The sequence below is a fragment of the Zea mays genome, chromosome 2, assembly GCF_902167145.1.
Source record: "Zea mays cultivar B73 chromosome 2, Zm-B73-REFERENCE-NAM-5.0, whole genome shotgun sequence".
NCBI classification, from domain to species: domain Eukaryota; kingdom Viridiplantae; phylum Streptophyta; class Magnoliopsida; order Poales; family Poaceae; genus Zea; species Zea mays.
In genome coordinates, this window is record NC_050097.1 from 110900681 (window position 1) to 110972769 (window position 72089).

General features: G+C 48.2%; 2 protein-coding genes across 2 annotated transcripts; both read right to left on the bottom strand.

Annotated features, from left to right (window-relative positions):
• Nucleotides 1-35527: 35527 nt before the first annotated feature.
• Nucleotides 35528-36499, bottom strand: LOC118476341 (uncharacterized). Its single transcript, XM_035965327.1, has 2 exons — nucleotides 35861-36499; nucleotides 35528-35758 (listed from the first exon to the last, which is right to left on the bottom strand). The coding sequence occupies exons 1-2, from the start codon at nucleotides 36363-36365 to the stop codon at nucleotides 35622-35624; spliced, it is 642 nt and encodes a 213-aa protein (XP_035821220.1). The 5' UTR covers nucleotides 36366-36499; the 3' UTR covers nucleotides 35528-35621.
• A 3901-nt stretch (nucleotides 36500-40400) lies between these two features.
• On the bottom strand, nucleotides 40401-44439 carry LOC118476342 (uncharacterized). Its single transcript, XM_035965328.1, has 3 exons — nucleotides 43791-44439; nucleotides 43605-43688; nucleotides 40401-40548 (listed from the first exon to the last, which is right to left on the bottom strand). Exons 1-3 carry the CDS (start codon nucleotides 44095-44097, stop codon nucleotides 40481-40483), a joined length of 459 nt encoding a protein of 152 aa, XP_035821221.1. The 5' UTR covers nucleotides 44098-44439; the 3' UTR covers nucleotides 40401-40480.
• Between the last annotated feature and the right edge of the window lie 27650 nt (nucleotides 44440-72089).

A 72089-nucleotide genomic window follows, 5' to 3' on the forward strand; every position in this document is an offset into this window, starting at 1 on the left:
TGGTCCCATACATTTAACTAGCTTGGAAGTTATAAGCTTATAAAATGCAGCAACAGAAGCATAGATGAAAGTTGCCTAAAGGGAGGGTGAATAGGCTAAACCTGAAATTTATAAACTTAAGCACAAACTACAAGCCATGGTTAGCGTTAGAATTAAATCCGAGTCCGGGAGAGAAAGGGGAAAACAAATCAACCAAGAAATAAAGTGAGAGAACACGGTGATTTGTTTTACCGAGGTTTGGTTCTAAAGAACCTAGTCCCCGTTGAGGTGGTCACAAAGACCGGGTCTCTTTCAACCCTTTCTCTCTCTCAAACGGTCACTTAGACCGAGTGAGCCTTCTTCCTTAATCTCACGGGTCACTTAGACCCCGCAAGGACCACCACACAATTGGTGTCTCTTGCCTTTCTTACAAAGCACTTGAGAGTAAGAATTGAAAAGAAAAAGAAGGCCAAGCCAAGCAAACAAGAGCAACAAAGAAACACAAGAGATCCTCTCACAAGTCCTAATGCACTAGAGTTGATTTTGGGGACTTTGAGTGAATTGATCACTTTGGTTGTGTCTTGGAGTGAAGTCTATTACTCTTGTATTGAATGCAATGTTCAGAATGCTTGGGTGATTGGTGCGGTGGTGGTTGGGGGTTATTTATAGCCCTTGTAACACCCAGTTTGTAATACATAATAAAAGAGGAGAAAAGTCATTTCCTATATTTTATGTGTGTGTTGAAATTACTTATCATCACATGTGAACACCATATTCAAACAACAAATAAATAATAAAAAGATATGCCCTTAAATCATGCAACATGCTGGAGTTTATTGTTTGTGCATTTAATGAAAAGAGTAATACCACTAATAGAAATAAATTAGTGGCAAAAGCAAGGATTCAATACCTAATTTGAGAGTTTGAAAAAGGGAAGATATATAAAATATAAAGGAAGTTTATATATATTTCCAAAATTAGTACCTTAAGGTCACAATATAACTTGAAGATAAATGTGTCACAAGTTTGAATTTAAATTAGGATTTAAATTTGAATTTGTGAAATAATAGAGAAAGAGAAAAATAAAAGAAAAAGAAGAAGAAAACGTACTGGGCCGCCAACCTTAAATTCAGCCCAGTCTCCCTTTGACACCGCGCGGCCCACGTTGCTCTACTCACCGCGCGCACACCCTGGTTGTATCTCTGCATGTTGACGGGTGGGTCCCGGAAACCAGACATCCCCGCGTGCGCCAGCAGCAAGGGCCCACGGGCCAGCCTCTCGTGCTCTCGCGCGTGCTCACTGGTTCTGTTCTTGCGCTGCCATGTGGGGGCCACACGCCAGGGCCACCTCCCAGCAACAAACTCCATGGCCTCCATGGAGTTTCACTTCGTACGGATCGGCCGAACGACCGCCTAGGATCACGCTGCGAGCCCCAGGGGTGCTTAAAAGCCTCGACCGTCGACTCAATCCACTCGTCCCCTTTTTCCTCTCGCCTTCCCTACTGCAAGCGCAAGGATTTCTCGCCGCCGCGGAAGGAATCGAGGCCACCGTGTGTGAACCTCAGACTGCCGTCAAACACGCGCTTGAAGTCTTGTCCAGGGGCTCCCTTGGAGTGGGGGAAAGCTTCATTTGGTGGCGCTGCTCGGGATTGCTCGCCTGGGCCCAGGCAATTTCTCACCACGCACCTCCTTCCGCCACAGAAATCGTCCTCGTCGTTGACAGCGTTGTTCCGACCGCCGGTCTTGGTGAGCACACTCCCCAATCTCCTTGTGCTGTCGTTCTCCCCGCGAATCATTGATCGAATCGAGGAATAGTCGTTAGAATCGTAGAGCGCGCGCGGGGTGCGGCAATGTGGCCGTCGTGCTCCGGTGTGCGCGCCGCGGCTCGGTCGAGTTGACGATAGGTGACCTCGGGCCGTTGGATCTCCCAGCGACCGCTGCGATTAGATCGTAAGTGTACCGCTTCACGGAGTTAATCAGAACCATCCGATGGGGATCGGACGGGTGTTCGCGCGCCTCGGTCATTTTAATCCAGTCTGTTGATCGGGCATCCGACAGTTGTAATCGCACGCTAGTGTATAATGGCAGAGATCTAATCTTGGCCGTAGATGTAGGATCGTCCGGCTCTGGTCGAAACATACCCCTTCGGCCTGGATATTTTACTTAAGAGCCCTCGGAGAAAGTGAAAAACAACTCGCGATCCACAAGAACTGTGCTCTGTGTCTTAGGAGTTTTACCCCGTGGCCCCTACACTTTCCAGGATTTGAGGCTCAGTCCAGATCTGTTTAAAATAGAATAATTGAATTGGAAAACAGGTTTTTGATACAAAAATATATGCTAGAACTTTAATAATTCATAGAGAATTCATATGAGCTCCAAATTAATCCATTCCACTTTCTAAAATTTTGTAATTTTATTCTCTACCACTTAGAGTCTCTGTTTTTACATGAAAACAGTAAGAAAATTTATTCCCCACTTAATCCTATTTTAAGCACATAAAACCTTTGAAAATTCATATCTCAAAATCTATAACTCTAAAAATTATGATTCCTGTTCCTAGGTTTTTATTTTAATGTGTAGATTATTACTGTGTATTTTGTTTATATGTTTGGTGTGATGTTAACTTTCTCTATATACTGTGCTTGTTTGTATTGTGGCGAGTAGAAGAGCCCGTGACTGAGGATCCTGGTGAGCAGTAGATAGAAGTAGCTGAGCAGGAGCTCATTGAAGGCAAGTTGAGCCCTTGACCACTTTTTACCCAATAATGTTCTTTAATATCATTTATTCATGCATAGGTTAATTTTGATGGGACCCAATAGGTCACCCTAGATTGTTTATCTCATTACCTTGTTTACCCCTGAATCACTTGGGTAGTTTGCTATTGCTTTACATGGTTTTGGGATAATCATTTATTACATCTATGTTCCAATTCTTTTGTTATTTTATTTATGTTCATGTCAAGATCAATAATGTTAATTGGAACATAGAGCTTAACTTGAGAAACATGTGCCACCACAAGGGTTTAATGGGACGCCCTTGGCTGACTAATTAGGAAAGCTAGTGGAAGACTACCTTACCTGAAAGGGGCAATGGTAGTAGGGGAGTTGCATGCAAGGAGGTTCTCGGGTTGATTTAGCTGCGATGGCGGTCAGACGGGGGATTCTTGCAAGTGCTCTTCCCATAAACTGTAGCGGGTTTTCGGAAGCTAGTGGAACTTTGTAAAGGCCTCGTAGTGTTGCCCTGCCTCGCCTCCTAGGTAGAGGTGTATGGGAGTCGCGACCCCTTGGAAGATGGGTAACATGACTTATGGGTAAAGGGTACAACCTCTGCAGAGTGTAAAACTGGTATACTAGACGAGCTCACGGTCATGAGCAGCTCAGGACTCTCTGATGATTAAATTATGGAACTTAAATTCAATTTGTCATTTGCATTGCACGGGTTTATTATTAATTTTGTTCAATTACTTTATTTAAGGTTTGGTATTTACTTACACTTAGTAACTGCTAATAAAATTTTGACCAACTAATTAAAAGCAATGCTCAGCTTTAACCCCTGTCATTGATTAGCCTTACACATCACATGAACTCCCACCTTTGTGAGTTCATGTCCACTGGTTCCCCACAACTTGTTGAGCTATGATCATGTGTGAGCTCACCCTTGCTGTCTCACACCCCCCCACAGGAGAAGAGTAGGTGGTTCAGGAGGAGCCACAAGGCGAGGAGTTTGATCTAATCTAGGTGGCATTTCCCAGTTGACATTGGCGCCAAGGATGATCCTTAGTTTGTTTTATATTTATCTTTTATTTTGTAATAAGACTTCCGCTATGTAATAAATACTCTGACTATTGTGACATTTATCTCTATACACTCTGTTATTATATATGTTGTCTTCTTGGCGCATGTATGAGATGCACCTGGCTTGTTCCTTAAAGCCCGGGTGTGACAGAAGTGGTATCAGAGGAAATGTTGACTGTAGGACGAAACCTAGATAGAAATGGACAAAACTCTTATATACTTACCTTACTCTGATTCTTTCTATACTTATCTTATCTTGATCCTGTCTCACCTTTTGTTGTTCTACTCTGATCATTCTTACCTCTTCTACTCTGAGACAAGATAGATTTCACACCTTGGAATCCTACATTTATGACCTTTTAAAGAGATAGGATACCTAAGACAAAAATTTAAATTATTTTCTCTATTAAAAAAATGTTGGTTGATTGTTCTGATGATCAATGCCTGATTTCCTTCTTTGATTGATTGAAACATTATAGTCGGGCATCTTAGCATGTACCACCATAAGGTAATGCATTAGATTTAGTGGATAACACACTAATCTACTTAGCTAATAAATCCCTCGCAGTAACATTCCTCGTAATTACTTGCCTTGTCTACAATTCTTCTTGTCTTACCCTGTGTTTCTAACCCAGATGAGCTACCCCTATAGTGTTAGAAGAGAGCACTATAGACGTGATCCTTGGTATGTCATGGTTAAGAAAGGCAAAGGCAGTATATACACTGTGCTAAGGGAACCGTAGAACTCCCCAGTTCCAAAGGAGAAAGATTTGAAGTTGCAGTAACTACCACCATCAGACTAGCGACATTCTTAGTAGATGAGAAGTTTGTGGGTGGCAATATCCGTACAGTTAGGGATTTTCCGGACGTCCTTCCAGAGGAGTTACCAGGGATGCCACCAGATAGGGAAGTTCAGTTTGTCATTGATCTCTTACCTGGGACTACTCCTACTCCCAAGCGGTCATACAGGATGTCTGAAGAAGAGTTAAAAGGATTTAAGAAGCTGTTAACGGAGTTACAAGAGGCTGGATACATTCGTCCAAGTCCCTCACCTTGGGGGAGCGCTAGTTCTATTTGTACAGAAGAAAGATGGATCACAAGGGATGTGCATGGATTATAGGACCCTTAATGATGTCATTGTGAAGAACAAATATCCATTACCCCGCATTGAAGATTTATTTGATCAGATGAGAGGTGCAAGGGTATTTACGAAGGTTGATCTCCGATCGGGTTATCACCAAATGAAGATTAGGCCATCGGATATTCCCAAGACAGCTTTCTCAACCCGATATGGATTATATGAGTTTACTGTTATGTCGTTTGAATTAACTAATGCACCAGCTTATTTTATGGATTTGAAGAATAAGGTGCTTATGGAGTATTTTGATAGATTCGTCGTGGTATTCATCGACGATATTCTTATCTATTCCAAGAGTGATAGTGATCATGAGGAACATCTGAGATTGGTGCTACAGAAGCTACGAGATAATCAACTTTACGCCAAGTTTAGCAAGTGCGAGTTTTGGATTGGCGAGGTGCCATTTCTTGGTCATATTATTTCTAATGGAGGAATATTAGTGGATCCTGCTAAGGTCAAGGAGATTATGGAGTGGAGCGTACCCACTACAATTACGAAGATTTGGAGTTTCTTGGGACTTGCAGGATATTATCGGAGATTTATTGAAGGATTTTCTAAGATTGCTAAGCCCATGACCTCGCTTCTGGAGAAGGGAAGGGAGTTCAAGTGGGATGAGAAATGCCAAGACAGCTTTGATCAATTAAAGAATAGATTGATGTCACCACCAGTGTTGGTTATGCCGGACCTGCAGAAGGGATTTGATATTTATTGTGATGCATGTGGCCAAGGCATGGGATGTGTGCTCATGCAAGAAGGACATGTGATTGCCTATGCGTCGCATCAGTTGCAGAAACATGAATTGAACTACCCCACACATGATTTAGAATTGGCAGCCGTTGTGCATGCGCTTAAGATTTGGAGACACTACATTATGGGAACCAAGTGTCAAGTATACATGGATCATAAGAGTTTGAAGTATATATTCACTCAAAAGGATCTCAACCTTAGGCAACGTCGTTGGTTGGAGCTTATTAAGGACTATGATTTGGAGATTCACTATCACCCGGGCAAGGCAAATTTGGTTGCAGATGCCTTGAATCGAAAGGAGCATGTTCATTCAGTTGTTGTTGCCCAGCTACCCGATGAGATTATTGAGGATTTCAGGAGACTTAACCTGGGGATAGTTGCTCACACTGAAGTAGTTACTATTGATGTGGAACCTACTTTGGAGCAAGAAATCCGCAAAGGACAAATTGGTGATGCTAAAATACAAGAGATTAAGGATCTGATTACTGAAGGTCGAGGTTCGGAATTCACGGAAGATGAGCAAGGCACCGTATGGTTCAAGGACAGGATATGTGTTCCTGATATTGAAAGCCTTCGTGAGACTATTTTGAAGGAGGCCCATGACTCGGATTATTCTATTCATCCTAGTAGTACCAAGATGTATCAGGATTTGAAGCAGAAATATTGGTGGTATGGATTGAAGAGAGATGTGGCTGCACATGTGGCTATGTGTGATGTGTGTCAAAGAGTTAAGGCTGAACACCAGAGGCCAGCTAGACTACTGCACCCACTGAAGATACCCGAGTGGAAGTGGGAAGAGATTGGTATGGATTTTATTACTGGATTGCTCGCACCCAGAAAGGATATGATGCTATATGGGTGATTGTGGATAGATTGACTAAAGTAGCTCACTTCATTCCTGTCAAGACTACTTATAAAGGCTCACAGCTGGCAGAGTTATATATGACTCGGATTGTGTGTTTACATGGAGTACCAAAGAAGATCGTGTCTGATCGAGGTTCACATTTTATCTCAAGATTTTGGAGAAGCTTTCATGAGAATATGAATGCAAAGTTGAACTTTAGTGCAGCCTATCACCCTCAGACTGATGGGCAGACTGAAAGGACTAATCAAGTATTGGAAGATATGTTGAGAGCTTGTGCCCTTCAGCATGGAGGAAGTTGGGATAAAAGTCTACCATATGCTGAGTTTCATATAATAATAGTTATTAGGCCAGTCTGAAGATGTCACCTTTTGAGGCTTTATATGGGAGGAAGTGCAGGGCTCCTCTATATTGGGATCAGACTGGAGAAAGACAGTTCTTTGGGCCTGAACTGATTCAAGAAGCAGAAGGACAAGTCCGTATAATTCGAGAGAATTTGAGAGTAGCTCAAACCAGGCAAAAGATCTATGCGGATAATAGAAGAAGACCACTGGAATTTGAGGAAAGAAATCATGTGTACCTTAAGGTGTCACCACTTTATGGAATGAGGAGATTTAAAGTTAAGGGCAAATTGTCCCCTCGCTATATTGGACCATTCTTGATCTTTAGGCGAGTTGGGGAGATGGCATACCAACTCGAGCTACATGCTAGTCTATCGGATGTGCATAATGTGTTCCACGTATCTCAACTGAAGAAGTGTCTCCGTGTCCCCGAGGAACAGTTATCAATGGAAGAGTTCAGTGTTCAGGGTGAATTGACTTACACGGAGTATCCAATCAAGATTCTTGACACATTGACTCGAGTTACAAGAAATAAGGTGATAAAAATGTGCAAAGTGCAATGGAGTCACCATAGCGAAGATGAAGCAACATAGGAAAGAGAAGAAGAGCTTCGCATAGATTTTCCCCACCTTTTCTCTAGTTCTTCTTAAATCTCGAGGACGAGATTATTTTTAAGGGAGGTAGGATTTGTAACACCCAGTTTGTAATACATAATAAAAGAGGAGAAAAGTCATTTCCTATATTTTATGTGTGTGTTGAAATTACTTATCATCACATGTGACCACCATATTCAAACAACAAATAAATAATAAAAAGATATACCCTTAAATCATGCAACATGCTGGAGTTTATTGTTTGTGCATTTAATGAAAAGAGTAATACCGCTAATAGAAATAAATTAGTGGCAAAAGCAAGGATTTAATACCTAATTTGAGAGTTTGAAAAAGGGAAGATATATAAAATATAAAGAAAGTTTATATATATTTCCAAAATTAGTACCTTAAGGTCAATACAACTTGAAGATAAATGTGTCACAAGTTTGAATTTAAATTAGGATTTAAATTTGAATTTGTGAAATAATAGAGAAAGAGGAAAATAAAAGAAAAAGAAGAAGAAAACGTACTAGGCCGCAACCTTAAATTCAGCCCAGTCTCCCTTTGACACCGCGTGGCCCATGTTGATCTACTCACTGCGCTCACACCCTGGTTGTATCTCTGCGCGCTGACAGGTGGGTCCCGGAAACCAGACATCCCCGCATGCGCCGACAGCAAGGGCCCACGGGCCAGCCTCTCGTGCTCTCGCGCGCGCTCACTGGTTCTGTTCTTGCGCTGCCATGTGGGGACCACACGCCAGGGCCACCTCCCCGCAACAAACTCCATGGCCACCGTGGAGTTCCGCTTCGTACAGATCGGTCGAACGACCGCCTAGGATCACGCTGTGAGCCCCAAGGGTGCTTAAAAGCCTCGACCGTCGACTCAATCCACTCGTCCCCTTTTTCCTCTCGCCTTCCCTACCGCAAGCGCAAGGATTTCTCGCCGCCGCGGAAGGAATCGAGGCCGCCGTGTGTGAACCTCAGACTGTCGTCGACTGTGCCCTTGAAGTCTTGTCCAGGGGCTCCCTTGGAGTGGGGGAAAGCTTCATTTGGTGGCGCTGCTCGGGATTGCTCGCCTGGGCCCCGGCAATTTCTCACCGCGCACCTCCTTCCGCTGTGGAAATCGTCCTCATCATTGACAGCGTTGTTCCGACCGCCGTTTTTGGTGATCACACTCCCCAATCTCCTTGTGCTATGGTTCTCCCCGCGAATCATTGATCGAATCGAGGAATAGTCGTTAGAATCATAGAGCGCGCGGGGGGTCCGACAATGGGGCCGCCGTGCTCTGGCGAGCGCGTCGCGGCTCGGTCGAGTTGACGACAGGTGACCTTGGGTCGTTGAATCTCCCAGCGACCGCTGCGATTAGATCGTAAGCGTACCGCTTCATGGAGTTAATTAGAACCATCGGATGGGGATCGGACGGGTGTTCGTGCGCCTCGGTCATTTTAATCTAGTCTGTTGATCGGGCATCCGACGGTTGTAATCGCACACTAGTGTATAATGGCAGAGATCTAATCCTGGTCATGGATGTAGGATCGTCCGGCTCTGGTCGAAACATACCCCTTTGGCCTGGATATTTCACTTAAGAGCCCTCGGAGAAAGTGAAAAACAACCCGCGATCCACAAGAACTGTGCTCTGTGTCTTAGGAGTTTTACCCCGTGGCCCCTACACTTTCCAGGATTTGAGGCCCAGTCCAGAGCTGTTTAAAATGGAATAATTGAATTGGAAAACAGGTTTTTAATACAAAAATATATGCTAGAACTTTAATAATTCATAGAGAATTCATATGAGCTCCAAATTAATCCATTCCACTTTCTAAAATTTTGTAATTTTATTCTCTACCACTTAGAGTCTCTGTTTTTACATGAAAACAGTAAGAAAATTTATTCCTCACTTAATCTTATTTTAAGCACAGAAAACCTTTGAAAATTCATATCTCAAAATCTATAACTCTAAAAATTATGATTCATGTTCCTAGATTTTTATTTTTAATGTGTAGATTATTACTGTGCATTTTGTTTATATGTTTGGTGTAATGTTAATTTTCTCTATATACTGTGCTTGTTTGTATTGTGGCGAGTAGAAGAGCCCATGACTGAGGATCCTGGTGAGCAGCAGATAGAAGTAGTTGAGCAGGAGCTCATTGAAGGCAAGTTGAGCCCTTGACCACTTTTTACCCAATAACGTTCTTTAATATCATTTATTCATGCATAAGTTAATTTTGATGGGACCCAATAGGTCACCCTAGATTGTTTATCTCATTACCTTGTTTACCCCTGAATCACTTGGGTAGTTTGCTATTGCTTTACATGGTTTTGGGATAATCATTTATTACATCTATGTTCCAATTCTATTGTTATTTTATTTATGTTCATGTCAAGATCATTAATATTAATTGGAACATAGAGCTTAACTTGAGAAACACGTGCCACCACAAGGGTTTAATGGAACGCCCTTGGCTGACTAATTAGGAAAGCTAGTGGAAGACTACCTTACCTGAAAGGGGCAAGGGCAGTAGGGGAGTTGCATGCAAGGAGGTTCTCGGGTTGATTTAGCTGTGATGGCGGTCAGACGGGGGATTCTTGCAAGTGCTCTTCCCATAACTGTAGCGGGTTTTCAGAAGCTAGTGGAACTTTGTAAAGGCCTCGTAGTGTTGCCCTGCCTCACCTCCTGGGTAGAGGTGTATGGGAGTCGCGACCCCTAGGCAGATGGGTAACATGACTTATGGGTAAAGGGTACAACCTCTGCAGAGTGTAAAACTGGTATACTAGCCGAGCTCACGGTCATGAGTAGCTCAGGACTCTCTGATGATTAAATTATGGAACTTAAATTCAATGTGTCATTTGCAATGCACGGGTTTATTATTAATTTTGTTCAATTACTTTATTTAAGGTTTGGTATTTACTTACACTTAGTAACTGCTAATAAAATTTTTACCAACTAATTAAAAGCAATGCTCAGCTTTAACCCCCGTCATTGATTAGCCTTTCACATCACATGAACTCCCACCTTTGTGAGTTCATGTCCACTGGTTCCCCACAACTTGTTGAGCTATGATCATGTGTGAGCTCACCCTTGCTGTCTCACACCCCCCCCCACAGGAGAAGAGCAGGTGGTTCAGGAGGAGCCACAAGGCGAGGAGTTTGATCTAATCTAGGTGGCGTTTCCCAGTTGACATTGGCGCCAAGGATGATCCTTAGTTCGTTTTATATTTATCTTTTATTTTGTAATAAGACTTCCGCTATGTAATAAATACTCTGACTATTGTGACATTTATCTCTATACACTCTGTTATTATATATGTTGTCTTCTTGGCGCATGTATGAGATGCACCTGGCTTGTTCCATAAAGCCCGAGTGTGACAGCCCTCAACCACCAAATGGCCATTGGGGATGGTTGCTGTCGATGGGCGCACCGGACAGGTCCTGTAGACTGTCCGGTGCGCCGCCATGTCACCCAACTGTTAAGGTTTGGGAGCAGTCGACCGTTGGCGCAGTTGACTTCATGGGGCACCGGACAACTTCTGTTTATTGTCTGGTGCGCCTCTGACTCTGCGCTCTGACTCTGCCGCGCACTGTTGCGCATTGTTCATCTGATCATCAGCTTTTGCAGTCGACCGTTGCGCTGGATAGTCGTTGCTCCGCCGGTGCACCGGACAGTCCGGTGGCACACCGGATAGTCTGGTGAATTATAGCGGAGTGCGCCTACTGAAACCCGAGAGTGGCTGGTTTAGACCTGTACGGTCCTGGTGCACCGGACACTGTCCGTGGCACACTGGACAGTCTGGTGCGCCAAACCACAACACACTTGGTTTCTTTTGCTCCTTTGAATTGGATCCCTAACTTGAATATTTATCGGTTTATGTTGAACCTTTATGCACCTGTAGAACATGTATTCTAGAGCAAACTAGTTAGTGTATTTGTTTGTGTTGGGAATTCAACCACCAAAATTAATTGTGGGAAAAGGTTAATCCCTATTTCCCTTTCAATCTCCCCATTTTTGGTGATTGATGCCAACACAAACCAAAGCAAATATATGAAGTGCGGGAATGAACTAGTTTGCATATGGTAAGTGCATAGGTTACTTGGAATTAAACCAGTATGAAAGTCTTATTACATATGAATAAGAGTGGATGGATTGCTTTTTTTATTAGACATTTTGGACCACTTTTGCACCACTTGTTTTGATTTTGCAAATCTTTTTCAAAGTCTTTTCAAAATTCTTTTGCAAGTAGTCAAAGGTATATGAATAAGATTGCAAGAAGCATTTTCAAGATTTGAAATTTCTCCCCCTGTTTCAAATGCTTTTCCTTTGACTAAATAAAAACTCCCCCTGAATGAAATTCTCCTCTTAGCTTTCAAGAGGGTTTTTAAATGGATATCAATTTTGAAATCTTCTTTTCATAAACATTGATACCAATTTGTAAATACATTTCGAAAATTTTGAAATGGTGGTGGTGCGGTCCTTTTGCTTTGGGCTTAATATTTTCTCCCCCTTTGGCATGAATCGCCAAAAACAAAGAACGTTGGAGCCCTTTGAGCATTTTCTCCCCCTTTGGGGTCTAACATTACCTCCCTAATGGTAAAATGAATACGAGTGAGAAAGGTCATACCATTGAGAGTTTGCGGAATACCGGCAAAGAGTAGATAATACCGTTAGAGTTGAGTGGAAGCATTGTCTTTGCCGAATACTCCATTTCCCTTTCAATCTACGACTTAGTATAGAAATACACTTGAAAACACATTAGTCGTAGTTTTGGCACAAGAAGAATAAAAAATATGTATATGTACCAAAATGAAAGAGACATGATCAAAGGTATACAAATGAGCTATGTGTGCAATGTTTCAATCAAAATTCCGTGAATCAAGAATATTTAGCTCATTCTTAAGTTTGCTAAAGGTTTTCTCATCTAGTGGCTTGGTAAAGATATCGGTTAATTGGTTTTGGGTATTGACATAAGCAATTTCGATATCTCCCTTTTGTTGGTTATCCCTTAGAAAGTGATACCGAATGTCTATGTGCTTAGTGCGGCTGTGTTCAACGGGATTATCCACCATGCGGATTGCACTCTCATTATCACATAGGAGAGGGACTTTGCTCAAGTTGTAGCCATAGTCCCTAAGGGTTTGCCTCATCCAAAGTAATTGCGCACAACAATGACCTGCGACAATGTAGTCGACTTCGGCGGTGGAAAGAGCTACTGAGTTTTGTTTCTTTGAAGCCCAAGACACCAGGGATCTCCCCAGAAACTGACAAGTCCCTGATGTGCTCTTTCTATCAATTTTACACCCTGCCCAGTCAGCATCTGAATATCCTATTAACTCAAAAGTGGATCCCCTAGGATACCAAAGCCCAAACTTAGGAGTGTAAAGTAAATACCTCATGATTCTTTTCACGACCCTAAGGTGAACTTCCTTAGGATCGGCTTGGAACCTTGCACACATGCATACAAAAAGCATAATATCCGGTCGAGACGCACAAAAGTAGAGTAAAGATCCTATCATCGACCGATATACCTTTTGATCTACGGATTTACCACCGTGTCAAGGTCGAGATGCCCATTGGTTCCCATGGGTGTCTTGATGGGTTTGCCATCCTTCATTCCAAACTTGTTTAGTATGTCTTGAATGTACTTAGTTTGGCTAATGAAGGTGCCTTCTTGGAGTTGCTTGATTTGAAATCCTAAGAAATATCTCAACTCCCCCATCATCGACATCTCAAATTTCTATACCATGATCCTACTAAACTCTTCACAAGTAGACTTGTTAGTAGACCCAAATATGATATCATCAACATAAATTTGGCATATGAACAAGTCTTTTTCAACTGTTTTAGTAAAGAGACTAGGATCGGCTTTACCGACTTTGAAGCCATTAGTGGTAAGAAAATATCGCAGGCATTCACACCATGCTCTTGGGGATTGCTTAAGCCCATAAGGCGCCTTTGAGAGTTTATAGACATGGTTAGGGTACTCACTATCTTCAAAGCCAGGAGGTTGCTCAACATAGACTTCTTCCTTGATTGGTCCATTGAGGAAGGCACTTTTCACGTCCATTTGATAAAGCTTAAAGCCATGGTAAGTAGCCTAGGCAAGTAAAATGCGAATTGACTCAAGCCTAGCTATGGGTGCATAAGTTTCACCGAAATCCAAACCTTCGACTTAAGAATATCCTTTGGCCACAAGTCGGACTTTGTTCCTTATCACCACACCATGCTTGTCTTGCTTGTTGCGGAATACCCATTTGGTACCTACAACATTTTGATTAGGACGTGGAACTAAATGCCATACCTCATTCCTCGTGAAGTTGTTGAGCTCCTCTTGCATTGCCACCACCCAATCGGAATCTTTTAGTGCATCCTCTACCCTGTATGGATCAATAGAGGAAACAAAATAGTAATGTTCACAGAAATGAGCAACACGAGATCTAGTGGTTACCCCCTTATGTATATCACCAAGGATGGAATTGACGGGGTGATCTCGTTGAATTGCTTGGTGGACTCTTGGGTGTGGCAGTGGTTGACTCTGAACTTCTTGCTCATCTTCCTTGTCTTCATTGTCTTCATCTCCCCCTTGATCATTGGCCCCTTCTTGAGGTGGCTCATCCTCTTGATCTTCTTCATCATTTTGAGCCTGATCCTCATCTTGGGTTGGTGGAGATGCTTGGTTGGAAGATGATGATTGATCTTGTCCTTTTGGAGGCTCTTCGGATTCCTTAGGACACACATCACCTATGGACATGTTCCTTAGCATGATGCATGGAGCCTCTTCATCATCTAATTCATCAAGATCAACTTGCTCCACTTGGGAGCCATTAGTCTAATCAAACACAATGTCACAAGAAACTTCAACTAGTCTAGTGGACTTGTTAAAGACTCTGTATGCCCTTGTGTTTGAATCATAACCTAGTAAAAAGCCTTCTACAGCCTTAGGAGCAAATTTAGATTTTCTACTTCTTTTAATAAGAATGAAACATTTACTCCAAAGACTCTAAAATATGAAACGTTGGGCTTTTTACCGGTGAGGAGTTCATAAGATGTCTTCTTGAGGATTCGGTGAAGATATAACCGGTTGATGGAGTAGCAGGCGGTGTTAATCGCCTTGGCCCAAAACCGGTCTGGAGTCTTGTACTCATCAAGCATGGTCCTTGCCATGTCCAGTAGAGTTCTATTCTTCCTCTCCACTACACCATTTTGTTGAGGTGTGTAGGGAGAAGAGAACTCATGCTTGATGCCCTCATCCTCAAGAAATCCTTCAATTTGAGAGTTCTTGAACTCCGTCCCATTGTCGCTTCTTATCTTTTTTATCCTCAATTCGAACTCATTTTGAGCTCGTCTCAAGAATCCCTTTAAAGTCTCTTGGGTCTGAGATTTTTCTGCAAAAAGAATACCCAAGTGAAGCGAGAATAATCATCCACAATAACTAGACAGTACTTACTCCCGCCGATACTTATATAAGCGATCGGGCCAAATAAATCCATGTGAAGTAGCTCGAGCAGCCTATCAGTCGTCATGATGTTCTTGTGTGGATGATGAGTGCCTACTTGCTTTCCTGCTTGGCATGCGCTACAAATCCTGTCTTTCTCAAAATAAACATTTGTTAGTCCTAAAATGTGCTCTCCCTTTAGAAGTTTGTGGAGATTCTTCATCCCAACATGGGCAAGTCGGCGATGCTAGAGCCAACCCATATTAGTCTTAGCAATTAAGCAAGTGTCAAGTTCAGCTTCATTAAAATTAACCAAATATAGCTGACCCTCTAACACTCCCTTAAATGCTACTAAATCATCACTCCTTCTAAAGACAGTAACACCTAAATCTATAAATAGACAGTTGTAGCCCATATTGCATAATTGAGAAACAGAAAGCAAGTTGTAGTCTAATGTATCTACAAGAAAAACATTGGAAATAGAATGGTCGGGGATATAGCAATTTTACCCAAGCCTTTGACCAAACCTTGATTTCCATCCCCGAATGTGATAGCTCATTGGGGATCTTCGTTTTTCTCATAGGAGGAGAACATCCTTTTCTCCCCAGTCATGTGGTTTGTGCATCCGCTATCAATTATCCAACTTGAGCCCCCGAATGCATAAACCTACAAAACAGTTTTAGGCCTTGTTCTTAGGTACCCAAACAGTCCTGGATCCTTTGACGTTAGAAACAAGCACCTTGGGTACTCAAACACAAGCCTTTGAACCCTTGTGTTTGCCCCCAACATATTTGGCAACTATTTTGCCTGATTTGTTAGTTAGAACATAAGATGCATCAAAAGTTTTAAATGAAATGTTGTGATCATTTGATGCATCAGGAGTTTTCTTTTTAGGCATTTTAGCATGAGTAGAATGCCTAAAGCTAGAAGCCTTATTCTTATATATAAATATATGGTGAGAAACATTATGAGGTTTTCTAGCATGAATCCTCCTAATTTTGTGCTCAGGATAATTAGCAGGAAATAAAATGTAGCCTTCATTATCCTGAACCATGGTAGCCTTGCCCTTAACAAAATTAGATAATCTTTTAGGGGCATTAAGCTTGACATTGCTCCCCTGTTGGAAGCCAATGCCATCCTTAATGCCAGGGCGTCTCCCATTATAGAGCATGCTACGAGCAAATTTAAATTTTTCATTCTCGAGCTCATGCTCGACAATTTTAGCATCTAATTTAGCTATATGATCATTTTGTTATTTAATCATAGCAATGTGATCATTAATAGCTTCAACATTAATATCTCTACATCTAGTGCAAATAGAAACATGATCAATAGTAGATGTAGAAGGTTTGGAAACATTTAATTTTTCTATCTTAGCATGTAATATGGCATTCTCATCTCTAAGATAGGAAATAGAATCATTGCAAACACTTAAATCTTTAATCTTAGAAATTAAATTATCATTTTCAGTTCTAAGACTAGAAATTGTATCATTCAATTTATCAATCTTAGCATTTAAACTAGCATTTTTATTTCTAAGACTAACAATTGAATCATGGCAAATGCTAAGCTCCTTAGATAAGTTTTCATTTTTCTCTACTTCCTGAGCATACGCATTTTTTACTTTAACATGCTTCTTGCTTTCTTTAATAAGGAATTCCTCTTAGCTATCCAAAAGTTCATCCTTCTCATGAATGGCTCCTATCAATTCATTTAATTTTTCCTTTTGTTGCATGTTAAGGTTGGCAAAAAGAGTAAGTAAATCATCTTCATCTTCACTAGAGCTACCCTCATCACTAGATGTTGTATATTTGGGGGTGGCTCTAGATTGTACCTTCTTCTTTTTGTCGTCCTTTGCCATGAAGCATTTGTGGCCGATGTTGGGGAAGAGGAGTCCCTTGTTGATGGCAATGTTGGCGGCGTCCTCGTCGGAGGAGGAGTCAGTGGAGCTCTCATCGAAGTCCCATTCTCGACACACGTGGGCACCGCCGCCCTTCTTCTTGTAATACCTCTTCTTCTCCTTCTTCTTCCCCTTCTTGTCGTCGCCCCTGTCACTATCACTTGAATTTGGACATTTAGCAATAAAATGACCGGGCTTACCACACTTGTAGCACACCCTCTTGGAACGGGGTTTGTAGTCCTTCCCCCCTCCTTTGCTTGAGGATTTGGTGGAAGCTCTTGATGATGAGTGTTATTTCCTCGTTGTCGAGTTTGGAGGCATCAATGGGAAGCCTACTTGGTGTAGACTACCTTTTCTCTTCTTCCATCACCTTGAATGTGAAGGGTTGCACCTTGGGTGTGGAGGTGGCGCCTTGCTCCAAGTTGACAATATGTTTGGAGTCTTTGATCATAAGTTCAAAGCTCACAAACTTGCCAATTACTTCCTCGGGAGACATTTGCCTGTATCTAGGATCCCCACGAATTAATTGAACTTGAGTGGGATTACGAAATACAAAGGATCGTAGAATAACCTTGACCATTTCATGGTCATCCCATTTTGTGCTCCTGAGGTTGCGCACTTGGTTCACCATTGTTTTGAGCTAGTTGTACATGGCTTGCGGCTCTTCCCCTTGGTTGAGGACAAATCGACCGAGCTCCCCCTCGATCGTCTCTCTTTTGGTGATCTTGGTCACCTCGTCCCCTTCGTGCGCGTCTTGAGGATGTCCCAAATTTCTTTGGCGGTCTTTAACCCTTGCACCTTGTTATACTCCTCTCGACACAAGGAGGCGAGGACTATAGTTGTGGCTTGGGAGTTAAAGTGTCTAATTTGGTCGGCCTCGTCCGAATCGTAGTCCTTGTCCCCTACCTTTGGTACCTGCGCTCCAAACTCAACAATATCCCAAATGCTTTTGTGGAGTGAGGTTAGGTGATGCCTCATTTTATCACTCCACATATAATAATCCTCACCATCAAAATATGGTGGTTTGCCTAGGGGAATGGAAAGTAATGGAGCACGCTTAGAAATGCAAGGATAGCATAGGGGCATCTTATTATACTTCTTGCGCTCATGGCGCTTAGAAGCGACGGACGACGAGTCGGAGCCGGATGTGGAGGGCGACGAAGAGTCGGTCTCGTAGTAGACCACTTTCTTTATCTTCTTCTTCTTGTCGCCTCTCCGATGGGTCTTGTTGGAGGAAGAGGATTCCTCCTTATGCTTTTGGCCGGACTCCCTTGAAAGGGTTTTCCCCGGGCTTGTCGGCTTGTCGCTGGTCACGATCTCCCTCTTGGCGTGATCTTCCGACATCACTTTGAGTTGTTAGACTCTAATGAAGTACCGGGCTCTGATACCAATTGAAAGTTGCCTAGAGGGGGTGAATAGGTGAAACCTGAAATTTATAAACTTAAGCACAAACTACAAGCCGGGGTTAGTGTTAGAATTAAATCCGAGTCCGGGAGAGAGGGGGGAAACAAATCAACCAAGAAATAAAGCGAGAGAACAGGGTGATTTGTTTTACCGAGGTTCGGTTTTAAAGAACCTAGTCCCCGTTGAGGTGGTCACAAAGACCGAGTCTCTTTCAACCCTTTCCCTCTCTCAAACGGTCACTTAGACCGAGTGAGCCTTCTTCCTTAATCTCACAGGTCACTTAGCCTCCGCAAGGACAAGCACACAATTGGTGTCTCTTGCCTTGCTTACAAAGAACTTAAGAGTAAGAATTGAAAAGAAAAAAGAAGGCCAAGCCAAGCCAAGCAAACAAGAGCAACAAAGAAACACAAGAGATCCTCTCACAAGTCCTAATGCACTAGAGTTGATTTTGGGGACTTTGAGTGGATCGATCACTTTGATTGTGTCTTAGAGTGAAGTCTATTGCTCTTGTGTTGAATGCAATGTTCAGAATGCTTGGGTGCTTGGTGTGGTGGTGGTTGGGGGTTATTTATAGCCCTCAACCACCAAATGGTCGTTGGGGGTGGCTGCTGTCGATGGGCGCACCGGACAGTCCGGTGCGCCATCGGACAGGTCCTGTAGACTGTCCGGTGTGCCACCACGTCACCCAATCGTTAGGGTTCGGGAGCAGTCGACCATTGGCGCAGTTGACTTCATGGGGCACCGGACAGTCCAGTGTCGCACCGGACAGCTCCTGTTCATTGTCCGGTGCGCCTCTGACTCTACGCCCTGACTTTGCCGCTTACTGTTGCGCACTGTTCATCTGATCATTAGCTTTTGCAGTCGACCGTTGCGCTGGATAGCCATTGCTCCGCCGATGCACCAGACAGTCCAGTGGCACACCGGACAGTCCAGTGAATTATAGCGGAGTGCGCCTGCTGAAACCCGAGAGTGGCTGGTTCAGACCTGTACGGTCCTGGTGCACCGGACACTGTCCAGTGGCACACCGGACAGTCCGGTGTGCTAGACCATAGCACACTTGGTTTCTTTTGCTCCTTTGAATTGGATCCCTAACTTTAATATTTATTGGTTTATGTTGAACCTTTATGCACCTGTAGAACATGTATTCTATAGCAAACTAGTTAGTCCATTTGTTTGTGTTGGGCATTCAACCACCAAAATTAATTGTGGGAAAAGCTTAATCCCTATTTCCCTTTCAATAGAGCAATACAATTTCAGGGATCAGAGTACAGCATACACCAACACACAACATGGACATCCTAGGTCTGGGATCTGACCAAAGGTGCAGAGGTCTCACTAGGATTTTGGAGCGTGGCACCACTTCATTGAGGAATAGCAGATTCTCCATTTTCAGACCATATGCATTTTGTCAGTAAGCATAAAAATGATATCAATGTTCATAAATATATCCCATGCCAGATTATCCCATGCAAACCAAACATACAAAATAATAGAAGGTCAAGTTCTATGCTAAGATTCACCAAAATAATTGGAGCACAGAAAGGATGAATTAAAACAAGATAACCAGGATGTAAATAAATTTCTACTGTCATGGTGTACCTTGTCCATCATTCTGAAAAACATAGAAAACTGATTCAATTCATATCCTTCACACTGGAAACTCTAGGACAACTCATGGACGATTTATTTGATATCAACAATTTTAATATGTAGACATCAAAATCTAGTTTGCCTTCTAGATACTTGGGTCGGGATCACAAAAACAAAAGAGCATATACTTACTGGGGTACTGGGCATATCTGTCGTATAGTGCTCTAGAGTGGACTAGGTACTGGGGGTGCATTGTTCTGAAAAGGACCAATTCAAATCATCATAAAAGCATAAAAGGAAGAACAAAAACAATGTAGAATTGGTGGTCTACGTGTTTACAACTCGGAGCGTACACGAGATCTGATAATTGAGCATAATAACACATTCAAATTAGCAGAAATAAGAATCACATCGGTGGATAATGTGTGCTTGTTATAGTAAGTAGAGCTAGATGACTGACCTACTGATGAATATTCATGTAAGGAAGCAGAAGCATTACTGATGCATGATCATGTGAGGACCCATTTGGTGGTCTACGTGTTTACAAAGCGGAGCATACGCGCGATCTAGTAATTGGGCGTAATAGTGTATTCAATTTAGCATAAAATGACATATTTAGGAAATAAAAATCATAGAGGTGGATCATGCATGCTGGTTACAGTAAGTAGGGCTAGATGGCTGACTTACTGATGCATGTTCATGTAAGGAAGCAGAAGCATAAGATAAGTCTGAATCATTGGGTGCTGATGTATGATCATGTAAGGACCAATTCAAATCAGCATAAAAGGAAGAACATAAGAAATGTAGAAAAGTCTGACTGTATGCATAAAATAGTACTAAAAATACTGTCGGGGACCATAATTAGGGGTACCCTCAAGACGCCTAATTCTCAGCTGGTAACCCCCATCAGCATAAAGCTGCAGAGGCCTGATGGGTGCGATTAAGTCAGGGATCAGTCCATACGAGTGACTCGATCACGCTTCACCCGAGCCTAGCCTCGGACTCGAGCAGCCGACCTCAAGGGACTTCCGTCTCGCCCGAGGCCCCCCTTTTAACGGCGGACACATCTCCGGCTCGCCCGAGGCCTTGGCTTCGCTAAGAAGCAACCCTGACTAAATCGCCGCACCGACTGACCAAGTTGCAGGAGCATTTAACGCAAAGGTGGCCTGACACCTCTATCCTGACGCGCGCCCCCCGGCAGAGCCGAAAGCGACCGCCGTCACTCCGCTGCTCCACTGACCGGTCTGACAGAAGGACAGCGCCGCCTGCGCCACTCCGACTGCAGTGCCACTCGACAGAGTGAGTCTGACAGGCAGTCAGGCCTCGCCAGAGGCGCCATAGGGAACTCCGCTCCGCCCGACCCCAGGGCTCGGACTCGGGCTAAGACCCAGAAGACGGCGAACTCCGCTCCGCCCGACCCCAGGGCTCGGACTCGGGCTAAGACCCGGAAGACGGCGAACTCCGCTCCGCCCGACCCCAGGGCTCGGACTCGGGCTAAGACCCGGAAGACGGCGAACTCCGCTCCGCCCGACCCCAGGGCTCGGACTCAGGCTAAGACCCGGAAGACGGCGAACTCCGCTCCGCCCGACCCCAGGGCTCGGACTCGGGCTAAGCCCCGGAAGACGACGAACTCCGCCTCGCCCGACCCCAGGGCTCGGACTCCGCCCTGGCCTCTGCCGAACGACTTCCGCCTCGCCCGACCCAGGGGCTCGGGCTCGGCCTCGGCAACGGAAGACAGATTCGACCCCAGCTTCGGAGGAGCCCCCACGTCGCCCGGCCTCGGGCGCGGGCCCGCCACGTCAACAGGGAGCGCCATCATCACTCTACCCCGAGCCGACTCGGGACGCAGAGAACAAGACCGGTGTCCCATCTGACCAGCTCCGCCAGATAGGCAATGATGGCGCCTCCCAGGCTCTATGACGGCGGCGGCTCTCAGCTCTCTTACGGAAGCAGGTGGACGTCAGCAAGGACTCGACCGCTCCGACAGCTGTCCTTCCGCCAAGCTCCGTTGCTCCTCCGACAGCCACGACATCACACCAGCAGGGTGCCAAGATCTCTCCGGCTGCCACATTGGCATGTACTTAGGGCGCTAGCTCTCCCTCCGCTAGACACGTAGCACTCTGCTACACCCCCCATTGTACACCTGGATCCTCTCCTTACGACTATAAAAGGAAGGACCAGGGCCTTCTTAGAAAAAGGTTGGCCGCGCGGGACCGAGGACGGGACAGGCGCTCTCTTGGGGCCGCTCGCTTCCCTCACCCGCGTGGACGCTTGTAACCCCCCTACTGCAAGCGCACCCGACCTGGGCGCGGGACGAACACGAAGGCCGCGGGACTTCCACCTCTCTCACGCCCGTCTCCGGCCACCTCGCCTCTCCCCCCTTCGCGCTCGCCCACGCGCTCGACCCATCTGGGCTGGGGCACGCAGCACACTCACTCGTCGGCTTAGGGACCCCCCGGTCTCGAAACGCCGACAGTTGGCGCGCCAGGTAGGGGCCTGCTGCGTGCTGACGAACAGCTTCCCGTCAAGCTCCAGATGGGCAGTCTCCAGCAACCTCTCCGGCCCGGGATGGTGCTCCGTTTCGGGAGTCTTGAGTTCATGTCCTTCGACGGCAGCTACGACATGATACTCCTTCCACCGCCGCGCGACAACGACAATGGCGGCCGACAACCCGCCCGCCGGCGGCGGAATCGACGACATCTTCCCCGCGTCGTGGAAGAACAACATTCGAGCTCGCTCCGTCCTCTCCCCCGCCAACGGAGGAGGAGGCGGGGCAACCAAGGCCAAGCAGGAGGCCGCGCTTCGTCGGCCGTCGAGCGAATCGACGCCCCCGACGCCCCGACGGAAGGCACGCCGGGCGTCGACCTCGCGTTCGAGACAAAGGCAAGCGCCGTCCCCCCGCGACACGCCGATCCCGAGCGAGAAGACGACGCCAGCGCGCTCGCGGAGAGCTTGCAGGACGTCGCCCTTGTACCTGAGATGACGGCGCAACCAGTCCCCGATGTGACTACGTCGCTCCGCGTCGACCAAAAGGTACTGACTAATTCCCATCTTACGTCATTTCGACTCGGCCTCAACCCGCCTAGCAACCTTGCTTTGGCGGGCGCTCTCATTGAGGCGAGTGCAACCCCACTGGGGTTTCATATGCGGTCGCCTTGGGACCGGTTGACGGACGTCTCGACCTACGGGCCCTCTGGGTCCGAGGAAGATGACGATCCCAGCATCTGTTGGGATTTCTCTGGACTTGGCAACCCCAGTGCCATGCGGGACTTCATGACCGCATGTGACTACTGCCTCTCCGACTGTTCCGACGGTAGCCGCAGCCTTGACGACGAGGGCTGCGGCCCAAGCCGTGAATGTTTCCACATCGAGCTAGGGGGTCCCTCCGAAGGCAACCATCTCGGCATGCCGGTGGACGGTGATCTTCCTAGGCCGGTGCCTCGCGCCGACATCCCGCGGGAGCTAGCTGTGGTCCCCGTTCCGGCGGGGGGTCACGACCCACAGCTCGAGAAAGTCCGCGGGGCGCAGGCCAGGCTCGACGAGGGAACAGGAGCGCTTGAGCCGATCCGACGGGACGTCGGGCAGGTATGGGCGGGCCAACCCCCGGCCGGAGAAATACGTCACCTGCCCCAAGGTCTCCAGCACCGCGTCGCCAACGATGTCAGGGTCAGGCCGCCGCCCGCATCCAGCGGGGTTGGTCAGAACCTGGCAACCGCAGCGATGCTCCTCCGTGCGATGCCAGAGCCATCAACTACCGAGGGTCGGCGGATCCAGGGAGAGCTCAAGAATCTCCTGGAAGGCGCTGCGGCCCGACGGGCCGAGAGCATTGCCTCCCGAAGGCAGGGATACCCCTCGGAACCTCATGCCGCGACTTCCCGATTCATGCGGGAAGCCTCGGTCTACACCGGACGCACGCGCAACACCGCGCCTGCGGCCCCGGGCCACCTCGGCAACGAGCACCATCGACGCGACCGTCGGGCCCACCTCGACGAAAGGGTGCGCCGAGGCTACCACCCCAGGCGTGGGGGGCGCTACGACAGCGGGGAGGATCAGAGTCCCTCGCCCGAACCACCCGGTCCGCAGGCCTTCAGTCGGGCCATCCGACGGGCGCCGTTCCCGACCCGGTTCCGACCCCCGACTACTATCACGAAGTACTCGGGGGAAACGAGACCGGAACTGTGGCTCGCGGACTACCGCCTGTCCTGCCAACTGGGTGGAACGAACGACGACAACCTCATCATCCGTAACCTCCCCCTGTTCCTCTCCGACACTGCTCGCGCCTGGTTGGAGCACCTGCCTCCGGGGCAGATCTCCAACTGGGATGACTTGGTCCAAGCCTTCGCCGGCAATTTCCAGGGCACATACGTGCGCCCCGGGAATTCCTGGGACCTTCGGAGCTGCCGGCAACAGCCGGGAGAGTCGCTCCGGGACTACATCCGGCGATTCTCGAAGCAGCGCACCGAGCTGCCCAACATCACCGACTCGGATGTCATCGGCGCGTTCCTTGCCGGCACTACCTGCCGTGACCTGGTGAGCAAGTTGGGTCGTAAAACCCCCGCCAGGGCGAGCGAGCTGATGGACATCGCCACCAAGTTCGCCTCTGGCCAGGAGGCGGTCGAGGCTATCTTCCAAAAGGACAAGCAGCCCCAGGGCCGCCCATCGGAAGAGGCTCCCGAGGCGTCTACTCCGCGCGGCGCCAAGAAGAAGGGCAAGAAGAAGTCGCAATCGAAACGCGACGCCGCTGACGCGGACCTTGTCGCCGCCGCCGAGTACAAGAACCCTCGGAAGCCCCCCGGAGGTGCAAACCTCTTCGACAAGATGCTCAAGGAGCCGTGCCCCTACCATCAGGGGCCCATCAAGCACACTCTCGAGGAGTGCGTCATGCTTTGGCGCCACTTCCACAGGGCCGGGCCACCCGCGGAGGGTGGCAGGGCCCACGACGACGACAAGAAAGAAGATCACCAAGCAGGAGAGTACCCCGAGGTCCGCGACTGCTTCCTGATCTACGGTGGGCATGCGGCGAATGCCTCGGCTCAGCATCGCAAGCAAGAGCGCCGGGAGGTCTGCTCGGTGAAGGTGGCGGCGCCAGTCTACCTAGACTGGTCCGACAAGCCCATCACCTTCGACCAGGCTAACCACCCCGACCACGTGCCGAGCCCGGGGAAATACCCGCTCGTCGTCGACCCCGTCATCGGCGACGTCAGGCTCACCAAGGTCCTGATGGATGGGGGCAGCTGCCTAAACATCATCTACGCCGAGACCCTCAAGCTCCTGCGCGTCGATCTGTCCTCCATCCGAGCAGGCGTTGCGCCCTTCCACGGGATCATCCCTGGGAAGCGCGTCCAGCCCCTCGGACGACTTGACCTCCCCGTCTGCTTCGGAACGCCCTCCAACTTCCGAAGGGAGACCTTGACGTTCGAGGTGGTCGGGTTTCGAGGAACCTACCACGCGGTACTGGGAAGGCCATGCTACGCGAAGTTCATGGCCGTCCCCAACTACACCTACTTGAAGCTCAAGATGTCGGGCCCCAACGGGGTCATCACCGTCGGTCCCACGTACAAACACGCGTTCGAATGCGACGTGGAGTGCGTGGAGTACGCCGAGGCCCTCGCCGAGTCCGAGGCCCTCATCGCCGACCTGGAGAACCTCTCCAAAGAGGTGCCAGATGTGAAGCGTCATGCCGGCAACTTCGAGCCAGCGGAGACGGTTAAGGCCGTCCCTCTCGACCCCAGCGGCGACGCCTCCAGGCAGATCCGGATCGGTTCCGGGCTCGACCCCAAATAGAAAGCAGTGCTCGCCGACTTTCTCCGCGCAAACGCCGATATCTTTGCGTGGAGTCCCTCGGACATGCCCGGCATACCAAGGGACGCCACCGAGCACTCGCTGGATATTCGGGCCTGAGTCCGACCCGTCAGGCAGCCTCTGCGCCTCGGACATCAAGGAAGGGTCGGCCTCGCCTCGGCAGAGCCCGACCCTCCCTCGGGGGCTAAAAAGGGGGAACCCCTCTGCGTCGAGATTGGGCGTACTTCTCCGCGTCAAGAATTTTCAATCAAAAAAGGGGCCTCTTGCGTTCTCCTGGCTATGTCAGAAGCAGGGTCTCGGGGAGCGAACGTGGGTACATGTAAATGGCGAGGCCGACTGAGCCGAGGAACTCCTGCGCCTCCGGGTTAGGGATACCTCACTCATCACCTGCCACGAAGAATGACCCAACTCGGGAAGCCACCCTATTATTGACAAGCTAGGACAGACACGCAAATGGGAAGAAAGGAGAGTACGACTTCATGCAAAAAAGACAAAGTGTTCAGGCCTCAGCGGCCGCGGTGAGACGCACATCCAACAAGAAATTGTTCCAACAAGAATTAGGCGCCGCCTTGGGAAGGAGCCGCGCCCTCAGCACCGTCCCCGCCGTCGGTAAGGTCCATCTCGGCCTCCGGTGACGGCGCAGGGGGAAGGATCTCCGCCTCAAAGGTGGTCGCCAGCGCCGCGCTCGGACCCGCGGCGACCGCGTCGAGCCGCTGGACTTCTGCCAGGGCAGCTTCGTCTTCGTCAGGAAGACAGTACCCCTCACTAACCCGCTCCAGGTCCACAACGTAGTGGGAAGCGAGCACGGCGAAGGCCCGCCTGACGCCATGGTGCAGCGCCTCGCGGACTCTGCCGCGCGCGTGATCACCCAAGGCTTGAAGGCGGCTTTGAGGGGAGCTTCCTGAAGGGACGTCGCCGGAGCCGAGGTTACGATAAACGTCCGAGACGGCCTCGGACATGGCCGCAAGGTCAGCCTCCCTCTGCTCAGCGGCTCTGGCAAGCGCCTCGGCGAGCGCCTTGGCGGACTCGTCAAGGGCGGACTCAAGCTCTGCAAACGACCAAAAGAAAGACCTCAAGCACAAGCAGAGAAAACGGACAAGGACAAGAACCAGGGAGGGCCAAGGCGTACCTCCGGCTCGAGCACGCTGCTCCGAGGCCGCGACCTGGGCCGCGGCTAGGTCGGCCGCGAGGGTCTCAGCTCGGCTTTCGGCCTCGGCAGCCCGGCCCCGAGACTGGTCCCGCTCCTCGACGACCTGGGCAAACTCCGACCGCTGCCGTTGCGCCTCCGTGCGCGCTGCTGCCGCCTCGGCTCTCAGGTCAGCGCAGAGCAACTGGAGGTCCGCTACCTTGGCATCCTGCTGAGAAAGGCGCGCAGTAGCCCCGGCAAGCGAGGTCCTCAGGGATCGCAGCGAGCCCCAGACATCGGCCTCGCGGCGGATGAATGACGACTTGGCGGCGCTCCGATCCGTCAGGTCCTGGAGGAAGGAGACAGGGCGTCACGACGAACGCCTCGCTCGCAGAAAGGAAAAGGTATGCCTGAAACCGTTACCTGGAGGATTTTGGGGACATCCCTGCAGAGAACCTCCAGCGACGACCGGAGCGACCCCACCGTTGCTTCAGCGCGCTCGCGGAGCTCATCCCAGGACTGGTCCTCCTGTTCATCGTCGAGGACGAAGACAGGGTCTGAGGCCTCGCGGGTCCGGAATCGGAGCAGCTGACGCCGGGCCTCGGGGCTCCGCCGCACGGCGACGAGGCCGCCGCCCGGATGGACGGACCGCGCGCCCACGCCCACCTCTTCTGAGGCACTGGGCGCCGACGCGTCGGCCATCCCGACGCTGGCGGCAACTGGTCGCTCTCCGACTGGGACGGCGGCGACTTCGGCAGCGACGGGCGCCAGCGTGGTCGACACGACAGGCGGGCTCGGGGCCACGTCGGCGTCGGCCGCCTCCCCTATCACGATGGCCGCCTCAGCAGAAGAGCCAGCCTTGGGAGCCCGCTCCCCAGAGACGGGCGACACCCGAGCCCCCTGCAGCGGAACACCCTGCGGAAGGGTCGGCTGAACGACAAGACCCGAGGCGGCGCTGGCCGCGCAGTCCGGTGCTGTCTTAAGGGCCTTCCGGGGTGCCAGGTCGGTCTGGCCATGGCTTCTCTTGCTGGATAAAAAAAAGAGAAAGGGAAAATCACAGCCGAGACATACGAATGGGAAGCCAAGACGAAGACATTCCAAGATACTCACCCACTTTGGGCCATGATCCACCGCGCCTGGGGGGAGCCTTCTTGGGTCCCAACTCCCGAAACAGCCGCCGAGGTCCGCTTCGCCACCCTCGTTTTGGACGCCCGGGGAGCAGATTGCCCGGGCACGGCCGCGATGACTTGAGGGTCACCCCCATGCGCCACCGGCACGAGCGACGGCCCCTGGGGAGCAGACGCCCTGACCTGGCCCTCCGGAGCCACCTCAGCTCCTCCGGCCGAGGGAACAGGTGACCTCTCGGGTCGCCCCCGTGCCTCGGGCTGGGACCCCGACGCCCCAACTCCGGGGACTGATGGTGTCGGCCCGCGCGGGGGCTGGCTCGATGGCTCCTGGCCACACCCCGAGTCGGGGCTGAGGCCGAGGCGGGCGGCCGTGTCGTCCTCCTCCTCCTCATCATCATCATCGTCGTCGTCGGGCGTCTCCGGCGACGGCTCCCTCGGGAGTCCTTCCCTCTCCTGCTGGCGACGGCGCTTCTCCAAGGCATCCCGAGCCCGCCTCCGCTCGTGGGCCCGGGCCTTCTCCGCGTCCTTCTTCTTCTTCTTCTCCTCCGCGGCGACCCGCCGCGCTGCTCGGTCCACCGCGTCCTCCGGGACCCGTGGCCGGGAGGGTTTGTGCCACCCCACCTCCTAAAAAAGGGGAGAAAGAAACCCAACCATAAGAACCTAGAGCAACCTGATGTATGAAGGAGGAGGGAGTGGACACTCACCAGATTTACGCACCCCTGGTCGGGGCGCATTCGAAGCTGGGAGTAGGCGTGGGAGTCCGGCTTCCCCATCGCAGCCGACACCCGCCATTGAAGGGCGTCGAAAGGAAGAGGATAAGGGGGCATTCGCGAGCCCTCCCAGTCGGCCTCCGGGGTCATCTCCCAAAGCGGCAGCCGCCGCTCCGCCAAGGGAAGCACCCTCCGACGGTGGATGGCGGCAATCACTCCCGCAGCGGTGAGTCCCCCCTCCCGCAACGCCTTCAGGGCCTCGAGGAGGGGTTCGAGATTCTTCTGTCTCTCGTGCGGGGTCTCGTGATGCCAGGCGTCGGTGGCGGCGGTGACTACCCGCTGGGAGAACGGTGGGAGCAACTCGCCGTCGTTCCGGAGGTAGAACCACCGGCGCTGCCACCCCTTGTTCGAGGACGCAAGGATGGCAGGAATGTACTGCGACACCCGCGACTGCCTCAGCAAGAGAGTGCAGCCGTCGGCCCGCACCGCCGCACGGACCTTCCTCTCCCCCGTCGGCAAGGCGAAAGGCTCGGCGAGGAAGAGATGGGTCCACAAATCCCAATGGGGAGCGATCCCCAAATACCCTTCGCACACCGCTACGAAGATAGCGGCCTGCGAGATGGAATTGGGGGAGAGGTTGTGCAACTCCACCCCATAGTGGAACAGGATTGCCCGCATGAAGCGGTCGGTCGGCACGCCGAATCCCCGCTCGTGGAAGGAGATGAAGCTCACGACGTACCCCGGCGGTGGGGATGGAGCGACTCCGCCCGTGGGAGGAATCCACTCAGGTCGCTGCCCGTCGGTGAGAGGGCGAAGCAAACCTTCGCCAACCAGCTCCTCCAGATCGCTCGCCGTCACCGTGGAAAATGGCCACGGATCGCGCGGGGAGATGATGGTCACTCGGTCAGCCATCAGCAAGGCGGAAGGGATGGCGGCGCAAGGGGCAGGAAGGGCGGTTTCCTCTCCTCTGGTCAAAGCCTCTCGGGTTGCAAAAACCTAAAGAAAGAGGCAGGAAGTGGAGCGAAGAGCCGTCACCAGGTTCTCTCCCGAGTATATAAAGACCAGGGCGAAACCGTTTCCAGCGCTCCGCCCGGACCGGACGCGGGATTCAAAAAGCGCGATGCAAAATAGCCGTCCCTCGAACGGCTCGCGCACGCGCAACGACCGCCCCGCCAACCACTCGCCCCGTCGCATTAACTCCGCGGCAGGACAGGCGGCGCTTCTGGCAGGAGAAGCGGACGACGCTTCGCCTTCGCCGTAATAACCGCGCCAAAAAAGGTACGCCACGTCGTTCGATTTCGTATCCTTTTCCTTTTTTTCCTCTTTCTCTATCTCTTGCAACAGGGACCGGGAAAGGGGGATACCCCGAAAAGGATCCTTCCCTGTGAAGGAACCGGGCTCCGAGCCCCCCCCCTACTGATCAGAGGTTCAAAGGCTGGCCCTCCGAAGGGTTCAACAGTCGCCTCAGATCGCGTGGGCCCGACACCCACTACTGGTCAGGGGTTCGAAGGCCGGCCCCCCGAAGGGCTCCATGGCCGCCTCAGGCTACTCGGGCTCCGCGCCCATTACTGATCAGAGGTTCGAAGGCTGGCCCCCGAAGGGTTCACAGTCGCCTCAGACGCCGAGCGAGGGATGACCAGGGGTACGTTCGATACATAACCGAGGCTCGGGCTGCGCTCCCGAGGTACCCTAGGACATTTCCGAGACCAGCGGGAGCGATCTTGTAACGGAATCCCATCGGAGGGAGGCATCGAGCCCTCGGACCCCGTCGCCAGGGGACTGGGTCCGGCAGATCACCCGCAGGTACTTTTGGGCGTGCCTCTGGGCCCCTAGCCGACCCCCAACGAACGGGGCACGGACGTCCACTCGGATTACCCGCTTGCAGCTCACCGGAGACACCATGTTCGGTGCCCATCGAGGGTAACATGGCGCACTCCCCCCTCCTCCTTGCGGAAAGGCGACGTAGGGGCGTATGCAAAAAGTCGAGTCTGTCCCTGATCGTCCTCTCGCCCTGTGCGGAGGCTCGGGGGCTGCTCTCGCAAACCCGGCTCCGGCCGAACCGTTGACAGCGTCAACATACCAGCCCGAGAACTTGGGCCCCGACCGTGCACCCGGGCTACGGCCAGTTCGCATGAGGGAACGACCAGACCAGCCGAAGCGTTACGCAAGGCATTAAGACCTCGAAGGAGTGAAAACACTCCTCCGAGGCCTCGGGGGCTACACCCGGCGGGTGCGCTCGCGCGCACCCACCGGAATAAAATGCAACCGAGGAAGGCTGGTCCTCTTGCAAAAAAGTGCGACGAAAGTGTGGCGGAACCGCCCGAATTATTCCAGCTTAAGTGCCCCAAGTCGCACCCTTCAGGGCAGCAACGCACTTAAACAGGAATAACCCGTCAGTCCCTCGGATCTAGTCCGATAAAGCCACTTACCAGGATCGAATACCACTAGCTCACTCGAAGGTGAGACACAGAGAAATACAATAAAACATAATACCACAAATTTAATAAGTATAATTAGTGATTACATTATCGGAGTTTCAGAAATAATAACCATAAGTTTTAATGCAGCGGAAATAACTAACGGAGAAGAACCGAGCAACATGGCGAAGCCTGGCCACGCTACTCCTCCTGGTCCTCTCCTGCGGAAGCAGTAACCCACTCGACCATCTATCCCGGTGGCAGGGATGGAGGCCAAGTCACACCAGCAACAAATCATCCTAAGGAGTACCTGCAAAAATTGTGCCACAAGCAAGGCTGAGTATACTAATACTCAGCTAGACTTACCCGGTGTGAGGAGTCTACTCCTCTACCTCTAGACATGCAGCTGTTTGGCTGAGGGGTTTGGTTTGCCAAAAGCACTAGCTGAGTATAAAAACAAGTTTTAGCTTTTCAAGTTTTAGTATGATCCTTTTAAACTAGATGTGTACCTAGCTAATCATACATGGCATCAAACATTTTTATCAAACAACATCTTTTGCCAGTCACCTCATTTCCACTTATTACTCAATGTAGCAGCATGGATCAAGCAGTCTCATTAGCTGCGAGAAGCAGACGATTCGAATCGAGTTTTTATCCTTGCAAGGTAAACCTAAACACACGACATGTAGGGGCACTCCGTCCCCACACACATCAACCGTCCCCATCAATTCCCTGGCAACAGATCAGGGCTCACCGCCTTGGCGTACAATGCCCCACTGACCCCGACTGGCCGTCGTGCAGTGGCCGCACTTGTACCCACCATAACCGGAATGGGAGACCTCGTCTCAGGTCGCGTGAGGGGTAAAGTCTGCGGGCAGGTTCACTCAGGTACTAGGCTTACCGATTTACCATATTTCTCGGTATGTGTTTAGTACGTTCAAACGCTTGACTCACGGTACCACACCTTAATCCTTACTCAAATTTTATCCCGTGGACAACCAATCCCCATGGATTGTTGTCCACAACCAACATCAGTACGATATGAAAGTGGGTACAATCAATGGCCTGACCTCGCGCGAGTGCTAGAAAAATCACTCGTCTTCTACCGAGACCCTAATTAAATAAAGCAACTACTCGACCTGTCATACTAGTATTCATTTCAAAAGGATTCCTGAGATCATGCAACTAGGGTTTCAAACAATTCCTACACCTAAGTGCACAATCAATCCTACAATCCTTAAGGGGGTGTTTGGTTTGAGGAATCACTCCGTCTAGAATGAGGTGGTGCATTATGGATCCATTCCTCAAAATTGGTGGGATGACCCCATTCCTTATATTAGTACTAAGTAACTAACTATGAGGAATAGGGTGATGATGGATCAATACATTCCATTCCACAAACCAAACAAAAAAGTGAGGAGTGAGAAGATGATGGACTATCTCAACCCTCAAACCAAACACCCTATAAGTGAAGTAAAATAGCATAAATAACAGGTTATGCATAAAACCGGGGCTTGCCTTTAATTTAACACTTAGACAGTGTTTGCTGGGGGAGGGTACTCGCTTGGCGAGTATCCACTGGTTATGTCCATCATTCTTCAGGTCGTCCACCAACTGCATCTTGTGGTTGGCACCACATCAGTTGCCCGATCATCATCTCTCGGTCCTATATGAGATGCAAGATGCATATGTATGAATATAAGGGAATAGCACAAGATACTTTAAGTACACGCTAGCGAATTAAACACTAAGTAGCGAGACATCACAAGCAACCACACCCACTAGCGTTAGCTAACTACATATCGTCGAGCGCACAACGTTAACACCACAAAAAGACGACAAACATTTTGTGTATTTACGCAACACAAATACGACCCCATAAGTACAAGTGTTTATTTAATTTGCTACGGCTTTTCATTAGTTCTTCTATATATCACACAAAAGCATCCAACACAAGTTTAACCGATGACATAGGCATCAATGTCTATGGAAATTCTATATCACAATCAACTAAAGAAGAAACATATAAAACAATACACACATGTCATCTCTAGCTTAGCCATGGCAAGTCTACATTACTTAAGAGCAAACCAAACATTTTTAGCGACAAGGGTGAACTAAACAATCAAAAGCGCACTAGCAGAATTTTTGGACGGCAATACAGCAGTTGCTAGTTTTAATCATAACTTTTCAAATATTAATCCAAAAATAGTAAACTATGACTTTATGGAAAGTTTAGAAAGTGCTCTACAATTTTGGTATTTTCATCACAACATGATTCAACACTTAGCAAAGTCGAATTGTGCAAACACAGCAGCTCTGTCCAGATTTGGACAGATTCAGGCTTGCAACTTCACAAATTCCCAACTGAAGATTCAGACCTCCAAACAAAGTGATTTTAGACTTTATGGAAAGCTAATTAAATGTTCTACAAATTATTTATAAACATCTCAAGGTGATTCCATATTTAACTAAGGATAAAAGGCACTAGAAGGCTTTGCTGTCCAGAATTGGACAGATTCAGTCTTCAGACTTTAAACATCCATAACTTAATCTTCAGATCACCAAAAATAGTGATCCAAGACTTTTTGGAAAGCTTAGAAAAAAGTACTACACAACTTTTATAATCACCAAGGGGTGATTCCATGTTGAACTGAATCAAACAATTCAGTTTTCGAAATCTGTTCTGTCAGTGGACAGAACACAACAAGCAGTTTGTAAAATTCATAACTCTTAAACTATCAGGTCTGTGGTTATGAAATTTTAACACAAGCAAGATAAGAAAAGCCTCTACAACTTTATTATAATCGACAAGGACTGATTCCAACATTAACTTAAGCAAACAATGCAGTTTCTGAAATCTGTGCAGAATTTGGACAGATTCAGTTACTGAATTTGTAAAAAGCACAACTCCTAAACGGTCAGACCTATGGCTGTCAAATTTTAACACCAGCAAGATAATAAAGTTATCTACCACTTTTCTATAGCACATATCTACAGAAAACACCATTTAGTTCATCAAACATACAGCACAACTAAAACACTGCGTGCAGCCCAAAACAGAAATTAATGAATTTCAGCTCCTATACAATTCAAGAATTGCCATACTCTAGAGACTTGAATTATTCTAACACTTTGACAATTGTTAGAGTTAAAATAACTAAGTGAGAACTAACATGTAGACTTACTAATTCTTATACAAGTTATTTTGCGCACTAAAAGCACCATACTCAATTAACAATGCATTCTTCACGATAATCACCCAACAATTCGTGTTTTAAATTAGACATCACATGAGCACTACTACTTTTCATTCGCAACCATAACCATACGCATTTAGACCACAACAAGTAATTCATCGTAACTACGAGCTTAACCAACGCCATCTAACTAGTCGATTAACCAAAGGGATGGCATAGCCCGCCATACGACATACACATCGACTTGCCTATTATTAACGCAGTCCGAGACACCACACCTATTTATATCACAATCACTTACGCCATCGACTCCTACTTGACATGAGTTGGCTAATGACGTGACCATTTCCCAATTACCATCACACACCACCTTTCGCCATTTTTGGATGACCGGCACGACACACAGCTATTGTAATACATCTCAAGTTCATTCAACCCATCAGTAGAGCACTAGCGCATTCCAGAAAATTTCCTAAGGCTACGACGACAAGGCATCGACCTTATCATGCACATAAAAGAATCACAAGCGTGTTTACGGAACCTATCGGTTAACTGGATCGTCACACTACCCATGTTCTTTGCCTTTCCAATTTTTTATCGCACCACAAGAATCATCCCCATTTGCCAATGACACTAATAATACCTACTGACCTATGGTTTACCACCCGAGCACCGTTACACGCCGCACATTAGTTTCTAACATGATTCTCGCATAACTCGTAATTCAACTACTTGCTAGCCATAAATCACGCACGACCACTACCACATCGACCGGTTAATTTATTTGGACACCGCCTAGCGTACCACGAGTACCCCGCATTTTGACTCGACATATAAACATAGAGGAGGCGATGACTACTTCGTCATGTCACCACCTCTCTATTTAAGCAAAGACCATTTCCACCTACAACGACCGAACATTCCTATCGAGCACACCTTATATTTTCCTGTCTCGCATACGACCATGTCATGGCGTGCACTCGAGACACTTCACTCAATGTGGCGCGACCACTAATATAAATGAACTCCGACACTCATGACTTAACGATACAGCCCCCATGCAAACTAGCATTCTCTACACTACTCGCCACATCAATAAATATATCCCCTCTAAAATTACGAATCCCATCACATTGCTTAAAACAAATACACTTTTCACATAAACACATATCGATGCATTTCCCAAAACAAGATCCACATTTTGTAACTTAGTTTTCGCATCAAACAACACATCGCATATTTTCCGATCAAAATAAAAATATCTGAGTTCTTCTCTACTTCATTTTCTTTCGCCGCGAACTTTAATCCATATCAATACAATTTTTTAAACATGCACCACATCGACCAAAACATAATTAGACAACTACAAATCGCATACCTCAAATAACCTCTTGTTCTCCAATCGCAAACGCGATTCTACCAATGCGCATAACCGAAACATTTTACACACATATAAACATGCAGGCACATCATCGACCGAATACGTAAGTAAAATAAATCGCAATCATACAAGGCGAACAACCTGGCCGACTCGTGCCGCGCATGCATGCCATTAGTTTGGGCTCTTTGCCGACGAGCGATGCGCAAGGCGTGACGTCGACAAGGGCTGCGATTAAACGACATACACAATCATTACACAATTTATTATGTGATTTATTGGTGCGGCCTTTTAATCGAACACAAAAAGCGCAGGACAGCGGGGTCTCACCACGGGTTTCAACAACGGCACGCCGGCGCTGCGCAGACCCGGCGATGCGAGACGCGGAGACGGTCGAACCGCGCAGATCGACGACGTAGTGTGGGGCTGTCCAAACACCCACGCAACGCCTTGGGTCGGGACTGCGCAGATCGGGTCGATGCAAGCAACACGGAGGGGATCTCATGACCGCTGCTCGCTGCGGCATTTCGTCGAGCACGCAGCAAGCACCACACAAGCAGGGAGGACGCCGAGTTGCGAGCCATGGCGAGGGAGATGCAGGGAGGTGCTCGGCTGCTGCAGAGATGGAACTCGCCATTTGGAGCAGTGGCAGGGGGCGTCCATGGCTGCTGGAGAAATCAGGGCGCCATCCATGGGAAGAAGGAGGAGCTCGCTGCAAGGAAGGGCTGGCGGCCATGGGAGGGAAGGAGCCGTGCTCCCTGCGCTGGGGAAGAAGGGGAGGTCGCCATGGCTGGCCGGTCTCCCTGCTAGCCGCTGTGGGGAAGAAAGGTGCCATGGAGAAGAGCTGGAGGCGTCTGCTCCAAGGGCTCGGCCAGCGCCCAAGCAGGGAGGTGGAGGCGCCATGAACAGGGAGAGAAGCCAAGCCTGCTGCCGTGGAGCAAGGAGGAAGAAAGGGAGTGGCGGCTGAAGTTTTTTGAGGGGTGGGAGTGCAAAAATGCCTCCACTTGCAAGGAGATGGCTCCTATTTATAGAGAGGCACTAGGGCTAGGGTTTTCTTAGTGGGCTGGGCCGGATTTGGCCCAATTACGTACTCGGGCCACGCTAATTTATTTTCCCGAATAAAAATGCTCCCGCGGAATTCGTCTATACGCGGAACAGAGTGAAACAGAGTTCGGACGAACAGACAATTGAACGATTAATTCGGCCGAGAGTTTGATTTGAATTCGCTCGGAAATAATTCCTCGCGCACTATTTTAGAAATAAATGTTTCTCTCCGATTTCTTATCGGCTTTGAATTTTAGTCGGAGAAGGCGAATCGTGACATTTTAAAAATCGCTGTCGGAGTGAGTTTTGAATTCAGTTCGGACGTGAGATATTTGGCCGAGTCGAGTAAGAATTAATTAGAGGACGACATACTGAGTATTCCGTTTTGAGAGTACGGATTCAGATAAAATAGTTGGACATCGATCGAGGTTCGAGAAATTAGACTCAGGCTCAGATCAAATGACAGCTGTTGAGAGTTTGATTAACTGAGCTTCAGATGAGATTTATAATTCGAGGATGATTTTCGAGTTTGCATTCGTTCCGAGAATAAAAGTTTTAACACGCTCCAAAATTGGTTGTTTCTCGCGATCGATTAACTCCGAATTCGGTGAACTTCCATGAGAAAGCCTGATAGACAGAGATAGACACGATCGAGAAATAGAAATTTTTACTGAGCATCCGAGATTAGGATTAATCTCGCAACGTAACACGAAACTGACACCTGGGGTGTCACAGCCTTCCCCCCTTAAAAAGAATCTCGTCCCGAGATTCGGATGAGGATCTTTAAGGGTGGAGAAACATGTAACTCCCAGGCTGGAGATAGATGCAAATTTATGAGATGGGATCTGACAAGATACTGAATACAGATTTGGTTAGAATATCGCGACATATCGAGACAAAATGCAGCGATCATTCTGAGAGTGTCCACAAAAGATAGCACATCGGTGTAGTTTTATAACGGATCATAACTATTAACCGCAATACCAGCGCGTGCCGAGCAGCTCAACCATGTGTGCACCATAGTAGGCTCTCGGTTTCGTCGCGGCACCATCGGTCGTTAGTCATGATACCATTACCAAACACAACCAATGAGAAATCCACATAGCACAGGTAGATGGAGCCCATGAGAGTATGGCTCAGAAAATAAGAACGTGACCGGAGTTGAAGCAAAGACTGTTGGCAAAAGAGCATCACATGAGAATTTTCAACTCAGAGAACTATTTTATGATCATCACGGGGATTATCAGCCAAAGATTGATATGATATTTAATATGAGGAGGAACCAACCATGAGATCGAGATTGATAAGCTTTTAGAGACATGAGAGAATTAAAGACAAAAGCAAAATCCATTGAACCGAATGGATACACTGTTTAGAGATACAGTTGCTAAAACAAGCGTCATGATCCTCGGAGAAAGGGGGTATGAGAATGACCAGAAATGAGAGATTTAGGCAGATCAACATCCGATACTTGAGAACGGGTTATAACAGATAACCAGATAACGGGGCAGAATCAATTGGGGATCCTGAGATTCGGACGATAAAGCAAACATGATTCACAAGAAGAAGGATTACCAGATCCAGGCGAAAGGAGAGGTAGGCGAACAGGATCAGCTAGGATGATCAACAAAAATGCTATGATGTTTTAGGAGCAAGGATTTATGGAAAGAAACATGGCCTTGATAGGGTTTGCGCAACTAGACACCAACAACAAATATACTTTTTTTTGACACAAGTGCACAAGGAGACTTGGGTTGGTCTAGCGGTCAAGCTGTGGGGGTCTATAAGCTGTGCAGGTGTAACTTCAAGTGTAAAACACACAAAGGCTAGAAACATCAAAACAAGCACATGATAAATTTTTTTTTAGGTTTTACTAGGGGCCCACTAGGTTGTCTGGAGAAGGAGGTCTTTTTATGGGCAAAACAGGCAACAATTTTTTTTTTGGCAAAGAGGGTTGAACAATTACAATACCACCTAGCTAGCAAGACAAGAGAAACACATAGCACGACCTAACAAGACTTACCAATCTGACACGGGGTAAAGCATTTCTTATAGTTCTAACATAACAGCACATCACATTATTCACAAGTTCTTATTATTGGAATAAAGGTGAGAGAAGCATGTTTATGCACAAGACACAATTATAATGCAACAATCATGATGCATGCTCATTCTAGTCGTCTTCTCAGACCTAAGTAATTTTCGGGTGCTTCTACAGCATCCTTATTAATAGTAATAGTAGCCTTTATGGCCTAGATAACTAGCCACCTAGCTACCCATCTATTCCTAGGGCTTCACGTCCTAGGTCTATCCTGATCGTCCTGACAGCTATCCAACTTGGTTTCTAAGCAAGTTTTACTTTAGAAAAAGTTGGTAGTCATGACTTATTGACTTCTCTGTGATGGTATTCGCTCCGATACCAGCTGTGGCGGAACCGCCCGAATTATTCCAGCTTAAGTGCCCCAGGTCGCACCCTTCAGGGCAGCAACGCACTTAAACAGGAATAACCCGTCAGTCCCTCGGATCTAGTCCGATAAAGCCACTTACCAGGATCGAATACCACTAGCTCACTCGAAGGTGAGACACAGAGGAATACAATAAAACATAATACCACAAATTTAATAAGTATAATTAGTGATTACATTATCGGAGTTTCAGAAATAATAACCATAAGTTTTAATGCAGCGGAAATAACTAACGGAGAAGAACCGAGCAACATGGCGAAGCCTGGCCACGCTACTCCTCCTGGTCCTCTCCTGCGGAAGCAGTAACCCACTCGACCATCTATCCCGGTGGCAGGGATGGAGGCCAAGTCACACCAGCAACAAATCATCCTAAGGAGTACCTGCAAAAATTGTGCCACAAGCAAGGCTGAGTATACTAATACTCAGCTAGACTTACCCGGTGTGAGGAGTCTACTCCTCTACCTCTAGACATGCAGCTGTTTGGCTGAGGGGTTTGGTTTGCCAAAAGCACTAGCTGAGTCTAAAAACAAGTTTTAGCTTTTCAAGTTTTAGTATGATCCTTTTAAACTAGATGTGTACCTAGCTAATCATACATGGCATCAAACATTTTTATCAAACAACATCTTTTGCCAGTCACCTCATTTCCACTTATTACTCAATGTAGCAGCATGGATCAAGCAGTCTCATTAGCTGCGAGAAGCAGACGATTCGAATCGAGTTTTTATCCTTGCAAGGTAAACCTAAACACACGACATGTAGGGGCACTCCGTCCCCACACACATCAACCGTCCCCATCGATTCCCTGGCAACAGATCAGGGCTCACCGCCTTGGCGTACAATGCCCCACTGACCCCGACTGGCCGTCGTGCAGTGGCCGCACTTGTACCCACCATAACCGGAATGGGAGACCTCGTCTCAGGTCGCGTGAGGGGTAAAGTCTGCGGGCAGGTTCACTCAGGTACTAGGCTTACCGATTTACCATATTTCTCGGTATGTGTTTAGTACGTTCAAACGCTTGACTCACGGTACCACACCTTAATCCTTACTCAAATTTTATCTCGTGGACAACCAATCCCCATGGATTGTTGTCCACAACCAACATCAGTACGATATGAAAGTGGGTACAATCAATGGCCTGACCTCGCGCGAGTGCTAGAAAAATCACTCGTCTTCTACCGAGACCCTAATTAAATAAAGCAACTACTCGACCTGTCATACTAGTATTCATTTCAAAAGGATTCCTGAGATCATGCAACTAGGGTTTCAAACAATTCCTACACCTAAGTGCACAATCAATCCTACAATCCTTAAGTGAAGTAAAATAGCATAAATAACAGGTTATGCATAAAACCGGGGCTTGCCTTTAATTTAACACTTAGACAGTGTTTGCTGGGGGAGGGTACTCGCTTGGCGAGTATCCACTGGTTATGTCCATCATTCTTCAGGTCGTCCACCAACTGCATCTTGTGGTTGGCACCACATCAGTTGCTCGATCATCATCTCTCGGTCCTATATGAGATGCAAGATGCATATGTATGAATATAAGGGAATAGCACAAGATACTTTAAGTACACGCTAGCGAATTAAACACTAAGTAGCGAGACATCACAAGCAACCACACCCACTAGCGTTAGCTAACTACATATCGTCGAGCGCACAACGTTAACACCACAAAAAGACGACAAACATTTTGTGTATTTACGCAACACAAATACGACCCCATAAGTACAAGTGTTTATTTAATTTGCTACGGCTTTTCATTAGTTCTTCTATTTATCACACAAAAGCATCCAACACAAGTTTAACCGATGACATAGGCATCAATGTCTATGGAAATTCTATATCACAATCAACTAAAGAAGAAACATATAAAACAATACACACATGTCATCTCTAGCTTAGCCATGGCAAGTCTACATTACTTAAGAGCAAACCAAACATTTTTAGCGACAAGGGTGAACTAAACAATCAAAAGCGCACTAGCAGAATTTTTGGACGGCAATACAGCAGTTGCTAGTTTTAATCATAACTTTTCAAATATTAATCCAAAAATAGTAAACTATGACTTTCTGGAAAGTTTAGAAAGTGCTCTACAATTTTGGTATTTTCATCACAACATGATTCAACACTTAGCAAAGTCGAATTGTGCAAACACAGCAGCTCTGTCCAGATTTGGACAGATTCAGGCTTGCAACTTCAAAAATTCCCAACTGAAGATTCAGACCTCCAAACAAAGTGATTTTAGACTTTATGGAAAGCTAATTAAATGTTCTACAAATTATTTATAAACATCTCAAGGTGATTCCATATTTAACTAAGGATAAAAGGCACTAGAAGGCTTTGCTGTCCAGAACTGGACAGATTCAGTCTTCAGACTTTAAACATCCATAACTTAATCTTCAGATCACCAAAAATAGTGATCCAAGACTTTTTGGAAAGCTTAGAAAAAAGTACTACACAACTTTTATAATCACCAAGGGGTGATTCCATGTTGAACTGAATCAAACAATTCAGTTTTCGAAATCTGTTCTGTCAGTGGACAGAACACAACAAGCAGTTTGTAAAATTCATAACTCTTAAACTATCAGGTCTGTGGTTATGAAATTTTAACACAAGCAAGATAAGAAAAGCCTCTACAACTTTCTTATAACCGACAAGGACTGATTCCAACATTAACTTAAGCAAACAATGCAGTTTCTGAAATCTGTGCAGAATTTGGACAGATTCAGTTACTGAATTTGTAAAAAGCACAACTCCTAAACGGTCAGACCTATGGCTGTCAAATTTTAACACCAGCAAGATAATAAAGTTATCTACCACTTTTCTATAGCACATATCTACAGAAAACACCATTTAGTTCATCAAACATACAGCACAACTAAAACACTGCGTGCAGCCCAAAACAGAAATTAATGAATTTCAGCTCCTATACAATTCAAGAATTGCCATACTCTAGAGACTTGAATTATTCTAACACTTTGACAATTGTTAGAGTTAAAATAACTAAGTGAGAACTAACATGTAGACTTACTAATTCTTATACAAGTTATTTTGCGCACTAAAAGCACCATACTCAATTAACAATGCATTCTTCACGATAATCACCCAACAATTCGTGTTTTAAATTAGACATCACATGAGCACTACTACTTTTCATTCGCAACCATAACCATACGCATTTAGACCACAACAAGTAATTCATCGTAACTACGAGCTTAACCAACGCCATCTAACTAGTCGATTAACCAAAGGGATGGCATAGCCCGCCATACGACATACACATCGACTTGCCTATTATTAACGTAGTCCGAGACACCACACCTATTTATATCACAATCACTTACGCCATCGACTCCTACTTGACATGAGTTGGCTAATGACGTGACCATTTCCCAAGTACCATCACACACCACCTTTCGCCATTTTTGGATGACCGGCACGACACACAGCGATTGTAATACATCTCAAGTTCATTCAACCCATCAGTAGAGCACTAGCGCATTCCAGAAAATTTCCTAAGGCTACGACGACAAGGCATCGACCTTATCATGCACATAAAAGAATCACAAGCGTGTTTACGGAACCTATCGGTTAACTGGATCGTCACACTACCCATGTTCTTTGCCTTTCCAATTTTTTATCGCACCACAAGAATCATCCCCATTTGCCAATGACACTAATAATACCTACTGACCTATGGTTTACCACCCGAGCACCGTTACACGCCGCACATTAGTTTCTAACATGATTCTCGCATAACTCGTAATTCAACTACTTGCTAGCCATAAATCACGCACGACCACTACCACATAGACCGGTTAATTTATTTGGACACCGCCTAGCGTACCACGAGTACCCCGCATTTTGACTCGACATATAAACATAGAGGAGGCGATGACTACTTCGTCATGTCACCACCTCTCTATTTAAGCAAAGACCATTTCCACCTACAACGACCGAACATTCCTATCGAGCACACCTTATATTTTCCTGTCTCGCATACGACCATGTCATGGCGTGCACTCGAGACACTTCACTCAATGTGGCGCGACCACTAATATAAATGAACTCCGACACTCATGACTTAACGATACATCCCCCATGCAAACTAGCATTCTCTACACTACTCGCCACATCAATAAATATATCCCCTCTAAAATTACGAATCCCATCACATTGCTTAAAACAAATACACTTTTCACATAAACACATATCGATGCATTTCCCAAAACAAGATCCACATTTTGTAACTTAGTTTTCGCATCAAACAACGCATCGCATATTTTCCGATCAAAATAAAAATATCCGAGTTCTTCTCTACTTCATTTTCTTTCGCCGCGAACTTTAATCCATATCAATACAATTTTTTAAACATGCACCACATCGACCAAAACATAATTAGACAACTACAAATCGCATACCTCAAATAACCTCTTGTTCTCCAATCGCAAACGCGATTCTACCAATGCGCATAACCGAAACATTTTACACACATATAAACATGAAGGCACATCATCGACCGAATACGTAAGTAAAATAAATCGCAATCATACAAGGCGAACAACCTGGCCGACTCGTGCCGCGCATGCATGCCATTAGTTTGGGCTCTTTGCCGACGAGCGATGCGCAAGGCGTGACGTCGACAAGGGCTGCGATTAAACGACATACACAATCATTACACAATTTATTATGTGATTTATTGGTGCGGCCTTTTAATCGAACACAAAAAGCGCAGGACAGCGGGGTCTCACCACGGGTTTCAACGACGGCACGCCGGCGCTGCGCAGACCCGGCGATGCGAGACGCGGAGACGGTCGAACCGCGCAGATCGACGACGTAGTGTGGGGCTGTCCAAACACCCACGCGACGCCTTGGGTCGGGACTGCGCAGATCGGGCCGATGCAAGCAACACGGAGGGGATCTCATGACCGCTGCTCGCTGCGGCATTTCGTCGAGCACGCAGCAAGCACCACACAAGCAGGGAGGACGCCGAGTTGTGAGCCATGGCGGGGGAGATGCAGGGAGGTGCTCGGCTGCTGCAGAGATGGAACTCACCATTTGGAGCAGTGGCAGGGGCGTCCATGGCTGCTGGAGAAATTAGGGCGCCATCCATGGGAAGAAGGAGGAGCTCGCTGCAAGGAAGGGCTGGCGGCCATGGGAGGGAAGGAGCCGTGCTCCCTGCGCTGGGGAAGAAGGGGAGGTCGCCATGGCTGGCCGGTCTCCCTGCTAGCCGCTGTGGGGAAGAAAGGTGCCATGGAGAAGAGCTGGAGGCGTCTGCTCCAAGGGCTCGGCCAGCGCCCAAGCAGGGAGGTGGAGGCGCCATGAACAGGGAGAGAAGCCAAGCCTGCTGCCGTGGAGCAAGGAGGAAGAAAGGGAGTGGCGGCTGAAGTTTTTTTGAGGGGTGGGAGTGCAAAAATGCCTCCACTTGCAAGGAGATGGCTCCTATTTATAGAGAGGCACTAGGGCTAGGGTTTTCTTAGTGGGCTGGGCCGGATTTGGCCCAATTACGTACTCGGGCCACGCTAATTTATTTTCCCGAATAAAAATGCTCCCGCGGAATTCGTCTATACGCGGAACAGAGTGAAACAGAGTTCGGACGAACAGACAATTGAACGATTAATTCGGCCGAGAGTTTGGTTTGAATTCGCTCGGAAATAATTCCTCGCGCACTATTTTAGAAATAAATGTTTCTCTCCGATTTCTTATCGGCTTTGAATTTTAGTCGGAGAAGGCGAATCGTGACATTTTAAAAATCGCTGTCGGAGTGAGTTTTGAATTCAGTTCGGACGTGAGATATTTGGCCGAGTCGAGTAAGAATTAATTAGAGGACGACATACTGAGTATTCCGTTTTGAGAGTACGGATTCAGATAAAATAGTTGGACATCGATCGAGGTTCGAGAAATTAGACTCAGGCTCAGATCAAATGACAGCTGTTGAGAGTTTGATTAACTGAGCTTCAGATGAGATTTATAATTCGAGGATGATTTTCGAGTTTGCATTCGTTCCGAGAATAAAAGTTTTAACACGCTCCAAAATTGGTTGTTTCTCGCGATCGATTAACTCCGAATTCGGTGAACTTCCATGAGAAAGCCTGATAGACAGAGATAGACACGATCGAGAAATAGAAATTTTTACTGAGCATCCGAGATTAGGATTAATCTCGCGACGTAACACGAAACTGACACCTGGGGTGTCACAGAAAGCCTCCAAGCGAGTGCTAACACTCCCTTCGAGGCTCGGGGGCTACTGTCGGGGACCATAATTAGGGGTACCCTCAAGACGCCTAATTCTCAGCTGGTAACCCCCATCAGCATAAAGTTGCAGAGGCCTGATGGGTGCGATTAAGTCAGGGATCAGTCCATACGAGTGACTCGATCACGCTTCACCCGAGCCTAGCCTCGGACTCGGGCAGCCGACCTCGAGGGACTTCCGTCTCGCCCGAGGCCCCCCTTTTAACGGCGGACACATCTCCGGCTCGCCCGAGGCCTTGGCTTCGCTAAGAAGCAACCCTGACTAAATCGCCGCACCGACTGACCAAGTTGCAGGAGCATTTAACGCAAAGGTGGCCTGACACCTCTATCCTGACGCGCGCCCCCCGGCAGAGCCGAAGTGACCGCCGTCACTCCGCTGCTCCACTGACCGGTCTGACAGAAGGACAGCGCCGCCTGCGCCACTCCGACTGCAGTGCCACTCGACAGAGTGAGTCTGACAGGCAGTCAGGCCTCGCCAGAGGCGCCATAGGGAACTCCGCTCCGCCCGACCCCAGGGCTCGGACTCGGGCTAAGACCCGGAAGACGGCGAACTCCGCTCCGCCCGACCCCAGGGCTCGGACTCGGGCTAAGACCCGGAAGACGGCGAACTCCGCTCCGCCCGACCCCAGGGCTCGGACTCGGGCTAAGACCCGGAAGACGGCGAACTCCGCTCCGCCCGACCCCAGGGCTCGGACTCGGGCTAAGACCCGGAAGACGACGAACTCCGCTCCGCCCGACCCCAGGGCTCGGACTCGGGCTAAGCCCCGGAAGACGACGAACTCCGCCTCGCCCGACCCCAGGGCTCGGACTCCGCCCTGGCCTCTGCCGAACGACTTCCGCCTCGCCCGACCCAGGGGCTCGGGCTCGGCCTCGGCAACGGAAGACAGATTCGACCCCAGCTTCGGAGGAGCCCCCACGTCGCCCGGCCTCGGGCGCGGGCCCGCCACGTCAACAGGGAGCGCCATCATCACTCTACCCCGAGCCGACTCGGGCCGCAGAGAACAAGACCGGTGTCCCATCTGACCAGCTCCGCCAGATAGGCAATGATGGCGCCTCCCAAGCTCTATGACGGCGGCGGCTCTCAGCTCTCTTACGGAAGCAGGTGGACGTCAGCAAGGACTCGACCGCTCCGACAGCTGTCCTTCCGCCAAGCTCCGTTGCTCCTCCGACAGCCACGACATCACACCAGCAGGGTGCCAAGATCTCTCCGGCTGCCACATTGGCATGTACTTAGGGCGCTAGCTCTCCCTCCGCTAGACACGTAGCACTCTGCTACACCCCCCATTGTACACCTGGATCCTCTCCTTACGACTATAAAAGGAAGGACCAGGGCCTTCTTAGAAAAAGGTTGGCCGCGCGGGACCGAGGACGGGACAGGCGCTCTCTTGGGGCCGCTCGCTTCCCTCACCCGCGTGGACGCTTGTAACCCCCCTACTGCAAGCGCACCCGACCTGGGCGCGGGACGAACACGAAGGCCGCGGGACTTCCACCTCTCTCACGCCCGTCTCCGGCCACCTCGCCTCTCCCCCCTTCGCGCTCGCCCACGCGCTCGACCCATCTGGGCTGGGGCACGCAGCACACTCACTCGTCGGCTTAGGGACCCCCCGGTCTCGAAACGCCGACAAATACTAATCATGAAAACTTCACAAGTTAAGTGTAAATTTTGTGATTCTTGTCTTGGTTCGCATAAATAGATCAACTATATTAACATTCCCCTAGTTTTTTGCTTGGTGGGGTACACCAAAAGTGACACTTCACCAAACCCTTCTGACGCAACTCATGACAAATTGGGTATGCTGCTTCTACTGCTACTAACCAGCAACCCAAAGTTGACTAGGAGACGGCGGCCTAGACCTCTCACGAACACATCACAGCATCCTCCATGCGCTTCATCATGTGGTACCTGTTCTTGACCTATGGGGGTGTGAGACAGCAAGAGTGAGCTCACATACATTCATAGTTCAACAAGTTGTGGGGAATAATGTGCATGAACTCGCTAAAGGTGGGAGCTCACGTGAAGTGTAAGGCTTACCAAAGAGGATGGTTAGAGCTGACCGCCATCGCAGCAAAATCAACCCGAGGACCTCACTACACTGACCACTCCCCTACTGCCCTTGCCTCTTTTAGGTAAGGTAGTCCTCCACTAGCTTTCCTAGTTAGTCAGCCAAGGGCGTCCCATTTCACCCTTGTGGTAGCACTGTTTTCCCGGGTAGTTCTCCATGTTCCAATTAACATAATGATCTTAACATGAACAGTTGTCGAAAAGAAAATCCTCCTGCCGGGTGGCAGAATGCACCCACCCTAATCCTAAGATGAGGAGGGGGCCTAAGCGTTTTGCATGTTATGTGAATTTGGGATGAACACGAGAGCACACGAGGGACTAGAGTGGTTTAGGCCGCCGGAGCGTAATACCCTACCTCCATTGTGTGTATGTAGTATTGAGAGTCTGTGAGCCTGAGTGTGTGTGTGTGTGTAAAAACCTTGTCCCTGTAACGTTGTGTGCCTTCCCTTTTATAGTTTAAGGGAGGCACATACAAGGATGTTGAGCCCCGACATGTGGGCCTAGGAGCATAATGGAAATAATACATTATGTGAGTAACTAATGCTAGTAACGCCTGAGCAATCAGCGGGAGTCTTGATGTCCGCAGTTCATGCAGCATTGATAGCCGAAACGTACGAGTAATGGTAAATAATAGCGCGGCCCGCGTATTGTGGACTGTACGCGCCAGCTGTCAGTGGAATGGTCCGGCGCACGTGTTATCTGCAATGAATGCGGGGGCGCGCGTGGCCCAGAGGCGTCATGCTAGGTTCCGCTCGTTGGCTTAAGCCGCGCGCAGTATGCCACGTGGCAACAGCGGGTCCCCGCCTGAGCGGGGAGTAGGAGTGTATGCGGACAGGTCCGGAACCCACTAGACCAGGTCTGGACACGTGTCGGCACCGGACCCCCGCCTGGATCTTGTTCCAGGCCCGAGTATGCTCTGTCCTGGGACCTTGAGACCCCATTGTGGGCGGCCCGGACCCCATACGGGAGGGTCCGGCTTGCACACGTGGAGGTCCTAGACCAACCTTGGAGGTCCGGATTGTATATCCAGGGGTCCGGCGCTCTCCCATGGGGGTCTAGACTTACTGTTGATGCCTTGGAGTATATAACCTTCTCTGGACACGTGGCGGCTCCATACCCGCCCATATGGTGGGCTCAGGCGCTGTTGTGGTCCCAGAGTAGTCGCCCGAGGCTAGGGCGAGTCATGGTCTGGTCCCACATACAGCTCTTTACCAAGCGACTAAAGATAGCCGCATGGGTACTACGTCTTTATATAGTAGCAAGGGGTACACTAGTTTCAGGGTACCGACAACAGTAATTAACAATCGATAATAAAAGTATAATCATGAATAGTGTATCTCCATACCCAAAACCACATAAAGCAATAGCAGGTGCTACCCAAAAATTTAGTGGTGAACAAGGTATAAAGATAGTCAAACTAGGGTAACCTATTGGGTCCCATCAAAATTAACCTATGTAGATCGTTATGATTAATCAGAACATGACTGGGTAAAAAGAAGTGATCAAGGGCACAACTTGCCTGGCACTCGAGATTCCAAGTACCAACTTGCTCTTCAGATGACACGTGTCCTCACTACTAAACGTAGCAATACAGACAAACATGTATAGGTAAAATTAACATCACACCAAACATAAGAACAAAATACATATTAATAATCTACATAATAAAATAAGATCATAGAAACAGGAATCATTAATTTTGGAGTTATAGATTTTAAGTTATGAATTTCTGAAGGTTTTATGTGTTTTGCACAAGATTAAATAGGATATAAATTTTATTGTGATATTCATGTCAAAGCAGTGGTACTAAATGATAACCAATAATATTACAAAATTATAGGAATTGGAATGGATTAATTTGGACTCCATATGAATTTTCTGTGGATTATACAAGTTTTACAATTATTTTTATACTCAAAATCAATTTCTAAATCTCTTTTTCCTATTTTCTTTAATTCCTAGACTGGGCGCACTAATACAGAGAAGGTCGGGGTTTATTCTGTAAAATCTACCAGACTCAGACTACTCCCGCGGGGATGGCGGGTTGAATACCGGAAACCAGGGGGTTTCCTTTGTAAAAGTCGCGAGGCCGAAGGGGTATCGGACGACCCTGGTTGTCCGATCAAGATCTAACCACCAGGATTGGATCCCAAGCCACGCGAACGGGTATGTGCCCATTGTCATTAGATCTAAGATTCACGATCTCGATTTAAAATAACATGCCTCGCTCTCGGCCGCAGATCAACAGGCCAACGCCCGGATTTCAATCGCTGAATAGCTCACCTGGCCGATTCAATCCAATCCGTTAAACAAGCGAATGGACGGCCAGTGCATTCTCCCCCTTCCTCGGCCGGACACCGCACCGCGTCGTACTAGCCCACGACGGTGCCATGGCCGGCGATTCCAATCCGCACAATCCGTTGATTATTCCCCAATTCAGTATAGCCAAACTACGCGGAGAGAACGAGGGATCCAAGGGTCAGCTCATTACCTTGGATCCTGTGGTGTATTAACCCCGCCGCCGTATGAGTCTCTGTTAAACCCGCAGCTCGACGTCGTTGAAGGATTCCGGTCGCCATTCTCCCTTGGTGAGACCCCGAGCACGCGTAGAGCTTCTCAGGGAATCCCACATGACTCACCCGAGGCATCACTCCGCCCCCCCCAGAGCCATGGCAGCGCGATCACGATTAAGAGGAGCCGACGTGCGCGAGTTGCGCCAGATGAGAGTGCGCGGAACTTTACAGCAGGCGAAGACGAAGGTGCGGACGTGCCATGGTGGCCGCATCATTGCAATCGGCGCGTGGAAGAGGCGAATGTGGAGGAGGGGTATGGGAGTGGCACAGCGAGCAGTGAGATGCGAGAGTGGCGGTCTGATCTCCTCTCCATGCCAGCGATGTGAGCATGAGGTGTAGTCGCGGCATGAGAAGGCGAGATGGCCACGATACTTATATGCAGGGCAAGGAACACGGAGGTTGCGAGGACCCAGAGTCTTCCCATGATCTGCGACACAAGCCTACCCCTGGCGACCGCGCGATTTCAGTGGATTCAGTTGTCCGCCCGCAGGCAACGGCGCAAGGTGGATGCTGGACCTGAGCACGGGGCCCGCAAGTCTGTGGCACGGGGCGCGTGTTCTGTTCCAAGGTGGACGGATGACCTGACAATGGGCCCCACCAATCAGTGTCGTGAGCGTCACCAGGGCGTGAGGCCGGCCGGTGGCTCCGGTGTGTCGGCGCCAACAATAGAAACTGAGCTGGTGGTGGGGAGAAAAGCGGGCCACGCAGAATAGATGTGGAGGTGGGCCGAGGGAGTAGAGAGTTGGGCCAAGGGCGCCAGAATCGGCCCAGGTGGTCTTTTCTCCTTTTCTTTTCTTCTGATTTCATCATTTTTTATTCCAATTTCAAATCATACCCAAGTTTGAATTTCAATCCCTCTTTTTTTAAAAACATACACAAATAAAAAAATCCAATACGATATGCACTGATTATATTAATCTATTTATTTAATTACTTTATTTATTGTTATCATTTTATTTAGGTAATGAAATACTCACACCACATTCATAAAATATGATCTCGAGTGTGTAATCAATTTAAAAGGTGTAACCCAAAAGTCATATTCCTTTGGTTTGATAGTAAACATTTTTCAAGTGTCTAATCTTTATTAGGATTTAACTTGACTATCATTATTGTATTTACTTTAAAAAGGGTGAATTCTAAGGTTTAATAATTTATCAAGGGTATTTTGTTCTGATTCCTTCTACTAATCCCAAGTTCATAATTTAGGTGTTACAAATTCTACCCCCTTAACATAAATCTCGTCCTCGAGATTTGTAAGAAAAACGGGTACAAAATGATTGATTTGTAATTCAGCTTTTAGTCTATAGTTGGTTCAAAAATCCAGAGTTTTTTTAATCGGGGGTGATTAGGAGAGCATAGGTATCCAACTACTTATTATGTAGGATATAAGAGATGGATAGGTTAGGGCAAGAATAGTTTGGGGTAAGAAAGATTATGGTAAGGAAAGCTTTTTGTCGTGAATGATTGGTCTTGTCTCATTTGGAGATCTGGTTTGCCTCCATTCTTGCATCGTCGACGTTGATGTCTTTCTTCTCGAGGCTTGGCGTCTCTATCCGGGTTAGTGACATATGGTTAAGATATATGTGGGTAGGATGAATTATATGGTGTAGGTAAGTCAAAATCTCTGTTAGGTTAACCCAGAGGGATTATGCAACTATCGGATGGGTAAGGTAGTTGCATATGATCAGGTAGTTGTATATGGTCAAGTTGGTCTGTCGTTTTTTATTTAGGGTAGAGTGAACTAGGATAAAACATGTCCTATAGGAGTAGAGTCTCATTTATTTCACCATTATTAACTAGTTAAGTGACTGACCTTAGGTTAGCTCAACTTAAGGTTAGACTTCGTTAGGTTAGGTTAACCTATTGGATCAGATCTAGAATAATTTGATATGACTAGTTTAGACTAGATAAGATCTAAATAAATTTTGGATTAGCTCATGGTTGTTATTCCAGAGTGGGATAAATATGCTTATTAGGGCAAGATGAATCCATAAGGATAAGGTAGAATCTTTTGAGGTCGGTCAGATCTATTAGGATGACATAAAATCTTTTCAAGATAAGACGGGTCTACTAAGGTAATAGAGCATCTTTTGAGATAAGTGGATCTATTAAACTAGATATATTTTAATTAGGATAAGTTAGTATCTTTTGAGATGAGATGGATCTATAAGTGTAGGATAGAATCCTTTAAGATGAGATGGAATTTGTTAGGCTAGATACTTTAATGAGGGATAATCTAGTTTGTCTAGTTATTTTTATGAGTATATTTTTTCCCAGATGTAATTACTCCATGACCCATCACACTCAATCAAAGATCCAAATCAGACAAGTATCATAAGAACAAACATTTAAGTACATAGATATTTATAAAAATAGTCTTTTTGTTTTTGTTCCTAAGAGTAGGTCTCCTATTCCTAAAGGTCACTTTAGGCACAGGATTTAAAAGTGTGAAATCCACATTTGTCTTTAGAAGGGAAAAGGTAAGAGTAATCAAAGTAAAGCAGCAGTAGATGAGAAAAGATTAAGGTAAGTTTAGAAAGAATCAGAGTAGCAAAGGTAAGTAGGTAAGGGTTGTCCAGTTCTATCTAGGTTTCGTCCTACAGTCAACATTGCTCTGATACCACTTCTGTCACACTCGGATTTTAGGGGTCTAAGGTCGGGCGCGAACATAATCACTAGGTGTGCTGGGACCAAGTCTCACACATATGATGAATCATGGCACAGGATCGAATGTCACATCTTTACTATATAATAGGAGTTCTATACAAAATAAATAATTACATTATAAGGAGACAACGGTCCAGCAACCCAAAGTTGACTAGGAAACGACGGCCTAGACCTCTCACGAACACATCACAGCATCCTCCATACGCCTCATCCTATGGTACCTGTTCTTGACCTATGGGGGGTGTGAGACACCAAGAGTGAGCTCACATACGTTCATAGCTCAACAAGTTGTGGGGAATAATGTGCATGAACTCACCAAAGGTGGGAGCTCACGTGAAGTGTAAGGCTTACAAAAAAGGATGGTTAGAGCTGAGCATTGCTTTTAAAGTTGGTCAAAATTTTATTGGCAGTTACTAAGCATAAGTAAATACCAACCCAATTAAGTAGTAGAACAAAAGTAACAACATCACCTGCGATGCAATTCATATGACAAATTGAATTTAGTTCCATAAATTAATCATGTGAGTGTCTGAGCTGCTCATGACCGTGAGCACGGCTAGTATACCAGTTTTACACTCTGCAAAGGTTGCACATCTTTAGCCAGAAGTCATGTTACCCATCTGCCAAGAGACGGCCAATCCCATACACCTCTACCGAGGAGGCGAGGCAGGGTAATATTATGAGGTCTTTACGAAGTTCCACTAGCTTTTGAAAACCCGCTACAGTTTCTAGGAAGCACCAATACAGGAACCCCTCGCTTGACCGCCATCGCAGCAAAATCAACCCGAGGTCCTCCCTACATTGACCACTCCCCTACTGCCCTTACCCCTTTCGGGTAAGGTAGTCCTCCACTAGCTTTCCTAGTTAGTCAGCCAAGGGCGTCCCATTCCACCCTTGTGGTAGCAATGTTTTCCCCGATGGTTCTCCATGTTCCAATTAACATAATGATCTTAACATGAACAGTAATTAACAACCGATAATAAAAGTATAATCATGAATAGTGTATCCCATACCCAAAACCACATAAAGCAATAGCAGGTGCTACCTAAAAATTTAGTGGTGAACAAGGTATAAAGATAGTCAAACTAGGGTAACCTATTGGGTCCCATCAAAATTAACCTATGCAGATCATTATGATTAATCAGATGATGACTGAGTAAAAAGAAGTGATCAAGGGCACAACTTGCCTGGCACTCGAGATTCCAGGTACTAACTTGCTCTTCAGATGACACGTGTCCTCACTGTTAAACGTAGCAATACAGACAAACATGTATAGGCAAAATTAACATCACACCAAAAATAAGAACAAAATACATATTAATAATCCACATAATAAAATAAGATCATAGAAACAGGAATCTTTAATTTTGGAGTTATAGATTTTAAGTTATGAATTTCTGAAGGTTTTATGTGTTTTGCACAAGATTAAATAGAATATAAATTTTATTGTGATATTCATGTCAAAACAGTGGTACTAAATGATAACCAATAATATTACAAAATTATAGGAATTTGAATGAATTAATTTGGACTTCATATGAATTTTCTATGAATTATACAAGTTTTACAATTATTTTTATGCTCAAAATCAATTTCTAAATCTCTTTTTGCTATTTTCTTTAATTCATGGACTGGACGCACTAATACAGAGAAGGTCGGGGTTTATTCTGTAAAATCTACCAGACTCAGACTACTCCCGCGGGGACGGTGGGTTGAATAACGGAAATCAGGGGGTTTCCTTTGTAAAAGTCGCGAGGCCGAAGGGGTATCAAACGACCCTGGCCATCCGATCAAGATCTAACCACCCGGATTAGATCACAAGCCACGCGAACGGGTATGTGCCCATAGCTGTTAGATCTAAGATTCACGATCTCGATTTAAAATAAAATGCCCCGCTCTCGGCCGCAGACAAACAGACCAACGCCCAGATTTCAATCGCTGAATAGCTCACTGGCCCATTCAATCCCATCTGTTAAACAAGCAAACGGACGGCCAGTGCACTTTCCCCCTTCCTCGGCCGGACACGGCACCGCGGAGTACTAGCCCACGGCGGCGCCCATGGCCGGCGATTCCAATCCGCACAATCCGTTGATTATTCCCCAATTCGGTATAGCCACACTACGCGGAGAGAACGAGGGATCCAAGGGTCAGCTCATTACATTGGATTCTGCGGTGTATTAACCCCGCCGCCATATGAGTCTCTGTTAAACCCGCAGCTCGACGTCGTTGAAGGATTCCGGTCGCCATTCTCCCCTGGTGAGTCCCCGAGCACGCACAGAGCTTCCCAGGGAATCCCACAAGACTCACCCAAGGCATCAGTCCGCCCCCAGAGCCATGGTAGCGCGACCGCGATTAAGAGGAGGCGGCGTGCGAGAGTTGCGCCAGATGGTAGTGTGCGGAACTTTATAGCAGGCGGAGACGGAGGCGCGGACGTGCCATGGTGGCCACGTCATCGCAATCGGCGCACGGAAGAGGCGGATGTGGAGGAGGGGTATGGGAGTGGCACAGCGAGCAATGAGATGCGAGAGTGGCGGTCTGATCTCCTCTCCATGCCAGCGATGTGAGCATGAGGTGTAGTCGCGGCACGAGAAGGCGAGATGGCCACGATACTTATATGCAGGGGAAGGAACACGGAGGTTGCGAGGACCTGGAGTCTTCCCGTGATCCGCGGCACAAGCCTTCCCCCGGCGGCCGCGTGATTTCAGCGGATTCAGTTATCTGCCCAGGCAATGGCGCAAGGTGGATGCCGGACCTGAGCAGCGGGGCCCGCAAGTCTGTGGCACGGGGCGCGTGTTCTGTTCCGAGGTGGACGGACGAGCTGACAATGGGCCCCACTAATCAGTGTCGTGAGCATCACCAGAGAGTGAGGCCGGCTTGTGGCCCCGGTGTGTCGGCGCCAACAATAGAAACTGGGCTGGTGGTGGGGAGAAAAAGGGAAGCGGGCCGCGCGGAATAGATGTGGAGGTGGGCCGAGGGAGTAGAGAGCTCGGCCAAGGGCGCCAGAATCGGCCCAGGTGGTCTTTTCTCTTTTTCTTTTCTTTTGATTTCATCATTTTTTATTCCAATTTCAAATCATACCCAAGTTTGAATTTCAGTCCCTCTTTTTTTAAAAAACATACACAAATAAAAAATCCAATATGATATGCACTGATTATATTAATCTATTTACTTAATTACTTTATTTATTATTATCATTTTATTTAGGTAATGAAATACTCACACCACATTCAAAAAATATGATCTCGAGTGTGTAATCAATTTAAAAGGTGTAACCCAAAAGTCATATTCCTTTGGTTTGATAGTAAACATTTTTCAAGTCTCTAATCTTTTTTAGGATTTAACTTAACTATCATTATTGTATTTACTTTAAAAAGGGTGAATTCTAAGGTTTAATAATTTATCAAGGGTATTTTGTTCTAATTCCTTCTACTAATCCCAAGTTCATAATTTAGGTGTTACAGATTCACCTACCAAAATCTAGAGTGAAGCTAAGCAGACAGACACGCGGGGCAAAGTGGCAAATGAGTTATGGAAACAACTAGCTAGAAATCGACGAGCGCTTACATGCCAAGAAGCGTGTGCACATAGGAATGAATCATGGGGGACCCGGTGTGAGGGGAAGCCAGGAAGGGGGCTTACTCTATAGCAGCCGAATCAAACGAAGACAACGAGCGGTGGGAGGATGATGGCAAGGAGGATCTCCAGGAAGGTGCAGCAGCGACCATCGTCATCAGGATCTCCAGGAAAGTGCAGCAGCGGTTGTCCACCATCGGGATCCTTGTGGTCGGGGCCCTGCCATGGGGATCAGACCGCATGCGGGTGCACAGATCAGAGGGCTAGCGTGCGAGGACGATGCAGGATGCAGGTTCTGGGAGCCAAGATCTGTGGGAGAGGCAGCGGGCTGGTGATGGGAGGATGAGGTGGCTAGCGAGGTCGGTGGCGATGGGAGGTTAGGTTTTTGGGTGCCGATGTGCATGTGAGGGTGTGGAGGCGTTCGGTGGGGGTCGGGTTGACCAGGCCCATTAGCTGAGAATGAGGGCGGACGTGGGTTAGGTTAGCCCAAGTGGGCGTGCGATGGTCAGGGCTTTTTCTAATTAGAGAAAGCCTAGGGCTACTAATACATAAACTATATATATAGTTTATATATTTGGAAGCCCTGGCCCAACGATATGTTTCGGTTTAACTGCACCACCTCAAGCAAATGTGGGCCTAGCCTCAGACTCTTATAAAACCTGGCCCCAAACCACCATTCGACGGTTCCACCCTCGCCCTGTCGCCAGCGCGACGGATGCAATCCCACCATCGCCCCAAGCCCGCTGCCATTGATCTACTCTTCCACGCAGGTCGCGGGAGCAACAGGTGTTGCAGGCCTTAGCAGCGGCTTCCATTGCCCTATGTGAGGAAGATCTGGCCATTGATGTCGCCGGATACTCCCCAACAATCGCTAATTTGTAAGAGTTCTTTGATCCCCATTCCCAATCGAACGTGATTTGTGTGGATTCATCTATTAAGGTTTAAGCACCAAAAAGGCTTAGAAAAATTCCTAATCGTGTCAAAAGTGTGTGAGAAGAGATTCATTAACTCAAAATCAGCCCTTCAACAAAGATCCTAATTGTTCACCAAGCTACAAACCCAAACCAGTGGACTCCAATTTCCGAAGTTGTGTCTAATTACATAATCTAACACATGCCAAAGGGTGGCCTCGAGACCAAGAAGTTTGACATGACTTGACATTCGTTTTGTCTCGGATTTGGACTATGAGACAAACCAACCTTTCCCCTCCCATATCTTATAAACCAGTGAACCAAATCTCTCAGCCCCCATACAAAAGAGTTAGCTTAAGGTGTGAAGAAGACGCCATGTACAGAAATCTTACCAAGATCGGGCTTGGATTTGTGACAGCACACGTGAGAAAATGGGCTCAAGCAAACCATCTGTAAGGAAAATGGACCTCTGGCCATTTGGCTCAAAAGGTTTTGGTGTTTGATGATCAACATAACCTGTGGACTAATGTGTTTGCTAGTGTTTATGTTTATAGTTCACAGGATGTGAAGAGGATTGGACTAAAATACTGAGGATGCAACACCCCAAAAGAAGACATAAAAAGAGCTTAGAAGTCCAAGACCCAAGAACAAAAGAAGCCCAAAGAATCAGCGAAGAAATCCATGAAGTGGACAGTCAGCCAGCGCACTGGTGGTGCACCGGACAATGAACAATAACCTGTCCGGTGTGCACCGGACTGTCCTGTAGGACACCGTGCAGTCTGCATAGAGGGACCCGCAACCAGGAGCCCTCAGGATGTAGCACCGGACTGTCCGGTGTGCACCGGACAGTCTAGGTAACAGTCGGATCCAACGGTCGACTGGCACAGTAGCCATCTAGCCCTGCGTCTCCTTCAGTGCATTGCTGACGCGGTGTAGGTCGTCGTTCTGTTCGGCAAACATCGAGATAAATCCAAAGTGAAACATCTCACCAGAAACGAACTTGATGTCATTGATGAAGGTCATGGCCATGGAGCTAGCTGATGTCAATGTCGCCTCCCCTACCTAGCACGCCATGCCAACTGACGTGTTTGGTACGGGCAGTAAACCATGTGATGTACCACGAGGGGCTTTTGATGGTTGGCAAGATCAATTGTAGCTCAATGGATCACATGGAATGCGACGTGACACGAGAATTATACAGGTTCATGTAACAATTCCAAATTATTATATGGCCCACATACACCTGTCCCGTCCTCATACATCTTTGCATGTGTACCAGATAACTTAAAAAATCTATTGGACGCAACCAAGATCACAAAAATAAGTAAATACAAATCACATACCAAAGTTTTGCAAAGGAAATAATATCGATGATCGGTTGGTCCCGGAGACTGGGGATCACTTCCCCGACAGCCTTGGTAACTTTTTTTTGCATTTTATGGTTGGCACTAGAATATTTTATGAACTTAATTGTATTTTAATCATTTCATGCAAAATAAATTAATAATTCACAAATAGCCTAAAACAATTCATGAAATTTGACGGAGGCATGACAAAATATACATATATTCCTAAAAATTTTTGGACTCAAGGAGTGACTAAATGATTACAACAACCATGATATGTGTGGAATGATGTCTTACACGTTACCTGACAAAAAATCAGTTACCGATGATATAGAGGTTTCTACGAAGAAGACTCTGAGCCATCGCGGACCGTCCGGACCTTAGGCGTGGATCGTCCGGACGTCAGGCGCGGACCGTCCAAAAGCACACAGAGAGAAGCAGCTCCTGCAGCGAGGTTGCGAACCATCCAGCCCTAGGTCAAGGACCACTGATTGCTCAAAGTTTATGTTCATTGAACAAGTGATACAGGGATGTTTATTCATCACTAGGAGCGTGTTGGAACTTGCTCTCCTGGGCAAGATGATCTAACGGGGGAGTGAAAGGAACGCAAACAAGGTTTTAACTCGAGATGGCGATTGCTCTGTTAATCCAGCCTCTCAAGGGCACTGTACGAGGGTATTTATAGGTGCCTGAGCGCTCAATGTCTTGATGTAAGGACGCATGTGCCCTCAGGCACCTGGACTATCCCCGGAATATTCCCATAAGGGAGGGTTACAGATTGTCATTACAGAAAAGCCATTACAAATCGGGCCCGTAACACACGCTCTCCGTGCGGGGCCTATTACAATGGTCCGAATCCCACGTGGGCCTCCAGGTTGGGTGAGGGCGAGGGAAGGGGCGACTCCGTCGTAGGCCTTCGTCTTGCAGTGTAGAGGACGAAGGGTGGACCTCGCCGATCGTTTTGCTTCCGTTGGTACAACGAGGTTGACGAAGGCTTGGAGCGAAGGGTAGCGTCTCCGCCTTCACCCCAACATTTGCCCTCCGAGGGACCAGTTCGACTAAGTCATCTGGTGCCAAAGACGTCGCTAGATGGTGGAGACGCTGCCCTCGCTCGAAGTGGTTCCACAGGGGTTTTTGATGTGACCGTTGACGGACGCAGTACTGTTGGACTGCGGGTTTCCCGAAGTGTCGTGTCCTGTGTATAAAAGGGGGGCGGCGCGGGTCAGGTTCTCTTACCTTTCTGTGCGCCGCAAAACCCTAGCCTCCTTTTCAAACTGTTCACCCGCTCGCCTGCCCTCCTTGCTCTTGTTTGTTGGAGATCTGGCCCGCGTCAAGCAGACCGCTCGCCGCCTCCGACGGTACGTAGCCATGCCATCTTCTTCCTCGTCTGCTGCAAACAGCCACCGGCCGACGCATCGTCCGAGGATACCTTGAGCAACGTGGCGGCGATGGAACTACATCCGGGTGATACGGTGGAGTTCGGCGTTTCGCGGATTTCCTCGGTTCGCGTGCAGGATATGCAGCAGCTAGGGTATTTTGGCAGCGGAGTTGGGCGTGTCCCGAGGGCAGAGGAGGTTCCTGAGCCCGAGGGCGAGTTGGTCGTGTTTGAGGCGTTTTTCACCGCTGGCCTTCGTCTGCCTGCACATCGCTTTGTGGCGGTGGTCCTGCAGAGATTTGAGGTCCAGGTCCACCAGCTGACACCTAACGCTGTGGTGGCCCTAGCGAAGTATGTCTGGACGGCGACTTCGTATGGCGGTCAGCCTTCTGTGGAGGTCTTCGCCAAACATTACTGTCTGCATTGGCAAAAAAGAAAAATTGGACACAAGATTGCACAGTTTGGATCGTGCACGTTTACGCCGAGGACTGGAAAGACTTCGATGGAAGTCGTGGAGTTAGTTCCCTGTGCCCGCAATAAGTGAGGCAATTGGTGGGATTTCTGGTTTTATGTTTCCGAGGGCGAAGTCGAAGACCACCCAAGGCTCCCCGTGGCCGTGATGTGCTCCCATTATTATGTGGCGTACCCGCAATTTGAGGTGGCGGAGGATGATGAAAATGAAGGAGCCCTTCGGTGCGCTGCCCGCATGAGTAGCAGGCGCGATTTAGTTGAGGAATTCATCGGGTATAGGGTATAGCCCTTGGCACATGGCTGGACGTTGGGCGAAGTATGCCCTCGCGAGATGCCCTCCCTGGGTGGGCAGCGAGTGCGAAGTCCAACCTTCGTGTTGGATCTGCATGACCGGGATCCCGCCGCGTTCGTGCGTGAAGCGAAAGACGGGGCTGCACGTATTATGGGGCGTTATGTGCCTAGGACGGAGGCCCTGCGGAGTTAGGATATCTGTGGATCCAACGTTCGCCTGAATAGGGTCTTCGAGCTGAATCGCTTGCCATATGGTGGCTATCCCGGGGATGACGCTGTTGACCGCCGCGGGAAGAGGCTAGTGGCCGTGACTGAGGAAGGCCCTTCGCAGGAGGCCGCCCCAGCCACTAAGAAGACAAAACTAGGTACTGCAGTGGGGGGACTGGGGGTCTCCGATAGTTTTGCTGTGGAGTTGATGGGGACGTGCGCAGCCCCTGGGGGAAGGATGTCTTCGCCGGAGCTCCAGGAGTCTTCGGCGCAAATGCTGGAGGTTAGCGGGGGTCGATGGCCCAAGAATGTTCCGATCCCCCGCGCGGCTGGCGAAGACTTCTTTACGTCTCGCATGGTTCGTGACTTGAAGGTTTTTCCTAACGGATGGAATATTGCTGCTGTTGTATCGGCAGTGATGGAGAGGGACCGTCAAGACGCTGCGTAGAAACGCCGGGCGGTCGTCAGGATCGCGGATCCTATGCGCGAGGCGAAGAAGGCGAGGGGAGCGCGAAGGCTGCTGCCTCTGGCAGTAGCAAACCGGTGCCGGCTGCGAAACCGGCCGCCGCCGGGCACAGCAAGACGTCAGCGAGTGCGAAGGCTGCCGCCTCTGGCGGGAGCAAGCCGCCCCCTTGCAGGCCCGTGAAAGGACGAAGGTCGCCTTCGCTGGCGCGACGTGTTGCTGACTTCGGCACGGACATCAGTGTCGATGATTATTTTGTTGGTAAGTGAAGTTTTTTTCTGGCGCGACTAGGCCTTTAACCAGTATCATGGTGCAGGTTCGGGTGAGTGGCAACTGGCTGTTGTCCCGCCTCCGGTGGCAACCACTTCGCCAACGGCGGTGGTTGGGGCGAAGGGTGCCGCGCGGGACCCGTGGGCCACTTTCTGCGCGAGCGGTGAGATTCTGTCGGCCGCTGCCGTTAAGGACGTTGCGGGCTCCATGTCTCAGCGACTGAGGGAAGCGTCGCAGCAGCTGTCACAGCAGCTGAAGCGAGTAAGTTGTGTTGGACTTCGATGTTTGTTGTTTTTGTGAGGATTCGGGTCTCATGGGTTTATGTGTCAGGCGGCCGACTTCGCCGACCACGTCGCGTTGGGTGCCTTGACTGCGGACGTTGCTGCCAAGGTCGAGAGTCTTGTAACACCCCAGGTGTTGCCATGGCTGGAGCACACCTTGGCACTCAAGACTATGATCACATGTGGAAGAACTTAAGGAGCAAAAGTATAAGGGGCTTTGGAAACTAAGTTTTTACCAAGAGTTGGGAATGACCAAAGGCATTACCCTAATTGTGTGCAACTATCACCTTGGGAGAGGGGGAAAGAACCCTAGGCCTCTCTTAAACCCTATCTCCCAAAACCATGGATAAGAGGGGAAAGAGAGTGAGCAAATGTGCAAAACATGGGTAATCTTTACCCAAACCCTAAGCAACATTATAACCATCAATTAGGGGAGGGAAATATTACAAAAAGGCCCCTAGGGAAACCCCATTTCAAATCTCCAAGTGGAAAGAGAGCTAGAGCTCTCTAATTCCCTCTAAGTCCCATTTTAGCCCTAAATCAAAGATCAACCGTGTTCACTTTAAAAATGGCGCCAAAACCACTTGGGTTCTATACCAAAAATGTGCAATACCACTTAGGGCACCCACTGGAAAAAGTTGAGCTCGAGACTCGGACGTTTGACATGCCATGGCATGGCTTTTGTCGTGGTATGCTCAGTATGACACACCTGTTTTGGCACCCGAAGATCTCCCTCCCTAGGCCGTATCTGCCCCGGCGTCTCACAGTTGAGTGACAGCCCTAGGTGCCAGGAAGAGGTCTGCGCCGGACTTTTGCAAAGATTCGCACGTTTGCGACCTTTGGCGACATTTGAACACTGGAAGAAACAAACCGCCACGTGTTCGACGCCGTCTGCCGCGCCAGAGCACGCCCGCGCGCGCGCCCGCGCGCGCGCCCGCGCCGCGCCCAAGCCAAGCCAGTGCCCTGGTCCGCGTCCGCGACTATAAAACGCCCAGGAGCCTTGGCCGTACCCCTCCGCACGCGCTCAAGCCTCACCGGAGCTTAGTTCGCCGCCGTTTGCCCATACGCGACGTGCCCGCGGCCACCCGAGCCCCTGCCACCGTAGACCGGCCAGCCCAGCCATTCCCAACCCCGTCCAGCCCTCGGAGAAGACTGTGCACGTCTCCGTGAAGCTCCCCGAGCGAGGAATCGGGCTCTGCTTCACCGGAGAGGCCGGCCCAAGGTCACCGGACTTCAACCGACCGTCGGCAACCGTGGACCGAGGTACACCGTGCACCTCTCTTCGATTCCTTGCACGGTTAGACTCCTTAGACCTCCATGAAGCTCCCTATGCCCTTGGATTGAACTATGCCGCCGTGGATAGGCCGGAGCACACGCCGCCGACGAGCTCGCCCGCCTGCTCACGTGGACCGGGCGATTCCAGCCATCCCCGACGACGAGCCGTACCTCGACGTGATCGCCAGACCCTCCTTCGCCGGACCTCCCTCGCCGCCGGTAAGCCGCGCCACCCTTTTCTTTCCCGCGGCTACTGTTTCAGTTGAGGGAGGGACTGCGGGTGAGAGGGAGAGAAACCCAGGGGGTTAAGTGAAAGGTCAGAGACTCAAGTGAATAGTGCCTTAAGGGTAGATCTGCGAGGTTTGAATTGTTTTAAACCCAGGGGCCTCGGCGCAAACTGTTTTTCCAGGAAAACTTAATTAAAACCTAATTTAAATTCAAACAGAAACTTTAAAAACCCATAACTTCTGTTTGGTTTGTCCAATTTTGGTCAAACCAATTTTGCCAGACTCTAAATCATGTAACCTATTTAGAAAAAATATAAAACCCCTTGATGCTGTGGAAAACTTAAAAGTTCTGATTTAATGTTAACTTTGGCCAAAAGCTAAATAATAGTAAGAAAAATAGTTAGGCTATTTGACTAAGGTTAGGAAAATTTGGAGAAGTTTATATTCACCTACTAACCTGTTTAAAAATGTTAAACCCCTCTGTCCATTACATTAAGTTAGTTTTAACCCCTTATTCCAAATATGCTTAAGTTTAAGAAAAATAGGAAAAGTGACACAAATATTGAACCAGAGGGCACCCCTATTTTTGTTAAGATACTTAGTTAATGTAGTTCACTAGAAAAATATATCATACCCTGTTTTAGTGTAAAATAATTAAGATCTCTTTTAAATTAATAAAACAAGGATAACTTAGAAAAACTCCACAAAAATAACCCCAAGGTGAAAACACCCCCACCCTTGGGATAACTATTGTTTTATTAGAAAGAACCTAAGAAAAATATGAAATCTGCTGTTTGACATTTTTCAAATAATAAGGTAGTAGAAAGTGCCTTTTTGACATTAAACTTGGGAAAATCATAGCTAATTAACCACCCCTTAGTTTCCTATGATTTTTAGCACAAAGACCTATCATTACCAGAGGATGCCAACAAAAATAACCTTTAGGGCAGAACCTACCCCTAACTAGGAGGTGTGGTGTAAAGTGCCCCTTTTTGCCTAACTTTTGTTATTTTTGTTTAAGGCCTAACTTTTATACTTTAAGCCTCAAATTCTTAAAACAAGCTAAAATAGCCAGTGACAACCCACTGTAATTTTTACAGAATTTTTGGAAATTATTAAAACCCTGTTGTAGTTCAAACCTACCCTAGAAACCCTAGATGGGAACTAAGGAAAGGAAAAAGAATAATGAGAATTAAGGTTATTCTAAAACCTTTGTAATCTGTCCACTAAAATGTATCAAGGCAAAATCAATCCACTTTGTCATCCTAAAGGAAAAACCTAAGTCCAAAGAGTAATAAGTCTATCTATGTACCACTAGAAGCCCCGCATAACTAAGAAAACCCTAAGTTACTTCTCGACTTCGTTTCTTTTGCATAATGTTATTAAATCGTGCATAATCATGACATACATGTTCATTGCATTTCGATAGACTGTAATCTTGCTGACGGAGAGTACATCCTCGTGCCGGAGCAAGGAGCTGCTCAGGAGGTAGCCCCAGATCCAGCACCCGAGCCTGCACCAGAGGACCTGCCTGCCACTGCTTTGGAAGGCAAGCCCCGGTTTTATGCATAACCATTTATATATGCTATTTTACTTCACTTAATGATTGTAGGGTTGATTGTGCACTTAAGTGTAGGAGTTGTTTGAAACCCTAGTTGCATGATCTCAGGAATTCCGTTGAGATGAATACTAGTATGCTAGGTCGAGTAGCTGCTTTATTAATTAGGATCTCGGTAGAAGTCGAGTGATTTTTCTAGCACTCGTGCGAGGTCAGGACATTGATTGTACCCACTTCCATATCATACTGGTGTTGGTTGTGGACAACAATCCATGGGGATTGGTTGTCCACGGGATAAAATGTGAATAAGGATTAAGGTGTGGTACCGTGAGTCAAGCGTTTGAACGTACTAAGCACATGCCGAGAAATATGGTAAATCGGTAAGCCTAGTACCTGATTGAACCTGGCAGTGGACATATCCCCTCACGCGACCTGAGACGAGGTCTCCCATTCCGGTTATGGTGGGTACAAGTGCGGTCACTGCACGACGGCCAGTCGGGGTCAGTGAGGCATTGTACGCCAAGGCGGTGAGCCCTGATCTGCTGACGAGGAATCGAGGGGGACGGTTGATGTGTGTGGGGACGGAGTGCCCCTACATGTCGTGTGTTTAGGTTTACCTTGCAAGGATAAAAACTCGATTCGAATCGTCTGCTTCTCGCAGCTAATGAGACTGCTTGATCCATGCTGCTACATTGAGTAACAAGTGGAATGATGCGGAGATGATATAAGATGTTGATTGCTAAAATGTTTGCTACTTTGTATGAATAGATAGTACACTTTTAGCCTTAAGAGAGTCACACTTAACTTTGACTAAGTTAAAATCTTGATTTAGAAACTCAGCTAGTGCTTTTGGCAACCAAACCCCACAGCCAAACAGCTGCATGTCTAGAGGTAGAGGAGTAGACTCCTCACACCGGGTAAGTCTAGCTGAGTATTAGTATACTCAGCCTTGCTTGTGGCATAATTTTTACAGGTTCTCTAGAAGAGATGGTTGCTGGGATAACTTGGCCGACCACCCTGCCACCGGGTTGGACTGTCGAATGGGACCCTGCCTCGGCTGAGGAGGAGCATGAGGAGTGATGGGACAGGCTTCCCCATCTCTCTGTTTTATTTACCGTTAGTTTTATTCCGCTGCACTTCGAACAATGATGGATACTTTTGCAAAAACTCCGACGATGATGATGGTGATGTAATAATTTAACCTTATGACATGTATGGTTTTATGCTTTATTGTATTTGCTCTGTGACTCACCTTCGAGTGAGATTGTGGTACTTGATCCTGTCAGTGGCCGTGTCGGACTAGATCCGAGGGATTGACGGGTTATTCCTATTTAAGTGTGGTCTAGCCTCTAAGGCGGGACTTAGGCACTTAAGTTGGAATAATTCGGGCAGTTCCGCCACAGCTGGTATCGGAGCTCGTACCACCACAGAGGAATCAATAAAATGTAAATACCATCAATTTTTCTAAATAAAATTTGATAGAAACAAGGTTGGATAGATAGTAGGACGAGCAGGATAGACCTAGGACGTGAAGCCTTAGGTTACTAGAAGGGTAGCTAGGTGGCTAAGTAACTAGGCCCTACAGGCCACTTTTACAGGATGGGAGTTCCTCCCTATTCCTTTTATCTTGTTGTGAGGTCGTTCAGGACGAGCATGCATGCATTCATAATTAAGCAAATGGATAACTGAGTAAAAGACTTAAAAACCAGATAACAACCAACTAGGTCCCTAGTGCCTTGTTACTTAACTAGAGAAAGGCTAAAATTTGTTTTTCTTTTCCTTGTTCTTTTTATAATTCTTTTCTTTTACTTACGCTTAACCGTACACAGATGACTTCCCACGGATCCTCCGATGAAGGAAATGCGCTGACCCACACTGACGGGCTTGCACGAGAGGGTTTTCCCCGCATTTTGTGGGAGGTACTTCAGGGGGCTGGATACACGACACCCCCTCAGTACGCGGTGCAGCAGTTCGAGAAGCACCGAGTGCCCCGCTGTAGGGTGAGGATGACCTTGGAGCCTCATCCCCTGCAGCCAGGCTGGCGCTCCTTGGACTCGGAGTCTTTCGGATACCGAGCGGAGGACACGATCGAGGCGATCGCGCTGCACGGATTGACTACTTTCTGCGGATTTCATCCCTTAGAGCTGGCTACCCACCCCATTGGCTTGTTCCCCGCTGAGAAGGAGGACGACCCAATGTGGAAGGATCGGGTGGAGCATGCTAAGGATATCTGGGCCATCTACCCAGGACAGACTGCGCACTTGACAGTACGGTGCATGAATGCTCTGTACCGTCTGCAGGTGATGCGCGGTGAGGCCATGTCCCATCTGATGGCACTGCTGGAGGCCACGAAGATCACGTTGGATAACCGAGAGGAGCTTGTGGTCGACTTGTCTCAAGAAATGGTAGAGAAAGATTTGCAAGTGGAGCAGCTGTCTGGTGAGATTCATGAGTTGGAGGAGCTAGTGGGCACCCGGGAGAACACCATTGAGGTCCTAGAGGATCAGCTCCTCAACACTCAGCAGCAGCTGGCAGAAGCAAATGAGCACCTGGACATGCACCACCAGGAGATCCAGGACCAGGAGGACAACGAGGACGTCGACATTGAGGGAGGAGATGAGCCTGCCTCCAGTGTGGACACTGCTGGCTCGAGAAGACCACCTTCCCCCGAGTCCAGTGTTGCTTCGTTCGCTCACTAGGTGTCCAGGGTAGGCTTAGAAGTCGGACAGTCGGACTCCTCGCAGCTAGCTTAGCTTTTGCACCCTTGGGGTACTAGGCTAGATAGAGTTGAGTCATTTTGGAACAGTTTGATGTAATCATGTTAAACTCTCTTGGGGGTTTGTTTGAGGAATGCTATTATCAGTTTAATTTGGAAGAAAGAATTTATGCCTCTTAAAGAATCCCTTTTGTTGAAGTTAGATCTTTCATGCTGTTTTTAACTTTTTCCCCGTGTTGAAATCTTGAAATTGGAACTGTGGTGTTAAGTAAGTATGTGGTTTTTCAGATGGCTGGGAGGCAGCGTCGTGGCCAGAACGAGCACGTTCCACCACCACCCCCACCTCCCACTCTGCAGGAGCTCATGGCTCAGCAGAATGAGATCCTGAGGCAGCTGGCTCAACGTCAGCCACCACCCCAGCATTATGGTGGTGGAGACCACCAACGTCACCCCGCGGCGGCCACCTATCAGGAATTCCTCAGCACCCAGCCTCCACTGTTCACAAGGGCGGAAGACCCACTTGACGCAGATGTGTGGCTGCGAGTGGTGGAGTCCAAATTTCCACTGCTCCATGGAGTTTGCTCAGAGGTCACCAAAGTCAGGTTCGCCACCCAGCAGCTTCGCGGACCTGCAAGGACTTGGTGGGATCACTTTCTTGCTATGCAGCCAGAGGACCGAGAGGTGGAGTGGAGGGAGTTTAAGGCAGCTTTTAGAGGACACCATATACCAGCCGGGATCATGGACAGGAAACTCAATGAGTTCTTGGCACTCACTCAGGGCAACAGGACAGTGTTGCAGTATGCCCAGGCCTTTAATGACTTGTGCCAGTATGCGGGATATCATGCAGATACAGATGAGAAGAAGAGGGACAGATTCAGAAGGGGGCTCAGCACTAAGCTCCGGGATCGTCTCAACACCGTCAGGGCCAACAGCTACAATGAGCTGGTCAACATGGCTATCTCCCAAGAGGACTGCATTACAGCTAGGCAGGCAGAGAAGAAAAGGAAGACCCCTGTGGCAGGACCCTCAGCTCAGCCACAGCGTTTCCGGATTGTGTCCGACACCCAGGGCAGGGGACCCCAACAGCAGCAAGGGCGATGGGTAATCCGACCTCAGCAGCAGCAGCAGCAGCAGGCACCCAACCGTAACCAGTTCCCAGCTCAGAGGAATAATCAGCAGCAGCAGTACCGCCAGGCCAATGACAACAGGTGTTTCACTTGTGGCAATACTGGGCATTATGCCAAGAATTGCCCCAGGAACCAGCAGAGGCAGGGGCAGAATGCTAACCAGAACCAAGGCAAGAGGCAGAAGGTGCAAGTGAGGCAAGGCCGGCTGAACTTCACCACCATGGCAGATATTCCAGAGGGAGCACCCGTCATGACTGGTATCTTTACAGTATTAAATTTTCCTGCTATTGTTCTTTTTGATTCCGGTGCTTCGCATAGTTTTATCAGTGCAAGGTTTAGTGCCAAATGCCAGTTGCCCTTTCACCACACCAATGGGGGCATTACAATTTCAACCCCAGGAGGCAGGGTTGCCACCTATCAAGTTAACAAGAATGTGCCTATAAGGTTTGGTAGTCTGATAATTAAGACCAACCTTCTCATTTTGGGTTTGGAGAGTGTGGATATTATATTGGGAACTGACTGGTTAACCAGAAACCAGGCTGTGATGGATATTGCAGCTAGGGCCATTGAGGTGCACTCACCAACCTGTGGTGAGACCACGTTATTTTTGCCTGACCAGGGTTGTACCCGATCTTGTGCTTTTGTTATGTTAGAATCCCCGGTGGAAAAGATCCCAGTGGTCTGTGACTATCCAGATGTTTTTCCGGATGAATTGCCAGGAATGCCACCTGACCGAGATATTGAGTTCGCCATCGAATTACAACCCGGGACTGCTCCTATCTCCAAGAGACCTTATAGGATGCCTCCCGCGGAATTGGCAGAACTGAAAAAGCAATTGCAAGAGTTGTTGGACAAGGGGTTTATTCGTCCCAGCACTTCACCATGGGGATGTCCAGCATTATTTGTGAAGAAAAAGGATGAGAGTTTGAGGATGTGTGTTGACTACCGCCCTCTCAATGCGGTGACCATAAAGAACAAATACCCGTTGCCTCGCATTGATGTTCTGTTTGATCAGTTGGTTGGAGCCAAGGTATTCTCCAAGATAGACCTTCGCTCAGGATACCATCAGATCAAGATCCGCGCTAGCGATATTCCCAAGACAGCTTTCTCTACCAGATATGGACTGTATGAGTTTCTGGTGATGTCTTTTGGGCTGACCAATGCCCCGGCTTATTTCATGTACCTGATGAACTCAGTGTTTATGCCAGAACTGGATAAGTTCGTGGTCGTCTTCATTGATGATATTCTAGTCTATTCCAAGAATGAAGACGAACATGCTGAGCACCTGCACATTGTGCTTCAACGATTGCGCGATCATCATCTTTATGCTAAGTTGTCTAAGTGTGAGTTCTGGCTGAAGGAGATCAAATTCTTGGGTCATACAATTTCTCAGGATGGGGTATCAGTTGATCCTGAGAAGGTGCAAGAAGTGATGGATTGGAAACCCCCGACCACAGTAAAGCAAATTCGGAGTTTTCTGGGATTGGCAGGGTATTATCGACGATTTATTCCGGATTTCTCCAGAATTGCCAAACCAATGACTGAACTGTTAAAGAAGGGAGTCAAATTTGAGTGGAGCCAGAAGTGTGAAGATGCCTTTCATACCTTGAGGCAGCACTTGACAACAGCCCCAGTGTTAGCTCAACCTGACAACACCAAGCCATTTGAAGTTTATTGTGATGCTTCTGGTACTGGTTTGGGATGTGTCCTGATGCAAGAGAACAGAGTGATTGCTTATGCTTCCCGGGCACTCAGGCCCCATGAGCAGAACTACCCTACACATGATCTAGAATTGGCAACTGTAGTTCATGCTCTAAAGATATGGAGACACTACCTGATGGGAGCTCACTGTAACATCTACACTGATCACAAGAGCCTCAAATACATCTTCACTCAGGCAGATCTGAACATGAGGCAAAGGAGATGGTTAGAGTTGATCAAGGACTATGATCTGGAGGTGCATTACCACCCTGGTAAGGCCAATGTTGTGGCAGATGCCTTAAGCAGAAAGGCCCAGTGCTATTGCATGAGCATGGATGTGGGAGTTACCACCCTGTGTGATGAGTTGTGCAGATTAAACCTGGAAGTTGTTTCTTCAGGTGACCTAAGCTATATCTCGGTAGAACCCACGTTGCAGGAGCAGATCATAAGGGCTCAGGTTGAGGATAAGGGTGTTCAGGTTATCAAGGATATGATCAAGCAAAAGGCAGAGAAATACAAGTGTTTCCGGCAGGACAGCAAGGGAATCCTATGGTTTGGAGATCGATTGGTTGTTCCCAAGGACCCTGAGCTTAGAAAGAAGATACTGGACGAAGCTCACCTTTCCAAATTCTCCATGCACCCTGGTAGCAACAAGATGTATCATGATCTCAGATCTTTATATTGGTGGACTAGAATGAAAAGGGAAATTGCCAAGTACATATCCGAGTGTGATACTTGTCAGAGGATAAAGGCTAGTCACTTGAAGGCAGCAGGCCCTCTGCAACCCCTTCCCATACCATCTTGGAAATGGGAGGACATTTGCATGGACTTTATAGTGGGATTACCCAATACCTCCAGGCACCATGATTCTATTTGGGTTATCGTGGACAGGTTGACCAAGACTGCTCATTTCTTGCCAGTGCATACCACCCACAGGGCAGAGAAGTAAGCTGAAATTTATATTGATCAGATAGTAAGGTTGCATGGTATTCCCAAGACCATTGTATCTGACAGAGGAGCACCTTTTGTGGCACGATTTTGGGAGCAATTGCAAGAGTCACTTGGGACCCATGTCATCCGAAGCTCAGCATACCACCCCCAAACAGATGGCCAAACAGAAAGGGTGAATCAGATTTTGGAAGACATGTTGCGAGCATGTGCACTACATTATGGAAAGGATTGGGACAAGTGTCTGTCTTTGGCAGAATTCTCTTACAACAATAGCTATCAGTCCAGTTTAAAGATGGCACCTTTTGAGGCATTGTATGGGAGAAGGTGTAGGACCCCACTGAATTGGTCTCAAGCAGGAGAAAGGGAAATTTTTGGGCCAGACTTAGTACTCGAGGCAGAGGCAAAGGTCAGGGTCATTACCAAGAACTTGGAAGCTGCTCAGGCCAGGCAAAGGAGCTATCATGATAAGAGGCGGAAGCCTCTACAGTTTGAGGTGGGAGATCATGTCTATCTGAAGGTATCACCCACCAAGGGTGTTCAGAGATTCGGGATCAAGGGCAAGTTAGCTCCTCGCTATATTGGACCCTACGAGATCAAGGAAGCTTGTGGACCCGTAGCCTATCAAGTGGAATTGCCACCTCACATGTCGGCAGTTCATAATGTGTTCCATGTATCTCAGCTGCGGAAATGCGTTCGTCTACCCACTGAAGTACTCCCGGAACCAGACATTGAGATAGAACCAGACTTGTC

Bases quoted from the DNA above. Each gene is read 5' to 3' on its own strand.
- LOC118476342 (XM_035965328.1), bottom strand. From the start codon at position 44,097: ATGGTGAGTTCCATCTCTGCAGCAGCCGAGCACCTCCCTGCATCTCCC. The intron at 43,689-43,790 runs GTGAGACCCCGC...GTTTAATCGCAG, and splicing joins TGCCGTCGTTGAAACCCGTG to CCCTTGTCGACGTCACGCCT. The intron at 40,549-43,604 runs GTTGTTCGCCTT...CATCTCATATAG, and splicing joins GCGCGGCACGAGTCGGCCAG to GACCGAGAGATGATGATCGA.
- LOC118476341 (XM_035965327.1), bottom strand. From the start codon at position 36,365: ATGGCACCTTTCTTCCCCACAGCGGCTAGCAGGGAGACCGGCCAGCCA. The intron at 35,759-35,860 runs GTGAGACCCCGC...GTTTAATCGCAG, and splicing joins TGCCGTTGTTGAAACCCGTG to CCCTTGTCGACGTCACGCCT.